Source organism: Condylura cristata, unplaced genomic scaffold (genome assembly GCF_000260355.1).
Source record: "Condylura cristata isolate star-nosed mole 26May11 unplaced genomic scaffold, ConCri1.0 scaffold00006, whole genome shotgun sequence".
NCBI classification, from domain to species: domain Eukaryota; kingdom Metazoa; phylum Chordata; class Mammalia; order Eulipotyphla; family Talpidae; genus Condylura; species Condylura cristata.
Window position 1 is genome coordinate 36,988,027 of NW_004567107.1, and position 72,089 is coordinate 37,060,115.

Below are 72,089 nucleotides of genomic sequence, written 5' to 3' on the forward strand. Positions count from 1 at the left end.
ACATATTGACTTATAGAAAATGTCTCCTTTTTATAACCTGAGAATGTTCAGGCAAAATGAGAGAATTTAATGGTTATCAGAAGGGACAGGGGAGAAAGCAGAAAGGGTGAGGGGTACATTGGCATGGTGGCTTGGAGGAACACATGCACATATGGAAGAGCAACATTATAACCCCAAATTAAAATTTTAAAAAATTAAAAATTACTCTTGAAGAAAAGAATAAATAACAATGTAAGGATGGCTGGCCTCAAGGGATTTTAAATGTATGAAGAAGGAAAGTGATCTCATCTGTTCTGATAAAACCTAGACGCCATGGTAACAACAATCAGGAAGACCTGAGGTCATTTTAATTATGTGATGATCATTCTCATCCTTTCACCCGCTGAGAGTATTAGCAAAAATATTATTCGGAAGTCCATTTAGATTATGTGGCAGCAAACACATGCCTACTCACACTCTGGGTACTCTAAAATGTAGATATGACTGATAATGTGATCAAAAGAGTGAATCTTGGCATTTAATGTGAGCTGTGGTCTCTGCAGGTTTAGGTTTTCTGAAGTCAGGGTAAATGAGAGGTAGCTGCTAGCTCTGGGGATTCTCAGCCTGAGGGAGTGACCAGAAAGAGCTGCTGTGGTGTGGATACTGATGCAAATTATCATTCACTCCCTTCTCCCTGCATTCACATATTCATTTATTCAACCCCAATCCTTTGCTGACCCCTCCCTGTGGGCAGCTTCTGTGTGGCTCTGAGAGGTAGAAGCATGAATAAAATAGAAGCAGACCTTGCCCTCTTGGTGATTCCAGTGAAGGAGAGACAAACATGATTAGGTAGATATTTTCTGTATCTAAATAAGTGCCAAAAGGTAATACTCTGGGGGACTGGAACACACTTCGGTGGATGGGATTGTTAATTGAGTAAAAGTACTTAACACTCTTTTCCTCAGGAAGTGACATGTAAGCTGAGCCTCAAAAGAATAAATAAAGGCCATGGGACCTGGAAAGGAAGGAAGTGACTAGGATAGTGAAGGGAGAGGAGGCATCCAGGTGAAAGAATTCACTGCCAGGATATGCTCCAGGAATTTGGCATAAATGATCTACAAGTTAGCTTTTATGTTATTAATTTTTGTTGTTAAATTTGAATCATGTGAAGTTAAAATTAACTTGTTTTTTGGCATGACTATTTTTGGAGGGGGGAATAGGATATGGTATTCAAAGGATTAAAATTGTGTTCATTAATAAAAACAAGACCCTGGCCCTCCCTGGTGGCGCAGCGCGTTAAAGCACAGCACTAAGAAGCTTAAGCCACTTCCGCAAGATTTTGATACCCACCCCAACGTAACCCACATGGCGCGGCAGACCTCTCCTGACCTGCCCACTGCTCCCCTCAGCAGTGTACTTCGTCCATCTGCCTGTTCTGCTCCCCACTCTGTCTCTGCTGAATCCTCTCACCCTCCGCATCTCTGGCCTGTACCCCAGTTCTGTATGAATAAATAAATAAATCTTAAAAAAAAAAAACAATAAACAAAAACAAGACCCACTAAAGTGGTTTTTATTCTTTGATCATTTTGCCTATTACACAAGGGCTAGAAAGGGAGAGAAAGAGATAAAAGGAGGGAACTGATTCCTGACAGGACTTACTGGAAGGACAAAAGCACAGAAAGAGAAATGCAACAAATGTAAATAGCTGTGCACTTCTTATACCAAGTATTTGCAATTCATTCAAAACCTATCAATAATAAAAAAAAAAAATAGTTTTGCCCTTTCTTGCTGAAGAATCCAGGATCCAAGTGATATGTTTAATCATTTCTTCATGATGTAGCAATGACTAATTTCATTATATTCACAGCGTTCCACTCTGGTGTGAACTGGAATAGGAAAATGGTCAGGAAACAAACGTCATCAGTGTCTGGGCTCAGCTACAGTTTGAAAGGTTTGACATGCCTCAGCCCTGCCGGCGTCACAACTAGTGAAAGAGACCATTTTCTTTGTGCAGTCAGAGAGGGGTATAGCACATTGGCTGTCACTTAGTGGCAGCACAGGTTGTTTGCCCTTAAGGGGAAGTTGGGGTGCAGCATGAGTTGATAATAATAGCAATGAGGTTTGAATAGTACATGAGTGGGTCACTTGAGTTTAGAATGTAGGAGAAAAATAGGTGAGAGAGAGATTAGTCATTGACTAGGTGAGGTGACAGTGTCAATAAATAGTCAACTATGCCCGCCGACTTCTGTTAATACACAGAAGATGCTGTTATTAATATCAAGCAAAGCTGATATTCCCCATGATGTTTGAGCACTTGCAGACTCTGACCTAATTGTATATCATAAAGGAGTGAAGGCAGTTAAAGTAAAGCTTGTGCATTTGGTGGTGGGTTTGATATGAAATTGTGTGTCTGAAGAGTGAGACCCCATACCTCTGAATTATATACAGTGTTGTAAACCAATGTTACCTCACTAAAATACTTTTTAATAAAAAATATGCACTAAAGTTCTCCGCTCCCCTTCCCATCACTAATCAAATGATGGGGGTAAAGAAGTGTTGGAAATAAAGTTAGTGACATTGAAGTCAGAGATGTCTTAAGCTCTGGGGAACTTGATGTATATAATCAGATGGGATGGAAAAGCAATGACCTCTTAATAAACATTTATATCTGCACATTGCCAGATGTCACCCTTGTGAAAGGGTGTTTTCAAAGAAGTTTTTAAAGATCAGTCTCACTAATTTGTGGCTCCATGTCCTTAAATGATTGTCTCTTTTAAAGGATGTGAGAGGTAACAATAATAAATTACATGAGGAATTTAACTTCATGTCACAAAGAAAACCCACTATAGGGCATTTTAGCATTAACATGTTTAACAAATGAAAATCACAAAATGATAATTTTGATATGCGAAAACTAAGTAAAATGTTTTGTAAGGATTATGAGTGATTTTATTAATGTTCACATTTTTTCTTTGTCATGAAAATTCTAATTCATCCTTTCTCTTAATTTGTATTACAATATTAAAGATCCCACTCGTGGATTTAAGAGAACTGAGTGGGTGTTTTATACCTATTATAATATCTTTCTTTGCTATCATCCAAATTGAATGTATTCCTTTGTGAAGACACCTTGTGGTATGATTTGAAGAGTCTTTTCACTAGTATTAATGAGAAATGATACACCCACATACACACATGCAACATGTTTCTAAGAATTTCTCTTTTCATTTGGCAGTAAATAGATTTTTAAAATATAGCTTAGGATAGAAATACTGTTTTGAGATACAAAGAATAGAAAATGAAATACTTGTATAATTTAGGAAGAAAGGAAGGCAAAAATGAAGCTTAGGAAAAGCCAGAGAGGCGTGATGGATCCATGTGCAGCTCTGAAATATGTTCGACTGAATTCTCAGTCTATGTTCAAGAGTGACCTTCGGCAAGCTCACTCAAGCTTTCCTCATCTGCAAGATGGGTAATAATGGCTCCTACTTTGTTGAGTTTCATAAGGATCAAATAAGTGAATGTGTGGAATTGAAATAGTCTAGTCTCACCTGTTATTGTCTTCATTTATTATTTTTTCTAAGAGGATATTGTTGGGAGTAACCAAATACGGAGATTTACTGAGGGACTGGATAAGGGCAATAATAAATCAGGCCTTGCATCCAAAGGTGATAAGGTGGTAATAAATTGGGCCTTGCATCTAATTAACGGGTCCTTGCATCGAGATGGGACTAGATAAAGGTGATAACGAACTGGGCCTTACATCAAGGACATAGAGATGAGTCACCCCTTGGAAATCTGAGCTTAGGACCTATATAAGAGACCCTTCCCCCTTATTGAGTAGGCAGTAGCTGCAGACCCCAATCTAGGGGCTCAGTCTCAGCTGCTGTCCCGGAGCAATAAACTCTGCTTGCTCAGCCTTTCTGCCTCCTGCCTTCCTTTCTTGAGGCAAGTCACAGAAGTTGGGACAAAACAGATATTCCTATGCTAATTTAGAGACTTTACTTTAGGCCAGTTAATGTGTTAATACAAAGATCATTCACTTTTGTTTCCTGGGTTTATCAGACAGTAGAAAAGGCAGAGGCGGTGGAACCCACTTTTGTCAATATGGATTCTCCTCCTCTCCTTCCATAGGGCCCACACCATTCCCCAGGGTGGTTTTCTTTTTCAATTCTTGACTGTCACTTACATTTTTCCTTCAGTGCCACTTCAGAATCAGTGTTAAAGGAAATGGAACTAATTTGGGGGCTATAATATGGCATGAGGATTGATTCTATTGGATGAAAAGTCTACCTGGTTGAGATCTGGGCATGGATGCATTTGGTAGTTCCTGTGATCCTTGGGCACATTTGTGGCCATCTTTTTTCTGTGCTATGACATATTTTACTTTTCTCATCTTTTCAGGATAACCAAAGTGCTGCAGAGTGTGGAGAAGCTAAATAAAATGATTTAGCCTAGTGCAATCATTGCAAACATAATGTTAATATAAAATTCCATGTAGAATTATGACTCAAAGAACTGAGAGATGAAAGCTGTTACAGATGCAGGAGTCTTCACAAGAAATTTCTTTTGGGACTTTTCTAATCTTATAGTCTAGGAAGAAAATTTCTTTTGACAGTACAGTCTCTGTTCATTTTTGAGTCTACGGCTATACCACCCTGAACATACCTGACCTTGTCTGTTCATTTTTGAAATTTAATTTGTAACTCAAAAGAAAGAAATTAACTCAAAAGAAAGAATATATTTTCATAACTTTGGTCACTAAAACTCTCTAAAAGTTTCTTTTAATTGTAGGCAAATGAAATGCAGATGGTTGGAGGAAAGTTAATTTTTATAATGTCAACTATGTGAAATAAGATGTACATGTTAAAAATGATGGAATGCATGAAATAATTAATGACTTTTACTTTTTTCCAATTTCCTTCAAAGCTGCTGAAGTTCCAAGATAGTAAGATAAAATCAAAGATAACTGCAATTATTATTATCAAGAAATTAAATTTATATATGTATCAAGATTCTCCAACAGTAAGAAGTCAGTGATTTTTTTAAGACAACTTTCAGGATGCTGATACCAGGGGAAATTTCTTTACCTCTTTGGATCTCAGATTGCTTATATGAAAAATTTTTTGTGGATGCTGAAAAGATTAAACATGATAATGCATGTAAAGCAATTATCACAGTACCCAGCAGTCAGCAATTACACAGAAAGAATAGCAATTCAATGTGTCAGTATAATTTAAAGTTCTGGCATAATAATTAAAAATAAAATATTACTGTGTGGGATAGTGAGTGAAAATTAATATTTTACAAGATAAATATCTACTTACCAGCATTTATATATTCTGAATTTAAAAGTGATAACACATATTCTCAAAACCATATAAAATTCAGAAGATAGACTTTGTTCCTTATAATTAAAATGCATGGAGATAGTGGGTTCATGAACTTGCTAGGTGAATGCTAGGCAAGTTCTAAACAAGAGGTCAGGGGTTAAGACCTTAAACCCTGGAAGCAGCTTCCTGAGTTCAGATGTGAACTTTGTTACGTGCCGCTTCATTTAGTAACTCCATGCTGGAGTTAATAACAGCCCTCACTGCATATTGTTTTGTTTTTTAATTTTTTTTTACTTTAAATTTCTTTGCATACTTATGCATAATTCTTTGCATAAGAATTAAATAAGTCAGTATTGCAAAGAACTGAGTTCATGCACATAAACAAGTGCATGTAGCCTAGAAAATGGGACTATCATACCATCAGATATTTTCATTTCTGTAATTTTAGCCTTTCATCAACTTTGGACTTGATGCACAATACCATTGCCCTCATAAAGTAAAACATACTTCTAGGAAAATGCAGGTAGATTTTTAGACTAAAAATCTCCAGATGTGTTTTCTTAAAGTACCAATAACTTGTTAAATGAGTATAAACAAATCTGTCTACTACACAATTTTATAAACAGTGATCAAATTACACTCCCTCTAGTTTTATATATCTTATAAAGAAATATCACTTCATTCCCAGGTAAGTAAAGCAACACACCTTTGGGTGAAAATTAAACCAATTCAATCAGTTATCAGGGCTGCCAGCTAGAATGGAGGGGTATTGAAAGCAAAGTCACATTCTCAGGAGACCCACCAGCACGCCACTTGCCCCAAGCTCTAACAATGGCTGTGTGTGTGTGTGCAGAGTGGGTTCAAAGTAGTCGTTTATTATCCAAGCATTTCCCTAGGATTGCTATAAATACATAATTTCTCTTGGTACAAATACAATTTATATACACTAGTATGCATAAATACATAAAGCAGTGTATTTTAAATGGCTTGATAAAATCCATACTTTGCTGACATATTGAAAGATATTTTAATAGCCTTTAGGGACCAGACTCTGAGCCCATGGCACTGAGGTTTTCATTGTACCACCATGGAAGTCATACTTGCTCTTCCTCCTGTTTCCTTCTTGAAAGTAACATTCCATGATCCACTAAACTTCCCTGTTTGACAACCTAAGACCCATCTTCTTGTTCTTCTTCCTACACTATATCCACCCTCATTGAGTCAGTTACTATATCCTTGCAAGTCTTTCCTTCACTGTCTTTTATCTATGAGCTAATCTCTTGTTAACCTATTAATGCAAGGCTATGTATGTCATTTTCATCTGTAGCATTACAAAGCTTTTCTCACCCCCCGAAACCAACTGCTCAATTACTTTAGAGACTGACCTTAAAAGAGCCCTTCTAAAAGGCAAATCTACATTATTAGGCATTCCCTATGTTGCTCTGGAAACACTCAATTTGTTGCATGTTTAAAATGTGACATTTGGGAAATTCTGGGTTAAATAGCGTTAAGCTGGATTCTTCATTGTAAGATTTATCAGGGACTTGGGGATTCATACATTATGGCTATCCAAGAGAGGGTGTTATAGTATAAGACTTGTTCTAAAACTTACTGATCAAAACTTTAATTTCTTTAAAGAACAAGGAAAGGACTGGCGATACATGGCGTGTGTTTTGGGAAACATTACTTGCCTTTCAAAACCCTCAAAATCACATTAACCTAAAAGGTAAAGCACACATTAGTTTACCATGCCTTCCAAGAGTCTCTGTGGGCTACCCCAGCGATCACCCCAGCCTCCAGCCCCTTACCCTAAACCTCTTGTGCACATACCTTCTATAATGACACCATACAGCTACATCTAGACCCATGGCAGTTTACTGTCACACCCTGAGGGCTGGGCTGTCTCCTCAGAATGCTTCCCCTGACAATGGCTACTTGACCTCATCTTCAGCTTTCAAGACTGGATACAAATAACATCTTCTTGGTGAAACTTGCTTGACCCACCCAAGCAGTCTTTCACTCTGTTATCCCTGGTTCTTATTTCTATTGTAGTTCTCACCACATTTTATTAAAATGATATGTAGTCCCCTTCTGTGTGGGTTGGGGTTTTCTTCATGGTCTGTTTATTTTCATTTGCTATCCTGACACTCGCCACATAACTAGTGCTCATTAAGGAAAAGGGCAATGTAGGGGTCAGTGAGCACCCTGTTATCAGAGAGAGTTGCAGTGCAATAAATTTAGGACTATAATGAAATCATAGAGGCAAACCGTTTGCTAATTAATACATGGCAGCCTCAGACATGAAAACATTATCAACAAGAAACAGCATCTAAATTCCAACTTCATTGCCTACTCAAATAGATTTCCTCCAATTAAATGGTGAACATTTGTAACTTTGAAGACTAGTTCCTACCTTCTCTATTCTGTTTTCATGGTCACCAATACCTATGAATGAGAGAAGACAGAATGGCCTTCAGAGAGGCAGAAATCATTGTTGAATATGTCTCATCTCAGATCTTGGAAGGAGATCAAAAAAGAAACAAAAAATAGGGAATTTTTTTTCCTCCTTTTGATTTAACCACTCACTCTTGGTTGGCTCTCGATCATTCGTTTTTGAAAACAAGATTATTGTGGCAACAGCTGTCTATAAGAAGCCAGCAGCAGAGCTGGCTTAATCCCAGGAGAGCACATATTCAGAGACTGAATTTACTTAGCAATAAACTTACAGAGTTTTGATAATTAAAAGGAACTTATAGAGCTCATAATTTTACAAATAATAAAATAGTGCTAACATAGAATAAAAAGCTTCACTAAAGGCACAATACCCAAAGATTTACATTTTGTGGTTTGCAAGGTATGATTTACCTGCTTAAAAACACAGTAACATTAGAGAAATAAACCAGATCAATCAGTCATTAAAATCATCATTAAAATAACATTGTCCAGATTTTGCCTACTTCTTAACTTCAGTCTTTATATATTACATCCCCTTAATTTAGTTTTCACTAACTGGTATTTCATATTAACAGGTTGTTTAAATAGGGATACATGAAGGAGTCAGGAATGACTTAGGAAGAGATTGGTGATATTTGCAAATGGTTGGCCAGCCAGTGGCTATGATGATGGGCAATTGTCTTATAACAGTTTTGCAAGATACATCCTAAAGCATCTTCTTTAGTTTTCATTTATTTCTCAAAACCACTTATTTTTGAGACATCAAAGCACTCATCATCATTCCTTAAGCATTCAAAGATTAGTCAACAAATAAAAGTCAGAAAACTTGACTGCTTATGGAAACAAGATAGTTTGGACGTGAGGCAATGGGAAGGTAGACATGAACAGTGATGGTCACAATGGCAGCATCTGATTGTGTCAGGTCCAGCAATGGGTTGGTGGTAGCTGTAGGAAATTCAGTTGAATCCTTTTGAGGCTAAGTTGGGCTAGCAAAGGGAAGGTCACAACTCCTGTCTGCTGCGCCATGTGGGTCACCTCTGGGGCGGGGATCATACTCATGCTGAAGTGGCTGTGGCTAGCTTTGCAGTGCTGTGCTTCAACCCGTTGCACCACCAGGGAGGGCCAAGTTCAGGAAATTTTCATGTCTGGTGTCCCCTTTGTATTTTACTTTAATAACATATACATGGATAGTTTTTACCATTTAATTATACATCAGGACAGAATGCTAGAGTGCTTTTGCGTTAAACCTCTTAAAAGATATTTTGGTAAGTCCCAAGACTTTGAAGACAACAGTTGCTAATAGGATAAGTTTGGGGTTACTTTTTGTTTTTCTATGTGTGAAGAGTGATTAGTCCTTAATCTAAATGAGAATGTGTCAACCTTGGCACTGCTGACCTTGGGTACTGTTTAATGCTTAGCTGCCTGGGGCGTTGCAAGATGTTTAGTGACATTCCTGACCTCTAATAGGTGACAAAAACCTCTCCAGATAGTGTTAACTGTCCTCTGAGAACTAACTGGTTCCTGGTTGACAATGAACTGAACTAAAGCACACTGTGTGGTTTCTCGCTTACTTTGAAGTAAACACTTTAATTTGTAACCACAAAACCTTTTTGTACTTAAATCCATTTTATTTTTTGATCCATCACATGTGCTAAAGATCTTAAAGTGAATCAGAAGGTAGGGATACAAAATAAATAAGAGACTGCTCTCCTGGATTTACATTTTAACAAGGAGGACAGATGTATGAAATAAATCAGTGTCAGGGGCTAGTGTGATTCTTCAGAGACACATTCATGGTGACATGAGAACCCAAATTGAGGTTGAAGAACTTGGGGGAGGTTGTGTAATAGAAGGATCTCTGCATTATTTCAGAGGTGCTTCACCTGTACAGACCCAGTCCTGCAAGATAAGGACCTTTCTCCTTCGAGGATACAGGAAGCTACTAAAATTTGTCCCCAGTTAAAAAAAAAAAAATGCACTTTTTGCTCAAAGAAGTTTTGGTTGTGGTGAGTGATCCACACATTACTATTCTGTAATGATGTGGGAGCGATTGAGACAGGTGGTTAGAGTCACAAATTCTTACCACTTTCAGAAACATACACTGTGTGGTTTCTCGCAAGAGAAGTTAGTATCAAGTAATAGTGTCACAGCTTAAAAAAAAAAAAAAAGTGAACAGGATCTAGACGACAGGTAAATGCCCAAGAAAAATGGTTTTGTTACCTAATATCCTGTGCACCCCCCTTGACTGCTGAGCTAAGTACCCAATTTTTTTTTTTAAGATTTATTTGTGCATACAGAACTGGGGTACAGGCCAGAGGCTCAGGGGTGGTAAGAGGCTTCACCAGAGACAGAGTGGGGAGCAGAACAGGCAGATCGACGAAGTACACTGCTGAGGGGAACAGCGGGTGGGTCAGGAGAGGTCTGCCACGCCATGTGGTCACCTCCAGGGAAGGCGGGGATCGAACTCATGAGGAAGCGGCTTTAGATTCTCAGTGCTGTGCTTTAACCCGCTGTGCCACCAGGGAGGGCTTAAGTACCGAATTTTATGAGGAACCATATAGTCAAATTCAATTGGCAATATTTAAAAAGTCTTAAGAAATAAAAAGTTACATTCAATTTAAATTTTCCTTTAAGGAAGTGAAGATTCTAATTTTAAAATTTAAAATTCTGTGTTATGTGAATAAATATGCTACAATTATTTTACATAAATATTTATTTAAAAAGTGTTAAATATAAAGATCAGTATCATGGGGCTGAAAAAAGTGAAAAACAAAACAAAACACTGTTCACAGTGTGTCTAGGGAAGCTGGACACAAGGGGTCAGGTTAATCCACCAGGAAGTTGGATCAGTGTATCACAGAGGGGTCCAGATGAGGAAGTGAAGAATTATAATTGGTGAGTGATGTAAAAGTGTTACAGGACTGGGAGAGAGGGACACTCCTGAACCCCCAAACCTGCCTGCTCTAAGTGGGTTCTGCCATCCGCTGCATCAAGACAAAACATAAAACTTTAATGAAAAGGGACTTTAATGTAGTGAATATATAATATAGAACAGAAAGAATATAATGTCTAAATCAAACCTCTGAAGTTACCCATATTCTTGTGGGCAAAAGTCAACCCAAAAGGGATTGGCCCCAAAGCAAGACCCGAAAGCCCGTCACAAGACTAAAGCCCCTTCTGGCCAGGACCCATCGAAAAGGGTCAGAAATGGCCAGACAACTCTGGGAGGAAAAGAGCAAAATCAAAATCAATCCAAACACTGCCATAGTCACATCCCTACAGGTATCTCACCCACATCTGCCTTAACCAATCCAGAGTCAAGAAACAAGCACAGTTTCTTCATCACATGCTTGCTGCTCCATGTGGCTTCCTCAGGTCTCCTTCTTGTTCTCCATCCAGCTTCCTTCTTTCTCCTCTGATTCCTTCCCTTCTCTCCTTTTTCTCTGCTCAGCTCCACTCTTCTTCTGGGTGGGGCAGGGAACCTGGAACTTCCCCTTTTTCTAGGGACCCTTACAAAAGGAGCCTGAGATCTTGCTTTCTCTGATTTCTTGAGTGCATCAACACATGCTGATGAAAAAGTATCATCCCCTAGCATTCATGAAGTTGGTAGAAAACTGTAAAATGATTTCAGCAAATTGTAAATTGTTCTCCAATTCATTTCCCCCCCTAAATTGCTATGGAAGTAAACTTTTTCTAAAAATGTGAAAATATTCTCTTGCCCTCCCAACCTCTTTCCCTTCCATGCATCCAGCTACCTATCTAGCAAACAGCAGTTGTACAGATCTTTCAAAAACAATGTTTACTTCTGTGATTTAATTCCTTTAGTGGCTTCTGTTGCTCACAAACTGAGATGCCTCACAAATGCCTACCATACCCATCAGAAGCTACAGTGCACATCCCCCTGTCTGATGTCAGGTCATAACACTGTCCCCCCAGTTTATCCTGCTGCAACCATTCTCTCTTTAACCCCAGCCCCTAATCTTATGGGGAATATGCACCTAAAATTCTTTCCCTTCTTCTCTTGGCTTCTGCCCTTCTCTCTTCTGGCTCCTTCTCACGTTTCCAGGACAGTTTAAATGTCACTTTCCTAGAAAAGGTCTGTGTTAAAACCTTTGTTCACTTCCTCTTTACATTTAAAAGAGCTCCTTGACAGTAGTCATCCTTTCTACTTTTTTTACACTAATGAATCCCTGAAAAAGGCATCAGAAATAGTGCATGATGAGGACACATGTTTTAAAGTGATACTTACAACTCTTCAAGTGTTTATCACCTACACTAGGTGATAATCTTTGTAAAGTCATGGTTTATGTATTTTGATTTTTTTTTAAAATTTATTTATGCATATAGAACTGGGGTTCAGGCCAGAGCTGCAGGGGTGGTGAAAGGATTCACCAGAGACAAAGTTGGGGGCCGAAAAGGCAGACTGACTGAAACACACTGCTGAGGGGAGCAGCGGGTCGGCCAGGGAGGTCTGCAGCACTATGTGGGTCATCTCTGAGGCCGGGGATTGAACTGGTGTGGCAATGGCTGCAGATAGCTTGGTAGTGCTATACTTTATCCCTTTAAGCTGCCAGGGAAGGCCGCTGGTTTATGTGTTTTGCTCAGCATTATAGATCAGTGCTCAATCTGATGATTGTCAAGAAGTACTGTTTTTATATTTTTAAATTTGGAAGTGAATGAATGAATCCAGTGAGATATAAGGTCTGTTTCAGATAAAAAGAAATCTGAGAGCAATAGCAACAACAAAAATTTAAGGCTCCTCCCCTTAGACTGCTGGTGGGTGTAGAGAAGGAAAAGTAAACATTTTTCTGAGCAGTTTTTCAATTATACATCAAGATTAAATAGAATTATAAATACCGGCTAAATGGTGGAGAATTCCCTAAAAATAATTTATTAAACAAGTTACAATGACATTAAGGATGCCCTCTCACTGTCATGGAATTGTGACTGATAGTCTATTCTTAATATTCTTTTTGAATCTGTCATTATCCTAAGTGGCACAACAAAGTTTATTAATGGGATTTATATTGTTCATGAAAGTAGGGCATTGCCAGCCTTAAATTGTGTCCCACACAAAAGACCAATATCCACATGTAGACTTAAAAATGGTTTGGGGGCCTCCCTGGTGGTTCAAGAGTTAGTCTCAGTGTTATCAATTTGCTGGTAGCCACTGTGGCATGAGTTTGATCCCTGGCCAGGAATATGACCCACATGGTGTGGCACACCCCTCCTGACTCACCCGCTGCTCCCCTCAGCAGTGTATTTCAGTAGATCTGCCTGTTCTGCTCCCCACTCTGTCTCTGGTGAATCCTCTCACTATTTCTCCAACCTCACTGCACCTCTGGCCTCCACCCCAGCTCTTGTACACGTAATAAATAAAAATATATCTTTAAAATAAAAAAATGGTTTATTGAAGTAACATTGCATTATAACTTTATGTAATTTTTAGGTGTCCTTCATGGAAAATCAACATGCACATGTACTCCAGCGCATTAAGGTCACCTTGTAGTTTTTAATGTAAAATGATTCCCAATACTGGCCACCAGATGGCAGTGGTTTTCACTTCCCCACTGGAATTCTTTCTTCAGCCACTTGATGGCATCTCTCCATTGTTTTCAAGAACTCTTGACCCACTCATCTTGATTCAGTTTGCAGTCTGTTGCTTTTGGTCTGCACTGCACTTTCTCCTTAACAGGTAGGTGCCCTTTTGTAACAGAGCCATGTGAAAGATACTGTGCCTAGAACATTCCTTTGAAACACACACATTGTGGAATTTTTCTTGTTTAAACTGTACATTAGGACAGAAGGAATGTTCTATTTTAAAAGAAAAGGGGAAACTGCTTTTGATTCTTTAATATTTGTGAGGAAATTACAGATATAATGGATAGAATATGTGTGTGGTACTTTATTTAAATGTTTTATAATTAGCTTTCAAATTAGCATGGAGCTTTAACTCTATTCTTCATAACAAAATATGGAATATTTATAAAATCTTTCTGTTTAATAGAAACCCCTGATTTTTAAAATATTTGTGTAAAATATCAATGCTACGGCCCTCCCTGGTGGCACAGCGGGTTAAAGCACAGCACTGAGAATCTGAGGCCACTTCCGAATGAGTTCAATTCCCGCCTGCCGCCTGCCCCGGAGGTGACCACATGGCGCAGCAGACCTCTCCTGTCTTGCCTGCTGCTCCCCTCAGCAGTGTACTTCGTCGATCTGCCTGTTCTGCTCCCCACTCTGTCTCTGGTGAAGCCTCTCACCACCCCTGAGCCTCTGGCCTGTACCCCTGTTCTGTATGCACAAATAAATAAGTCTTAAAAAAAAATATCAATGCTATAATGCAGTTCAGATTTTGGTTTAGAGTATTTGTGGCCAAATGAATCTTTCTTAAGATGCCTCTTTCCTTCTTAGGGACTTGTAAGTTTTCCTGTGACTTTTGCTATTTCCTTAAAACTTACTTGACTTGGGCCCTCCCTGGTGGCGCCGTGGGTTAAAGCACAGCACTGAGAAGTGAGAGCCACTTCAACATGGGTTCCATCCCTGCCCCGAAGGTGATCCACATGGCGCAACAGGCCTCTCCTGACCCGCCTGCTGCTCCCCTCAGCAGTGTACTTCGTCAGTCGACCTGTTCTACTCCCCACTCTGTCTTTGGTGAATCCTCTCACCACCCCAGCACCTCTGGTCTGTCCCCCAGCTCTGTATGCATAAATAAATAAATCTTTAAAAAAAGAAAAAACTTACTTGACTTAGCCTTACATATAAAAATTTCTGTTGGCATTTTATGAAACAAAGTTTTTGATAGTCATACTTTTAGGGGTCACTAAGAAATTTTAAAGATGTTCAGATTAACAGTTTGCAAACAAAATTAACTTTTTTTTTTTTAAATTTATTTATTTGTGCATACAGAGCTAGGGTACAGACCAGAGACTCAGGGGTGGTGAAAGACTTCACCAGAGACAGAATGGGGAACAGAACAGGCAGATCGACGAAGTACACTGCTTAGGGGAGCAGCGGGAGGGTCAGGAGAGGTCTGCCACACCATGTGGTCACCTCCAGGGCAGGCGGGGATCGAACTCATGCGGAAGTGGTTTCAGCTTCTTAGTGCAGTGCTTTAACCTGCTGCGCCACCAGGGAGGCCCCCCAAAATGAACCTTTTTTAAGTAGAGTAGTATATTAGGCATGAAACATTGTTTTCATTGCCTTGTGTTAAAAACAAATCATAGACATTGTAAAGTTCATTAGAGATGATCTGTTTTGATATAAATCTATTATCATATTCTTCCTTCATGAAGGTTTTTTATCTGTGTATCCTCAAATGGCTTTTCTTTTCCCCACAATACCCACAATTTGTATTTATGACATTCAGAGCTCTTCCAAAATGTTAGTGTTCAAAGAGGTTGATAACATTAGGGATTATGTAAGAATAACAGAAATTGGAGTACATTAGAACATGTTGACCGGGGCTCTGTACAAAGTGCTTTAGCTGAATCAGTCAATCACAGTGAGAGAAACTGGTAGTTAGTGAGAGTAGGAACTTTATTTGTCCTTTGCAGTTTTTGAATTGGTTCAGATGATTTTCCAAAAAGCAGGAAATAAAGAAACTCAGCTAACATAAAATATAAGAAAAACTTTCTCATATAAGAAAGACCCTTGGATGATAGACCCAGGTTGGTTAATATAGAACATGTTGGATAAACTTTTTCTTATGCTATCCCCATCTCATCAGATTATTTTTTGTAATCCCTCATGGTCACTGGATAACTTTATATTTTTAGGAGTCACATATAACGACTAGTATGTCCATAGAGAGACGACAACATCTCACTATACCCAGAAACCCCGCCATCTCATGGTCAGAATTGGCTTCATATTCCTTTTCCAGATCAATCCATGACAAAGCCCTTTGATTTCTCCCATTGCTCATACTGTTCACTTTACTGTGTCAAGTGGTGGAGAGGATATTACAATGAAAAATGCTCAAGAAGGACAGATGGGGTTCGGGTAATAATTTCTGATACCTTCCTCACAGTTGCTGGAGAGTTTAACAAATTCAGTAATCAGATTAGAGGGAGAATTTGCACGAAGTCTGTGTAGTTTTACCATTTTGGAATTTTGAAACATTTGGGAATAATGGTCTGTCAGCCTTTGACATCCTGCTTTCAGCTGGGGAAAAACTCATCTCCTTTTAAATTTTTTTTCTGAAGTATTTCACTATTACCTGCTTGAAAACCTTTACCTTGCTAGTAAAATAGAGGATTTAGATAAAATTAAGATTTGGGGTTCTGGACCCCATATTAACCCTCGTTAATGATTGTTGGATCTCTTATTTCTGCTGGGGATGATCAAGATAGGGCATCATTAATGATTAGGTAGTAGAAGAATTTATTTTGGTATTTCCCTGGCTCATTTCCAACATCAGCTGTTCTCACACTCTGAGTTGATTACCTTGTATCACTGAGAAAATAAAGATCAGAGCATATGAATTCTATCAACTGACCTTCCCATTTTCATTTCTAGTCTCTCCTTCCCTTCCATTTTACCTGCGGAAATCTCTGACCTTGTAGTGTTCTTCTCTCCTTCCAGTACTGTTGATTGATTTCTCTCCCCACACGTTGTCTTTGTCTTTCTGGTCTTCCCCTCATGACCAATGCTTTGAACTTCTCTTTAACCCTCCCTTGGCCTCCATTGGCAGTGAGTTGCTTATTTATATTGATATTCAATCAATCTCTGCTTCTGTCTCTCATCATTCTTATCCCTTTCCTTGGACACTATTGGCTCTTGCTAATTTTAGGTTCTTGGAGCTCAGTAGACTGTGTCCCTTGAATCTAGTTGTGCAATCGTCTGACATTTGAAATAATTTCTATTTTGCTATTTACCCCTGCTAGATTTACTAAGTACTCTGAGAGGTAACCTTTTAGTAATCTATATTTGTTTTGCAGAACACTAGAATTACAGGGTGCATATAAAACCTGAAGAGGCTAAAATGGTGGTAACTAACTACAGTGTACACAGAGAGCACTAATTAAAGTGTCTTACAACTAAATCTTCCTGATATCAGGGTAGATAAATTAAAACTGTGTGAATTTACAGAGACCAATTTTGAGATGGCAAAATAAATCCCATTATTATTCACACTCTGAAAGTAGGTTGATAAAATTGTAGGCGAATGTCAGTTAATTTTGTGAAACTAGCTATTTGTATAAATGCCTATTAAACACAACCAATTCAATTCCGGGTTTTCTTTCTTTAAAGCATTGTTACTTTGTCTTTCTTTCTTTTTTTTTTAATTTTGCTGCAAATTTCAATTCATTTTATATTATAGCCAAGACTGAAGGTTCTTAGTGCAACATATCATTTTCCAGATCCATATTGAAAAGTATGAAGCAGCAGCATTCCAGAAGTTTCATGTAATTTGTATTGCTTTTTTGGGTGTTTTGTTTTCACTTATATCCTCCATTCACAAATCCCCAAATAAGACTAGACTTGTTTATAGACTTGACAAATGTACCTTTTCTTTTCAAATTGTTTGAAAACATAGATATATTTAAGAGATTTTAAAATCATTCAAAAAATCTAACAAACTTGGGAAGAACAAGAAATGTTCTTGTTAAACCATTGTTGTGTTGGAATTGTCATTGAATTACTTCTCTGCCTATCAGTGGATCAAGTGAAGGGTACATTTGTCAACCAGACTCAACCTATCAAGCAACCATTTCCCAACACCACCCCCCCCCCCCACCATCCAGGTACCAGTCCATAATTTCAAGTGTTTTAAAACAATTTAAATCCAACTATATTTCAATCCCTTCTTTCTCAGTGAATGTCTTTTGGTTCTGATGTACTGGGAAAATTGAAGCCATTCTTCATTAAGTTCATGAAATACCCTTACAATTTCTCATGTTTCTCTGCCCTCTGGGGTCACTGAGATTTCTCTTTTCCAATATTAAAGCCAAGCCTTGTGCATTTGATGACTTGTTTCTTTCTCTTGAGTGTTTTAGCCACTACTGTTTCAGTTACTCCTACTGGATCCTTCCTTAAAGTCATTGTCAGACCTTTCTGAGAGCCCATGTAGGTGATTATTCATTCCTGATCAGCTTCTCCATGAGTCTGTCCAGTTCTTTGCATTCCACTACTGCTGCCCTTCTTAACCCCTGTCTTACCTGCACGTCCATCTCCCTAATTTATTGTTATGAATTCCTCCAGCTGTGTTCTTTAAGCACATAGAGCCGTGTTTCTTTTTTGGCCTTAAAACACTCATTCACTGCGTCCCTGTGGTCTAAGGATAAAAATCAGTTGCCTTCACATTTATTCATACTCTTTCTCAAAACTGTCTTCCCATACTCATCTTTCAGAATGTTCTTTGATCTTCCCAACTTGGTCTTGCCATTGCTTTATCTATTATGACTATGTTGTTTGAACTATCAGCAAAGTCCTCCTCACTAACCTGAGCTTTAAAATCCTACTCCTCTCTTAAGATCCTTCTTGTAGGAGATGTAGACTCAGAAACTTCTCACCCATGAGTCAGAATTTAGCATTAAACATACCAAATCACATCACCTATCCTGCTTTTTCACATATGCAGAGTCTTATTTACATTATCCTCATTGGACGGCACTCTGCTGACACATGTGACTGCATTTTGCTCATTACGTAGCCTTTCCCACTTCCCATCCCAAACACTCAGCAGACAGCTGAGTGAGAACTCAGTAACATCATTTCCTTGTTTGAATGTACCTGTTATTCAAATTGTCTGACTTGTGTTTTATATATATATATATATATATATATATATATATATATATATAAGATTATTTATTTGTACATACAGAACTAGGATAGAGGCCAGAGGTGCAGGAGTGGTGAGAGGATTCACCAGAGACAGAGTGGGGAGCACAACAGGCAGATCAATGAAGTGCACTGCTGAGGGGAGCAGTGGGCGGGTTAGGAGAGGTCTGCCTGCTGCGCCATGTGGGTTACCTCTGGGGCGGGGATCAAACTCCTGCTGAAGTGCTTTAGCTTCTTAGTGCTGTGCTTTAACCCGCTGTGCCACCAGGGAGGGCCCTGACTTGTGTTTTGATGTGATCCTCTTTATCTTAAGATATTTACATTGAAAATGCATAGTGTGTGAAAATGCATACTGCATAGTGTGCAACTTTCAAGTGTTTAATGCACTGGTTGCTGCAGATGGGGTTTTAGTGTGTTAAATTTTGACCCTCTCAGCTTTCAAGACAGCATGAAGGGTTTTGGGTGACTTGAATATCTGCATTATAAGAAATATAATTTTCTCTGTTTACCATGTTGCTAACAGGGTCTATTGAATGGAGCATGAGTGTAGGTATCTGGAAACTATTACTAGAACTTTACCCCTGCTGCTCCTTAGAGGCTCAGACTTTTGGTTCTCTGTTCTGAAGAACTCATGCTGCTAAGGGCCCATGCTTACCTGGGCATCTCTCATTTTAGAAATGCTCTGGATTCTTGAGACATAAGACCAGATGGCCTTGTATGAATTTCTAGGACATGATCATCCCTTAATTTGTCCTTTCATGTAGACATTGGCACAAAGTTTTCCCTGTGCATGACTTTGATGAGACAAAACTGAGCTTAGACCTTTGAGCCAGATCCCAGCACTCTGTGTTATCATGTCCTTTGCAATGTGGGATGTAATCTAGTTTAGGGTGGAGGTCCAGAATGATCTTTTTTGCCCTGCCTCTGTGTCCAAATGTGCAACTTAGGCTGTTCAAGACTTTAAGCCATCTCTTACATGTTTTATGAGTAAAACATAAAATAGTGAAGAACTTTTTTTTTTTTTTGAAGAACATGTTTTATGTAACAGTTTATTACCTTGGTTTGTAACACTGCAGTAACTAGGCTAATGTATATGGGTCTTCATGTTCTTCCCTAGGCCTTGCAAATGTTATAGTCAGTAAAAGTGAGATAATCAACACTTCTCTCCCTCACTGACTCTGCATATTGATTATGCTAATGTAATCATAGTACACTGGTTTTTTGTAAGTGATCAGTACATATAAGCTTCCATTAATAATAATTTTCCTATTAGCCATTTTCTCAAAATATTTTCTGAGTGCTTGAAATGGATAAAGCATGATTTTGTCTGATCATACCAGATAGGATTGCTGCCCTCTCGAAGGCTATGTTTTAGACAAACAGTAAAGAGGTAAAAAAAACACAAATATCAGTCAACATAGCAGTACTAATAAAAGTAATTAAAAAGGGGAGATGACATCTAGAGATGATAGGGCAGCACTGTGCAGTCAGGAAAGCACCATCTCAGGAGGAGCCAACTGAAGAATGGCAGTGGCAGTAGCTGGAATGAACTACCTTGGAAATTGGAGCATGTGAATTCCAGGTGGTGGGAGCAGCAGGTGCAAAGGCCTGGGGTCCATGTGTGCTCATTAAGGCTGGGGGTAGTGAGGGCCAGTGTACCACAGGCATTGCTTTTAGTGCACCCAGCTATGCTAGTGCTACTTTCAATCAGCAAGGAAGGGCAAGATAACTGATGTTTAACTGGATAATCAATCAGCTTGCATCTTTTGAGAAAGGGGCAACTTTTGAAGGACTTTTAACAGATTCAACTTGCATATTTTTGAAAGTTGAATCTGGTTGCACTATGGAGAATGGATGATGTAAAGTGAGGGAGGCAATCATGGCTAATACAAGGGTAAAAATAGAAGTGGAGATATTAGTGACAAAGTAATTAGAGGAGGCCCAGGCAAGGAGTGGTTGTGGCAATGATGATAGCTGTGGTCACAGTAAGAGAAGTACTAACAATAGCTTACAGAATAACATCAATATTAGTATCAGGAATAGCAGTAACAATAAAGTAGTATATAATTACCTTTGTCAGATTCTCTACTGAAAAGTAGAGACTGATTTTTAGATACATCAATTCTAAATTCCTTCACTGACAATTCTTAACATGGCCTTTAGCCATAAATCATTCTCCCCATTTAAGCCAGTAATGACCTGGACTTTCAGAGCAGTGAGAAGAGATAAAGGAGCAGGTGCAGCCGCAGCAAATCAGACTTTCCCACACTGAACTGCTCTTGTCACAGAATCAGCCTCTGAGAGGTGCAGCTTGGCCATGGGGCATGCCACCACTTGCTGCTTAAATATGATGATTTAGTGGCCTAAATGGAGCTGGGGGTGCCTTCATTTTGGGGGGCTTCTTGTCTGAATCCTTCCATGTGCTGCAAATAACCCAGTGCTGCTGAAGGACAGAAGTACATGCCTACAATACTGCTTTTCACATCTGTCTGCCACAAAAAAAAAAAAATATTTAAAGCTGTTGAGAGGCAGTGATTTCCCAAGTGGACACATATGCAAATGAGAGATGCTTTTGTCTTAAAATCTCCTTCTAAAAGTAATGATATATTTGAGTCATTTTTAGTCAGTGTGCCCCCTGGCACACAGCATCAATGCTGGGGATCTCATACAGGGAATGCCTGACTAAGTCATGTGAGTTAGCTTTTCTCCTACAAATATTTTAATCAACACTAATTTGCACAAATTCATAGTCTATTTCTTATGACACTGATTTTAACGTGTATCTATAAATCATGTTTTCTTTCTGATTTTTGATTTTTTGAAAAGACGGCTTGAGATTTCATATATCAACCAGTTATGAAGCTCTATAAAATATTATTTAAACAGATCTCAATGTATGATTTTTTTAAAATGTTGAATCAGTTAATTTTTGATTGGATACAATTAAGAAAAAGTCACTGTAACTGTAGCAAAAAGAGCTCCAAAGAGCATGGTTAGGAAAAACTGTCAGCCTTGCTAGTTGTCACCAGAGAAGAAGATTTTAAATTTAAAGGTAGGAAACAAGAGAACTGGTGAGTAGGCTATTACCTTACCTAAGGACTTTATTTGTTTGAAAGACTTTCTGCTTAGGTAAAATAGAGTATTCTATAGTAACTTGAAAGCAGTTACTATAAAGCAGTGTAATTTTGAGGTATTGTCCTCTGTTTGCATTTCTCTCTGTAGCCAAGATAGTCAGAACATTCTAAGAGCTTTTTAAGTGTTTGGGAAGAAAACTTTGAAAAAAGACAATATTCATAAAAGTTGTAATGATCAATGGATAATATAAAAAACAATCTACATTGTAGGAAATTTTCAACAGAAAATTTTGTTTCTTCTCAGGAGCCAAAAAAGTTCAATTAAAATTTTATTCCTGGCATGACCTAGATACTACTCTATGAATTACTTTTAGCAGACAAATCCTACAATGGTAGACTACAGACTTCTGTTTTGTTTTGATTTTGGTTTTTCTCAAAAATGTTGGTATTTATCTCTCCTTCCTACATTTTCTTTCTTTTTTCTTTCCTCCTGTCTCTCTCTCTCCCAAATGTCTTAAATTTTAAGGTGCTTTTATAAAAGTCTTATCTACAAGAAATTATTTTATCAAAGTTCTCATTTTGTTCCAAGAGAAAAAAACATTTATGGTTGTTGTTGCTATTTAATTCACAGTGTTCAATGCAAATATTTAAAGTACTGAACTTTCATAAATGATCTGTTTTAGTTTTATAGACTTAGATAAAAGATGTTAACCTAACAAGAAAAGTCAGGTCAGATGGAATAATAATGTAAACCATTGGTGGAGAATCATAACTAGATTTGCTTCCATTCAATCAAGACAGATCTTATTTATCGCATTCATTTAGGTTAATAGTATGTCAGAGTTAAAATAAATAAATAAATAAATATTATATAATCCCATCCTTCCAGGAATTTGTAATCTGGATAATCTCTTCTCCTGATGGCCATTTTGAAGATTGTATTAACAAATTAAAACTTTCTCTGAAGAGAGATAAAAGTAATTATTTAGCGTTAATACAGAAAATGACTTTTTAAAATTTCAAAGTAATATTTGAAAGGGACTTTAAACAGGTGCAAAAATTGGCCCAACGAAGGTTCACTCAGTAGCAGTGGGACTTCATTTCTGTAATGAATTTCAGGATGCAGTAAATTATTCTTCTGAGCTATGTTTAGATGCTATAAAAGCCCCTGCAGTTAATCCTTGACAAAAGAATGAAACTTTTCAAGTGAGTAAATTCTTATGTAGCAAATGTGAATAAATTCCACAGTCAGCCTTAATTAATTCCACTTTCTAAGTACAATGAAATACCTTTTTTTTAAATACAGATCTAAATAGGCAAAACAATATTTGAAAACTCCAATTCATGAGGTTCTGTCATGGTGATATAATACCTGGAAAGCATACCTTTTATATTTAGTGTATTAAAGACTTGGAGTCCATACATTGCTTGGAAATATATGCTCCTCATGCCTATTTAACTAAAAAAGAAACAGAAAGGCCATCAATAAATTATTTATTCTAAGATATATGAATAGTATATTACTGCTCTAAGGATGAATAAGTACATTTCCTGTGGAATTTCATTGAGTTTGTATCAAAGCAAGCAAGCAAATGTTTCTTATAACTAATGCAATGCTTGTCCTGAGTTAGGACTTTTGATGTGGAAGGATAATTTTTATTTATAATTTTTTTCCTTCTTTTAAGTGACACTTACTTCAAGATATTCATTTGGTCATTTTTGAGTAGTTAATTTATGGGTTGGTGTGGTTGTATATTTTCCTAATGAACATTGAACTGTAGTGAATGTAATTTATTATTTCAGTGATTCAGAACTAAAGATATTTAAATTGTAAGTTTTATGCATTTTTTTTAAAGATTTATTTATTTGTACATACAGAACTGGGGTACAGGCCAGAAGCTCAGGGGCGGCGAGAGGCTTCACCAGAGACAGAGTGGGGAACAGAACAGCAGATCGACGAAGTACACTGCTGAGGGGAGCAGCGGGTGGGTCAGGAGAGGTCTGCCACGCCATGTGGTCACCTCCAGGGCAGGCGGGAATCGAACTCATGCGGAAGCGGTTTTAGATTCTCAGTGTTGTGCTTTAACCCGCTGCGCCACCAGGGAGGGCCGTTTTATGCATTTTTAAATGTCTGTAAGGAAATTTTCAAAACCTCAATTGTAATGTAAGTTTCTTGTGGTGTAGGAAATGCTATCAAAGAAATAGTACTAGTATTGTTCAATTTTACTGCAAAGTGTTTAAAGTTCCACATTCCATTTGTATCATCCAGTTTTTAAAATTCTGTCAGTTTTTTCTTCTTGAAGGAAAGGAAGTAGGGAAAATCATCTTGAGGAGAGACGTAGTTGGCTTTGACCCAACCCAATAATCTACTCTTTTGGAGTAGTCTAGTCTATGATATTTAGTATCACGTTACATTTTGATGACAAGCATAGCTGGCAGAAGACTATAAAGAATATTATTACTTCCTAGAATAAAGGTTGGCAGCTTCTCAAAAATGTTATTTAGAGGTATCATGGATACTCTTGAGGTGTGCCAGGTGTGCTGGGGGAGAGATACCCTTCAATGTTGAAGAGCAGACACTGCTGGTGTGCTGTCTTCACTGGCAAGAAGATTTCCCTGCCTCTAAGTTTTCTTGATGACTTTCAGAGTCTCATACATTGAAACACTGCTAATTAAAGGTATATTGAGTTGATGAATAAAGAGCCCTTGAAGATTCTAAGATGAATAATATAAGGTTTATAGGCCCATCATTCACTTCATCATAACTCTAGAAAGAGGGCTTTCTTTTCTGTCGGCAGACTTCAGAACAGTGGGAATTTGAGAAATTAGACCTAAGAAATTAGGGAGAGAAAAGGTCAGAATTTACACAAATTAGAGTAAGAGGATACCAAAGCCTGGTTGAACATTCTTCCTGTGCTTCAATTGATAACTTGATTTCTTTATTGTGCAACGCTTGGCTGGGGTACAGGGGGTGAGATCATTACATTGAGCTAGCAAATCATAAATGGAAAAGGAAGTCAGACTACTTTTTGAAATATCAGACATTATCTCTGGCAGCCATTGTTCATGATACATATAAGATGGAATGAAAGTAGATTTACTGATGATGAAATGAATATCCTGACAATTTTCTATCACTTTTATTCTTCTGGGAAATGCATTATCGACATGATGAAAAGCTGTTATTTTGAAAAACATGGAACTTCAAGTAACCCTTTATTGCATTTAGATATTTAATAGATATAATCTTACCTTCACCTGCTCAGGGAGAATGTTAAGATGAAAATTCTGCTAATCAATTTTTGGGAGTGTCAAAATTAAAAAAATTACACCCTATCATATATCTTTAGGATTTTAAAATAGAGCTTACCTTCCAGACCACTGAATAAATAAAAACATAAAATGTGGGCCTTCTCTTGCTCTCTACACTCCCTAGCCAAAAAAAAAAAAAAAAAAAAGTCACATAGTGAGAAACATACTAACATATTTTGAAAAAGTTTGAACTTTCTAGAAAATAATTATTATAAGTCATACATTATCCTGCTGCTATCATTTTCAATATCTATTTTATAAAATTCTTCCTTTTTTGTACTCATAAACTTCCTATCACCAAGTCACCCAATCACCACAACCTCTTGTGCTTTTCCCTCCCATTTTGAACCCTTTCCTTCCTCCTCTCCTGCAGAATGTCTCTGATTTATAGTTGCCTGTTATTTATTTATTTTTTTTTTGCCTGATCCCTTACTTGGTCCCTGCCTGTCTTGAAGGAATTTGACCATGGTGTCTTATATGTGGAGAATTCATATCATGGAGCCATCACAGCTAATTGAATATCATATGTCCTTATTTAAACAGATAAACAGAGTGGTTTCTTCCAATTAAAATATAAAGAGGTGTTTACATTAAGCCCTAGAGTGTAATAGCTTAATTCATTCCTGGAAGTTTCTCTAGAGATTTGGGAATAACAATTGAGAAAGAGTGAACAATAAAATTAACTTGCTTCTGATTGTTATTTAGTGAAATAAGGTTATTTGCTTATATGATATGTTCTTGCTAGCTTTCCTCCATTATTTCTTTTTATTTCTCTCTACAAATCTGGCAGAAAGAGGAGGGGAGAAGATGAGAAGTTGAAAGTAAGAGCTTAGAAACAAAAGAAACAATACAGATGGAATCTTTCCTCAATTTATACATTAAAAAAAAAAAGATGTTCAGAGAATTTTAACGCCTTGTTACAATCCATGCACAATTATGGATTTAACGCTAGACATCATGTGCTCTCAATCCCATCTGAGAGGCACACAATAAATGTCAAAGTTAGAAATTGGAGACGGGTAAACTATGTGTCTCTAGAAGTGTTTATTTTAATAAGCTATGCATATTAACTTATCATCTGACATCTAGAGTTCATAAAGAGTTGCTGAGCTGCTAAAACTCTCATCACACCATAGTAAGTAAAAATTATTTTAAAACACCAAATTAGATTTATAGGTAACAACATATAACAAAAAAAGAAGTCATGAAGCAATTTTTAAGTTTTATCTTTCTATAATATCTTGTTGGAGTAAGGAATCATTTTCTACCTTTATGGTTAACTTTTGGGTAATGTACAAAGGAGTATGCACCAACAGAGAGTCCTTTGCAAATAGGAGCACTTGCATTTTTTCCCTTGCTTATTTTTTACATCATTCTTCATTTTGTACATTTTTCCATCTCAGTTGTAGTCCCTGTCGGCTTCTCACCACCAATTCACCCATGTGCCATCACCATAGTCCTGTGCCCTCTTCCCACTCCAGTTTTTATCCCATTCCTTTTCCATCCCATGCCATGTCTCTGGTTTATATTTGTTCGTTGTTCTCATTTTTACTTTATTACATTTGTTTCTCTCTCTCTCTCTTCTCTCCCCCCCCCCCCATCCCCTACGCTCCTGCTGAGTGAAATCATTTGATACTTTTCTTTTTCTTCCTGGCTTATCTCACTAAGCATGATCTTTTCCAATTCCATCCATGTTGCTGCAAAAGACATGTGTTTCTTTTCTTTGGTTGCTGAGTAATATCCCATTGTCTATATGTATCACATCTTTTTAATCCAGTCATCTACTTTTGGGCATTTGGGTTGTTTCCATACCTTCCCTATTATAAATAAAGCAGCAATAAACATGGGGGTGCAGGTGTCCTTTTGAATCAGTGTTGTTGTGTCCTTTGGGTTGATACCTAGGAGTGGGATTGCTGGGTCATATGGAAGCTCCATGTTTAGCTTTCCATAGTGGTTGTATCAGCTTGCACTCCAACTAGCAGTGCAGGAGAGCTCCTTTTTCTCGGCAGCATTTCTTATTGCTAGTTGTTTGAAGATGTGCCATTCTCACTAGTGTGAGGTGGTATCTCAGAGTGGTTTTAACTTCTATTCCCCTTATTACAAGTGATGTTCATCATTTTTTCATATGCCTCTTGGCTGTCAGCATATCCTCTTTGGGGAAGTGTCTTTTTAGCTCTTCGGCCCATTTTTTTGATGGGGTTATTCACTTTTGTTGTTGTTGAGTTTAACCAGCTCTTTGTATATCTTTGTGATAAGTCTTTTGTCATTAGTATTGTGTACAAATATGTTCTCCCAATCAGTGGAGTGTCTCTAGTACTTGCATTTTTTAATACTGAAAATTTCTGGGAAACATGTCTAGATTGACATCTATTCCAGGTGCTGTTCAATACCACATATGTACTATCTAGATGCCAGTCTTGCATATAAGGATAACAAGCATTAAGTGAAATTTTCCAATGTGATTAAGGCAACTTACTGAAATCACATTATAAGAGAAAAAACCCATATCCTATTAGTGATCAGAAACCCTAGAAGATACAGACCATAAAACAGCAGCTTACTTCACTTTTCTCTTTTATAGCAAGCAAACTAACCTTATTCATTTACTCAGCAAATAAATAGGTTGACTACCTACTAATGCTTGTTATGCTTTGTAAGAGACTCAGGTGATACCTAATGAGTAAAATAAATAAGTCCCTATTAATATGGATCTCAGAGTGGTGTGCAAGACAGAAAATATAGAATTAGAAGTATAATAAATATTAAATATAAATAGTTCTCTGATAAAAAAATAGATTAGGATAAAAATTTGGAGAGTAACAGTGGAGGAGGATGAAGGTTAAAGCTGAATGGGTGGTCCAGGACTGTGTCTCTGAAAGGAGCTATTTAGGTAGAGGCTGAATGAGTGAGTAAACAAGTCATGGGATGCTGTAGCGGAAGAATGTTCCAAAGAGAGAATAGCGTGGGCAAAGGCCCTGCATAGCTATGAGCCTGGCCGACTGGAGGAGGAGCAAGGAAGTTAAAGAAGGGTGAACAGGCAGAGTGGTACTGAGACAGTCAGGGGCTGGGTCAGACCTGGACAACTCAGCTTATGTAAGACGCTGGACGTTAGTCCCTATCTCCTCAGAGTTTTCTCTTTAAAACCTATGGCTGATCTGTGGTCATGAAATAGTTGCACATTCACTTTTTTATAAATAAATATTTTTTTTAAAGATTTATTTATTTATTTGTGCATACAGAACTGGGGTACAGGCCAGAGGCTCAGGGGCGGTGAGAGGCTTCACCAGAGACAGAGTGGGGAGCAGAACAGGCAGATTGACAAAGTACACTGCTGAGGGAAGCAGCGGGCGGGTCAGGAGAGGTCTGGCTCGCCATGTGGTCTCCTCCGGGGCAGGCGGCAGGCGGGAATCGAACTCATGCGGAAGCGGCTTCAGATTCTCAGTGCTGTGCTTTAACCCGCTGCGCCACCAGGGAGGGCCGCACATTCACTTTTTAATGAATTCCATACTTGATCTTATAAGTCCAAGGACAAAGGGTATCTGTTGTGGGTAACAAGAGGTAGAGAACTGGTGGTGAGAACCAAATTGTGTGCCACCAGATTTACCAGTTAAAGTCCTAACAATGGTGCTTGTATTTGGAGGGTGGGTTTTTAAAAAGAGAAGTAAAAATGGAATCATTTGATGGGTCCTAATCTAGACAGACACATCCAGAGGAGTGAGCATGTGAAACTGAGGGAGAAGATGTTCATCTTCCCTCCAGCTCTGCCAGGCTGTTCACGTCAAATTCTGTTAGGACTGCGAGGGAGTGAATTTACATTGTCTGTGCCATTCAGTCTCTGGTACTTGGCTGTGGTCACCCTAGGAAACATCTGGAGCCATCAAACTGTAAGCGTTGTAGTCCCTATAATTCCCCCAATGGCCCACATCTCCCGGTAAGTCCACCCATCTGTGTTTCCCTCACACATAGAGTACAGCCAATTCATGTAACCCATGGGAAATACTGGTGACTTTCAAGGCTGAGTCATAAATGACAGCGAGGCTTCACTTTGCCTCCTCTTGGATCATTCACTCTGGCGGAGGGGTGAGGGGGTGAGGAAGAAAAAAAAAACAGCTGCGATGTTATATAGACACACAAACAACCTTATAGTTTCACATGGAAGGTATTGAGGCCTCCGTTGAACAGCCAAGCTTGTGATCGAGGAAGCTTCGAAGCAAAACCCTGCAGCTGTTCAACATGTTGACAGCAACCTCTTGACAGATGTTGAGCCAGAACCACCCAGCCAAATTCCTGATCCACAGGAATCATTAGATAATAAATTTGCATTGTTGTTGTTAGCTGCTAAATCTGGGGGAAATTGTCACATTGCAGTAGATAAGTAATAGAATAATTAAAGAGAAAGCATACTAGCAAGATCATTCTATTTCTTTCTGTGAATCTGAAAATAGGTCACTGGGATTTCATTCATTCTAAATTACAGGAAAGGACTTTTGAGCTTCACTGCAAAAAGAAATAAATTTCAAGTCTGGAATGACATTTTAAAGGCCTAAGTGAATTTTTGGCTTTGAAAGTCCAACTTCTTTAAAACTCCAGAAGACTTTCTATTGCTGATAGTAAGATCTACAACTCACTTAACTGGAATGTTAAATACATATTCACATGTTTAATTTGTAAGATGGCAATTCTCTCTCCAGTTTACTAGAATTTGCATAATTACTTTTCCAAAATTACCAATACTATTCCTCATAGATGGTTTATAAGATATTGTTTTGTTTTTTGACATTAATGTTACCTTGGCAAAAACATAAGACTCTCTCCAATATTAATATGCCTTTTAATTTTGCACGTAATACCTATACCAGGAAATGAGTTAATGAAAATACCTGAATTAAATTAAAGCAGGTATGTTGATTTCAATATAAGTATTTGGTAACTGAAACGCTACATTCATGATCAAGCTGTAAATTGGAGACAAATAAGATGTCTGTTGGCCTTAAGTGGTTACAGCTTTTACAAAATAAAAGTGAAGCCTAGAGTCTTGAATAAAATTAATATAAATTTGCCATTCTCTTTTTGAATTTTAAAAGAGGGAAGTCAAATTTACTTTATTTCAAAAGGACATTATCTCATATCACTACTAGGTTTGTTAATTAAACTGTCCTGGGCACTTTTCAATGTGAATAATGTATATTATTGGGCAGTAAAGCGGGTCAATAAAATTACTTGCTTTATCCTTGCTATGTAATGATGGTTTCAAATCTAACCCTAAAAGGTGTCTGCGGTTTGGGGCAGGTCACTCCTGAATGAAGATGGAGGACAGACAGCAGATGCAAGCCTGTTGATGGAGGGAAACTGATCTCCACATTCCCCCAACAGAGCAATGCCATAACAGGGATCGGTGGGGTTGGCTCATCAAAGCACAGTTACAAAAACAGAATACTGTAAAGAGAAGAGATGCAAACTAAGAGGTGGGGCAGGCAGGAGAAGGTTAAAGGTAAGGTATCTTGACACTGAATCTGATTTCTAAATGCAATAGACAATGCATTAATGAGTGGAGTCAAAGGAAAAAGACCAGATGATATCACTATATCAAATAAATGGGACCATTGATAGTTTGTATTTATATACACACACACACACACACACACACACACACATATATATAAAGATTTATTTATTTATGCATACGGAACTGGGGTACAGGCCAGAGGTGCAGGGGTAGAGAGAGGATTCACCAGAGAGAGTGGGGAGCAGAACAGGCAGATCGACAAAGTACACTGCTGAGGGGAGCAGGGGCGGGTCAGGAGAGGTCTGCCACCACGCCTTATGGTCACCTCCGGGGCGGGCGGGGTTCGAACTCAGGCTGAAGTGGCTTTAGCTTCTTAGTGCTGTGCTTTACCCTGCTGCGCCACTAGGGAGGGCCCATGATAGTGTATATTTTAAGGTCACCCAGTGTCAGTTTGAGTTTGGTTTTACTATCTACTGACGAGTATAGTATGATCTTGGCAAGTTGTTATGATGGTGCAACAAGGCTACTTTTAAGCCTTTTCTAGATTGAAGGCTCAGACCCTCTTTGCTATATTTTCCTTAGAAAATGCTCCACTAAGTATTAATATTTACTTGAAGTCATGCTCTCTATGTTTACCATCCTTTTTTTCATTTGTAAAAGGTGATCATTTATAGCTAGCAAACATCTTTTAAATCTCCAAGAAAGGGTAATGCCTAATGCATACATTGGATTAGGCCTCTCCCCTCCACCTTCAGTCCCACAGTGGAACCTCTTCCAGGCACTCTTTATTGCCTTGTGCTTCCATCATCTCTTCTCTTTCTCTGACTTAGACCCTGTAGTAATATTGGCTTCACCTGGGTAACCTTGAATAATCTACCCATCTTAAGGTCCTTAACTTTATCACATCTGAAAGTCCCTTTTGCCAGATAGGGTAACATATTTATAGATTTGGGGAATAAAAAGATAGATATGTTTGGTGGGCCATTATACAGCCTATCCCAAATATATGTGTGCTGATATATATGTTCAGACATATACATACATACATATATATATATGTATGTATATATATATATATACACACACAAACACAGTTAATTGACAGAGGCATATATGGCATGTATATGGGTTATATGCCTATGCATATATGTGGATCTATTTGTGTGTATGTCTATATGTACACAAAAATAGATGGGCTGGAATGGAGAGGATAAGAGAAGTTATATTATTTTAAAACAATAGTCTCACATGATTATGGATGCTCACACATCTCAAGATAAGCACTTGACTGGCTGGTGATCCAGGAGAACTGCTAGAGTAATTCCCTATCTGTGAAGGCCAGCAGGCTTCTTATCCAAGAAGAGCTGATATTTCACTTTGTGACTGAAAACAGGCAAAAACAGATGTTAGCTTGAAGGCTGTCAGGCAGAAGGAATTCCACTCAGCCCTTCTCATTTCATTTGGATCTATTGATTTAAATGTTAATCTCATCTGGAAAAACCCTCATAGACACACTCAGAATAATGTTTTCACCAAATCTGCCTTGTGCCAGGGTCACGTCAACATATGGAATTACCTATCACAAGACAGCAGTGCAGCTCATCACAATACAGGAGTGTAGTTCTTTGCTGTTCAATCATAGCCTCTGCTGTGGAGATGCTACAGAGCTCACCGCGTTCCAAAACCAAGCCCTACTCCATTTCCCAAACCACTGTGGGAAAGTCTAAGCGGGGTGACGTAGGTGACAGTGTGTCTCTGAAGCTAGTGAAACTGGAAAGTAAGAAATAGATCCTTTCTGTTTTATCACAAATTCTTTCCTGTGATAGGAACAATTTGAAGTTTTCCTTTTAGAGGTGGAAGGAAGAATGATAATCCAGAAGCTAAAACCAAAATATGTGCTTCAGAGACAGGCCTGAGGAGTAGACAGCCATGGGGGTCAGAACCCTGACTTACTCAGAGCGAAAGCATGTACAAGCTGCGTCTTGGCCACTGTGATTGCAGAATTTAAGGTCAGCATTACTCTGCCATGAAGATGACCTACAAGTTAGTTTGCTTTGTTAAAATTGTGTTAGTTTGCTTTGTTAAAATTGTTATCTTAATTCCTGAAGAATTTGTATGTGTGGCTTGTTGTCAGCACAGAGGTGATCTCAATGCCCTCATTCTCTCCCCATGGAAATACCAAATGAGGAAAGAAGGACCCTTTCAATGAGCAGAATAATGCTAATTGTTTGTCCTTGGAATTTGTGTTTTGAGCTTTCAGACTCTGTTCCTTGCTAAACCCTAAGTGTCCTGGAGTGATTGGCACTGTTACCAGTCACTAAAAGGCAGCTTATTATTACACTTGGAGTTCTTCCTTCAGGAGGCCCTCCACTCGTTATCGAAAAACAGTCTCCAGCTCAGTTTCACTGTCAACGAATTCATTTTAAGCACAAACTAAGGGCCAAGCAGCATGGTAGGTTGCATGAGTACAAAATACGATAACATCATATAGCTCCTGTCTTTCAAGAACTTATATAACAAATGTAAGAATAACTTGAAACCTACGTGGTGAGAAAATGGACAGTTAATGTTACTGAACTTCAAACAACTGTTCACCCACACTGGTTTGTGGCAGCTCTGAGCACTTTCCTCTTCAGGGGCCTTCACTCTCAGGCTTCCATTCTCTCTATCTGTCCATCTTTGCCAGGACTTTATTGCCTTGATTGTCTCACATAGTACTCGGGCTTACCTACTCCTGATGAGGTTTCCAGAGGGAATCTCCTGTGTTCAGATCAGTGACCTGGCCATGGCCTGATGCACTGTAACTTCTGTCTTCAAGATGCCCCTGCCATGCCCAGGACTAGCACTGTGTGGACAGTGCCACTGGGCACGTATGGCTGCTCCGAGTGGTTAGGACATGTAAGTGCAGAACACACACTGGATGTCAAAGACTAAATATGGAGGAAAGAAAGTAAAATCTCTTGAACATTTTGATGCTATAAGATACTTTGGATTTCATCAAATATTGAAATCTGTTTTAATATGAATACTCGAAAAAGTAAAACTATGCATATTTACACATTACACAGTTTGCAGAACATTTAAAATTTAAAATCACATCATATATTTCTATTGCCTTGCTCTAGTGAAGAGGTTGGCAAGCTTTTCCTATAAAAGGCCAGATAGTAAATGGTTTATGTCTACATGTAAACAGTCTGTAATCAATGAGTACAGTAGCATTCATGAGCTGAACAGGACAGAGAGGAGGCCAGAATTAGCTGGTGAGTTATGGTTATAGATTCCTGATAGAGACATGAAGCAATAGATAAATTTTCCCCTGAGGGATATTGAGATTTTTTTTTTAATTTAAGTAACACTGCACTTTAACATTACATAAATATTAAATGTGCATTGTTGAGACTCAATAGGTATATACTACAATAAGTTCACCACTAAAAAGTCCAGGCCTACCTTTTACCACACAACTCCACCTCTTTAACTGGAGTCATTGTCACTACCTCACAGGCACACGTACACATTGCCTTGTGATTCCTGCAGAGCTATTGCAGAAGGCCCAAGTCTGAGGGCCCCAGACCCCCGAGTCATGAAGACAACTAGTTTGTATATAATGCAGAATCTGATAAATGTTAGAGCAAAGGACTTTGGGAGCACAGAGAATAGAGAATAGGTCTTGGGTGGTGCCAATATGTTAGCTGCTCCCTTGCAGGCTCTTTTTATTAGAACGTAGTCATGTAAGACTGTGGGATGAACCTGTATCCATCATCCATCTTTTTTTTTGTTCTTATTCTTCAGTAACCTATTATGTGTTATTAACTCTTTTTAATTTTATAAATATCTTTTTTACATTCCTCTTCATTTTGCATATTTTCTTTCATCTCAGTTTTCACCCCTATGGACTTCCCACCATCACTTCACTCCTGTGCCATCACCATAGTCTTGTGTGCTCTTCCCACCCCTGTTTGCTCTTCCCACCCCATTTTGATCTTGTTCTCCCTCCTCCCCCATAGAATGTCTCTGGTTTATAGTTGTTAGTTGATAATTCTTTTTAAGGAAAAAGTCACTTAGGCCAAATAATATGTTCAAAGGAACTTGACATATAAGAGGAAGAGTTGGGATTGGAATGGGGACATGTCTGAGTCATTAGCAGACATTTAAGTTATGCTATTGTCATGAAAGTGGCAAATATTAAAAAATTTTAGCTGAAATCTCAGACCAGGGAACAAACCAAGAAAATTTCAGTTGACCCTTCAATTAATTCATAAGTTAAAGGATATGGGAATGTGTATTGTGTGATCAGCATTTGACCTTATTTATTCTTTGGTAAAACCATGCTAAAACATCAGACTTTTCAAAATTAAGGGAAAGGACCACACATTCATATTAAGCACAGTGCATAAAGGAGGAAGTAGTGATATCTGTTAACTGTTCACTTAACATCCCTATAGCAAGGCACTGCCTTGGCATAAAGTAGCTGGTGACAAGTGTGGGATTAGTGCTGCCTAATCGAGAAATTGTCTCGAGTCCAGTTATTTAAAATAATTACACTAGAGAAACTGTTCGTGGGGAACTTCAGTGACTTCTAAAAAATGGGAACCTACCTAATAGCAACTTCTTTTTCAGTAGTGAAGTAGTGCAGGTTTTTTGCCTTCTGAGTAGAGAAAGACATTGCAAGTCATTCTTAGATCATAATAATCAGTCTCAGGAAAATGTAGCTTTGAGTGCACACTGACAGTTTTGTACAGAGTATCAGTCCTTGAAAGCCACCTATAGACTCTTTCCTAAAAGCCCCAATGTGTATCCTAAAGCACCTTCTTTTGAGCTGATGCTTTAATCTCTTTAAAGCAATCAACTTGCCTAATTTCACTTACAATTCTCCTGTTCCCATTTTTCAGACTCATGCTCTATTAGATCTAAGATGGTGTTGTTGGAGAATACCTATACTATATCTTACAACATATACTTACATACATATGCCCACAGATGTGATTGGAACTTGTGTAGAAGATTGTGCACTTGTTAGCTATCCCAAATTAGTAACAAATGACAACAGTTTCTTTTCATGATTGTAAGAAAATTGTTTTGGTTTCTTGGATGGCAATGACCTTTTCCTGTCCATCACCTAATTTTTCTTAAAAATTTATTTATTTTTGCACACAGGCACTGGGGTGTAAGGAGAGATATGGGAGTACTAGGATTTACCAGAGACAGAATGGGGAACAGAACAGGTGGATATACTGAAATATAATGCTAAGGGGAGCAGTAGGCAAGACAGGAGAAATCTGTAGCACCATGTGTGTCAGCTCCCCGGCCAGGATCAAACTCAAGCTGCAGTAGCTGGTGATAGCTTGATAGCACTGAGACTTTAATCCTGTGCCACACAGATTTATTAGGCTGGTAAAAACTAATCTTAAAAACATAAGGTATGCATTTCATTTAATTAGCACAGAGTATCATTAAAATTCTTTATAGCCAATCTTTGATGGTATCTGGAATATGTATATTGAGATGGGAGCATTAATGATGTGTAATTTTATATCAAATTGGAATGGAGTATGCATGCCCTATATATTTTGACATGTGCTTAAGTAACAGTAATTCAGCCTCATAGTAGCATGGGAGAAGGGACACACCCTTCCCCACTTTTTTAAAAGCTTGGTTGCTCTAAATGCATATATTGCTAAGAAATAGAAATATATCTCACTGGAAAATTTTGAGCACTATCATAGCATGAAACTTCCAGTCAATATGTTTCTCATCTTTTTTAGACTTGGTTAAATTTTCACTCACTGTGTGAACATTTCCTTGCCTTGGCATTCACCCCAACTCCTCTGCTCTTATAGCACTTTGACCAGATTATGCAGCAGTCCTTGGATCTGAGTGTCTTTTCCAGTCATTGATAACCTTGTCTCATGCATCTTTGCATCCTCATGGTAAGAACAGTGACTTGTGTATAGTAAGTGTCAGAAGAATGAGTGGGTGAATAAATACCTATAAAAAGGACCAAAAGAATATAATCCTATACGGAAGCCAAATGAAGAAATGGAATATGTATGATGAAAAATTAAAATTTATTCTTGGTGGCATTCTTTGGGAAATGTCATCAACTGAAGAACGCAGCTCAGTGATTATTAATGGGGACTTTTGTACTACCATCCCTGAGGGCACACCCTGAAGTGATGTTTACTAGCTGAGCAACTTGGTGTACAGCTTCAGTATGCACATCTGAAAATGGCTAAGATGTGTGGTGTTGGTTATGTTATTATGATTAGATGAGTCAACCTATGTAGAATGCCTGGCATGTAAGAAGTACTGTGTGCTTGAACTTGGATGGTTGTTGTTATTGAGTCTGTGTCCACCAGGGCGAAAAGACATGAACAGACAAATCATATGCCTTCCTCCAATTCCCAAAATCTCATATGCAGGTCACACTGGGGCCAGACAAATGTAAGTTAAAATTTAAATAACCCCATTTCTTATTTTTGTCTTTAATCAACTCTTGCTGCTAATATACAATAAAAGTCAGGGAGAATCATCTTTTTACTGAAAAATGTTAGTTATAATTCCAACCGCTGATTTAAACAGGTTAATTTGAAGATTGGAAGGGGGGTATCTCAAGTGAAATGGTGATTATCCTATTCCAGATTCTGTTCACTCTAGTTCATGAATTAAGTGTGAAAAAACTCCTGATTTTTTCCAAAATCCCAGGTTGCTGTTAAGTGAAATCCAGCAGAAGGGCCCTGGAGGTGACTGTGGCTTGGTGCATTGTTGCTTAAAGCCTCACGCCTGTGATGCCAAGTTTGCTGATTAGGTTCCCAAGTGGGCTGTCTGGCTTTCTCCAAAGCAGAATAATTTAGCTGGCTGAAGGAACATTGTGTTTAGTCAGGAGAGGTAAATTTCAATCCAAACTTCAATACCATAACTTTCAACCTCTGTATGTCAAAGGTTTTCCATTTGTCCTTATCCTGGTAGTTTTTTATTCAATAGCATTAACCAATCAATCATGCACATTATAAAATTGACACTCTACAAAACACCATAGGCATGATTATAACCTCACAGTGATGAAATGAGGGTGAATGGGAAGGAGAGTGCTCTGTTTAACCCTCTTCTTGATCCTAGGGGAAACAAAAAGAACATTGATTCCCTCCCCCATCCGAGACACAGTGTCTTCAGCAGTGATGCTGAAGTAAGTGATGGTTACTTACTTCAGCAGTAGTAAGTGATGGTTGCACAGCACAGCATGTCTTTACTAAATGTGTGATAAGGGACATCGTCACTCTGCCTGGAGTCCCTGGGAGCATGTTTTGAAAGAAGGCCACTGAATATACATGCACACAATGCAGCTCTCAAGTCACTGCTAGGACATATTTATTGGATATTTTCATGAAGTAATTGGGAAAGGGTCAGTCTGGCAATAATTTCTCTTTCCCAAGAGAAATTAAATTTAGAGACAGAATTTAGAGATTTTTGTTATTATGTTTTCCTTAAATCTTGGAAGTCTACAGACAGGTAAAACGCATCAGGTTAGCATTCTGGTATTTCACTGGATGCTTCAAACATGTATTGAACAAGAAATGTGGGCCAAGAGTTGTCCATTTACAGAAGTGAGAAGGTAGAGATACATCTCTTACTTAAAGGACCTTACAAGGAAGAGGATCTCACTAAATCTAAATAGATGTCAGATACTGTACTAAGTTCAGTGCAGACATTGTCTTTATTTAACTCTTCATTTTTCCATTTAGCCCCACAGAATAACTAGTAAATTAGCTACCACTCTCTGCATATTTATTCAAAGTTAGTTATTTTGAACCCATGTACTGATATATAAGCCCAAAGTCAAATTTCAACAACCTTCTAAACAAAGGACCTATAAATTATTATTATTTTTTAAAGATTTATTTATTTGTGCATACAGAACTGGGGTACAGGCCAGAGGTCAGGGGCGGCGAGAGGCTTCACCAGAGACAGAGTGGGGAGCATAACAGGCAGATCAACGAGGTACACTGCTGAGGGGAGCAGCGGGCGGGTCAGGAGAGGTCTGCCACGCCATGTTGTCACCTCCAGGGCAGGCGGGAATCGAACTCATGCGGAAGTAGCTTTAGATTCTCAGTGCTGTGCTTTAACCCGCTGTGCCACCAGGGAGGTCCCCTATAAATTATTTTATGTAGATTCTAGTGTAACTGTTAGATTAACTTTTAGGCAATTGTGATGTGGAAGTGCTCTATAAACTTTGATTCCTTTACCACTCACCAAGAGCTAGGCAAATATGAGAGAAATAAGCATGAAAGTCTCTGTATCAACTTTAGTAGGTATCTATGTGATCAATTTATTCAAAGATGTCTCTACCTTAGAATAATTAATATTATAATTTATCCATTTATAGTATAATGTAGCCATTTAAGGTTATATTATATATAACCATTTAGAGTAGCCATTATATGTGCAGGAATTTCTATAAGCCCCTTTGGTTGGGGCCAAGTTTTTGTACATGGCTACAAACTATAGGTTCTTGCTAAGCCAGCAGATGATTAAGTCACCCAGTGGACATACCGTAGCCTGTTTTCTGAAAATCCATGCTGGCTCTAATGATTACCTTCTGATCCATTGTTAGCTGTAACTTATGTCTCACTTTTTCCATCTTGTAAGGCCTGTCAACCTAGGCCCATATGTTGTAAGTAGCTTTGAGACTTTCTCTGCTACTCAGTGACAATAGTTTTTCTCCTTAACACTAAATGCCTTTTCACCCTGATGTTAAAAGAAAAAATCCTTAGAAAACTCTTCTAAATAGTAAATGAGTAATGTGTATACAATTAAACCACTTACAAAGAAAAATCCTCAGTTCCTTCCCAAAGTGAAATGGGGTACTCTCGAGATTTCAATTTTATTTCACACTTTAGTATATCTGCCACCTAAATTTGCCACTTTCTTAGCATTAGTCTTACTGTGGGCTTTCACTGAGGTCAAGGAAATTTAGTGCATACCATGGGTAGTGTCAAATATTATTTGACATAATAATACATGTATTATTATTTGACATGGTAAGAGCGAACATAAGTAAACCATTACTACTTCTGCAAGGAATCTCTTACTCTCCAAGATAAGAGAAGTTAAAGTTCCACACTCTCATGTATTCTAACATTAAACTTGTGATCTTGAACCAAAGTAAATCAAAGCAGAGCCTGAAAGACTCAGGATTGCAGGCTTTTCAGATGCTGCAGAGAATCCCTATTGTGATCGTATGAACAGATGCTATGAAAGGAAGATCTTTGGTTTATTTGCAGGCTTTGGGTGCAGTAGAACATCTCTCTTCCAGAGGCAAGTCAAATTCAATGTGATATATTAAGTAGTAAAATTTTCAAAATAAATTTCTAGTGAAAACATGAGTGGTGTTGAGAGATATTAGTTATTAAACAAATACTTAGAAATCACTTTTTGTCAGTAATTTACATCAGACACATGGAGCTAATATTTTGGAAAGCTTTTTTGATTTTGCTTTGGTGAAGGTGGAAAATATGTAACAAGAGAGTCTGTCACAAAGTAAAAAAGGATAGAATCATGTCTCTGGGTATAAAACTGTAAGACAGGGGAGAGGAAGGACCCAGGAAAGACATCAGGGAAAGGAGACTCTTTCATCTGACCTTAAAAAACAAGTTTCTATGTGAAGAAGATGGTGAAGGGCATTTTAGTAAAAGTGATCAATAGAAACAGGGATTTGGACTATGAAAATATATAGGCTATTCACGTATAGGTCTTAGTCCCAACTGGCTAAAATGCAGAATTCATGATACCTTGAAATAATAGCTACACACTAAGGTTTGATGGGCTACCATGCTCAGTAGCTTGGGCTTTACCCTGCTAGTAGAGACAGCCATCAAATGTTTCAAGGGAAAGTGATGTGATGATGAAATTTGAGAGTAATAACTGGAGCCAACATAGAAAATTATTGAATTCTCTGAAGCTATAAATAGAGCATGTAAAGGAATCTGATCATGTGAGTATTCCCACTTTTTTGCGCATACAAAGAATGCTGCTATGGATATTAGTTTCTTTACGTGGATTTATGGTTTCATCATTCTTGGGTTAATACTGGGTTGCAGGATTGATGACGATTGATGATATATATATATATATATGTATATATATATATATGTATATGTATATGTATATACCACTTTCCAATTTATTGAAATGCCTGGAGCTATGATCTGTGTTCTAGGTTCTATTTCTCTAGCCCTGTTCTTGTGAACAAATCCTTCTTCTCAGTTCTCAGTCTCCTCACTCTGGGCATCCTGGCATTCTGCCTTAGACCTTGTTTATAAAAGTCAAATGAGTTGGAGGCATTTCTCTCCAACAAAAACTATTACATAATCATTTGTTTCTGTATCTCTTAAAAAATTGCAAGATTGAGACAGGAAGTATGGGGAAGAATCTCATATCCCAAATAAAATTACTTTTTCTTGAAACTTGGAGAGCAGAATATGATATACTTGAAGAAGGTAATCAAAAAATATCCTGCACATGAGCTTAGACTTAGGTTTACAAAGTAAATATAAATCTGTACCAGACTTTGCTCTAGCAAAGAGGATCTATCTTATGTTTTTGCAACAGAAAACAAAAAAGATATCCTTGACTTTTGCAAAATCAATGGATGGATTTTATACAAGTAGTTATAGACATAATGGAAAGCAGGGACCATCTCTTAGTCTGCTGACTTTAAAAGCTGAGAAGTTTTTTTTTAATATTTCTTGAATGCACCCCCGCCTCCTTGTAGAATCAAGAACTAATGTTTTCCATTTGCATTGTATCCCTTTCTTAAAAGGATGAAGTAAGACCAAGAATAATCCCGTGATTCACGACAGCACCATAAAACACCTTCAAAGGTTATTTATTCAAACTTAAACATGATGAGCCTAGCACATAATTAAAGTAAATATCTAACTTAGTGGAAACAAACTTTGTTAAGGGTCAGTTAGGAAATCTTTTAGTATGTGCAGACCCCTCAATCTCTGCCACAACTACCCAGCTCTGCCATCATAACACAAAAGTGGTCAGCTAGGAAAGTTCACGGAATATATACATGGCTGTGCTCCAATAAAATGTATTGATGGATACTGAAATTTGATTTTCATATTTTCATGTGTCATTAAGTAGTCTAATTCTAATTCTTTTCAACAAATTTAGAATGAAAAAAAATAATATATAGTGCGCCGGGCAAAAGCAGGGAGCTGACCTTAATATCTGGGTGGTGGTTCGCTCACCCTACCAAGAATAATCCCCCCACTCCATCCTGCTTTCCATTAGCACAGGCTCTTTTATACTCTCAAATTTTGTTAAACTCACTGCTGTCTTTGTATGTTAACAATATTTGGCAAATGTTAGGGAGCAAATAATGTTGTATTATTTTGTTTGACATTATTTTGAAAATTTTTCTTCCCCATTTTATCCAACTATATTGATAATCATGTTTAAGAAGATAGGTGATAGGTTCTCAAAAGTGGTAAGATCTCTTCCCCATTCTCCTTTCCTCCCTCTTTCCCTCCCTTCCTCTCTATCTATCTCTATTTCTATCTTACCAATTTAAATTCCCTTTCCTTAGTTAGATGCTTTAATTTATAAAATTACTTTTGGAACTGGCTTCCTCATCTGAGAGTTAATGCAGGAAATAAAATTTTCTTATGAAAATGCAAATATTCGCTTCTTAATATTTATGGAGAAATTACAAGCTTATTCTTAAAAAAGCAAGCCATTAGTTTCAGCAGTCATGCTACAGAATAGAAATGGGGCATCAATTTGCTAATTACTCTTTCCTACTAAACATCAGCTAGAATTCAATTTCTAGCTATGGCATATGAATAATTAAAAGTATTGAAGTTTCATGATTTTATCATATTTGGATGGGTTAAAATATCTGTACTCAAATTCTTAACAAATTAATATTTTCATGGATTTCTACTAAGTCTAGAGATTTGGCCAATTAGAAACTATTTTAGGTTTACTAGGGTTTCTAAAATATGTAATAAAATTTTATAATTCTTAAATCACATAGGGTTGCACTTAATTTATACATCCCTGGCCATTTCAGTTTTTAATTTAGAAAATTGGACACAAAAAAAATTTGATAAGAGTGTCTAGTGTAGCAGATATATGCTGTATTATTTGACCATGAGTTCTATCTGTTAGTGCATAGTTTTGAGTAGATAATTTAGGAAAACTTCAGGTTAATTGCTTTTTTTTTTGCAAATATTAGTAAATTCATACAAATACAATACTTTATTTTTATTACTTTTGAGATTCAAGTAAATTCTTGGTTCTTTCTTAAAACTTGACCTCCCATTCAGGGTTAATACAAACCATACTAAGCTTTCATAGGACAATTTGAGCTATTTATTTTGAATACCACACCACTTCCTGCCAAGTGTTTATATGTCCCCACAGCAAGAATATACCTAACTGCCTTTTCGTCCAGACTCTTGTGTAAATAATGAAAGTTAAGGTTCAGCATTTCATTCAGTGCTTGAAAAGCTTTTATAATACCTCCATTATTGATCTTTTTTTTGTATTTTGCTCAAAATAAAAATTTTAAACTTAACAAACTATATTTCCACTTTTGTCCTTACCACGGAATATCATTTTTCACTGTAACTCAAGGGTTAGCTCCAGCTGAGATGAACGCCAATTATTGGTTAGGCAGCCATGCTAGACAAAAATAGTAGTTTAATGCCAATCATACTGTCTCCTATTCTTTGGCAAAACACCTGCACAAAGTCAATTCTCTTTTCAGAATCTCCTCTGTCTTTTCAGAATCTCCTCTGTCTTTTCAAAGTTAGGGATGGAAGAACAAAACTGATCAATTTGTCACTCTTTTGAGGAATCTGAATATTTTTTGTCTCCTTTAAAAAAGCAAAATATATAAAAGAGGTATGCTTATCCCAGAAATTAAATCTATAATTGTCAGTGTCATATTAGATATTTTTATAATATCTCATCCTTCTAAGGAAAGGGAATTTGGGTGAAAATTGACTGCTTGCTCTATCCAAGGAAAAATGTTATCATTTCTAGTAAAGTATGGCTATTTCTACAGTCTCCTTGCTTCTGTTCCTACCTCCTCTATTGAAAAGAACATCCCGTGAAGGCTATCTGAGGTAACTTTGGTTCATTCCTTGAGGTAAATTACAGAAACCACATTAGACCATTTTCTTCTGCAAAATATTTTGCAAATCTATTCGTTTTGTCTACTCCGTTCACCTTAAATTTATATTTCTTTTTCATGTTCCTGAAAAGTGTTCTTTGAATGGAAGCCAAGGCTTCATTTGCTTGTTTTTCCCTGAGGTGACTCTTTCACACTTCCATTTTCAATGAAATCAGAGTGTGCACACAGGTATTTCGGTCATTGATCAAGGAAACTACCACCAGCCAGTTCAATTTATTATTTCTTATGGCAGTCTTAAGTGAGAGACTTTTATTAATTCGTGTGAATGAATCACTTTTACCATTACACAAAATATAAATTTGGGAAGAGTGAGTAGTTACTTTTTGAGCTGACACTTTCCAAAATGTATCTATATAATTCTATATAATTATTAGAGAGAGCTTTTATTTTGTCTATATCCTTAAACCATCATGTGTTTTAACACCTTACATAGCATCGGTGGAGGCCAGAGTTGTGGGAATGGGGAATATGAGAGGATTTACCAGAGACAGAGTGGGAGCAGAATAGGCAGATCGACTGAAACACATTGCTGAGGGGAGCAGCAGGCGAGACAGAAGTGTGCTGTGCTATACATGGGTTAGCTCTCTGGTTGAAGATCGAACTCAGGCCATCAAGGTAAAAGTGCTGAAGCTTAATCCCTAGGCCACCAGGGAGGTCCATATCATCTTACTTAAAAAAACATTTACCCCACAAATGTGGCCTGGGTACCATTCCATCTCTCTTACCTCATATTTCCCCTTTAACCTTTTTGTATTCAGTAAGGGATCGGGGTAAACACACCTAGATTTGAACATTTATAAAACTCAAGTACATTTGGAGCAGAAAATAAACTAAATTCATTTTGAGGTCAGTGAGTAGCTTTAAAGTGTTTAGAGTAGAGCATATTTTCACATACGCATACTTTCCCCTCCTTTTCCTCTTAACTCGGAAACAGAATTACCAACATTATGTTTTTCTCAGTGGTGCTAAATTGGCATTTAAGATGATGGTGGTTGATGATACCTGACACTTGTGTGAAGATCTTCATACTCCATCAGGCACTGTCCAAAGTACCAAGGAATGTGAAGTCATGTAATCCTTGAAGTAACACTCAGAAGTAGATACAACTAGACTCACTACTGGGAAACTGATAAGAAAAGTAAGGCACAGAGAGGTCAAGCTGTGAGCCCGAGGTCACACAATTAGTGTAGTTGATGGCAGAAATGGTATTTTACCCACACAATCTTTCTCAGATTTATTTGTCCCTGTGGAGACTTGAAAACACAGCTTTGGTCAAACAAGCATTGAGCCCATCAGTAAAACATAGACTAGAATTTATGTCTGTTGCACTCAACACAAAGTTAAGTATGATGATCTAACTACAAGTTACTGAAACATGTTAAAAGGCAAAAAGAGGTAGCAATAATATTGAATGTGCATCACACACCAGACACAATGGTCTTGTGGGAGGGTTTGCAGATAGGGGAGACTGTAGCCAAGAAAGCTTGATAAATGTCCCCAGTATGGCATTGTAGTTAGTGAAGCCAGCATTCTACACAGCTCTATCCTGCTCCAAAGCTTATCTGCTTTTCTGGAACTAGATACTTCTCACAGATCTTCATCAGTCATTGTCAACTAAAGATATAGATCCAATTTTTATGAATACTGGCCAAATCCAACACTTCTGGGGGCAACCAGCAGCCAACAATTTGCAGCTTGTCTATAAATAATGGGTACTGTTTCACATAGTCAATGCACTGGGCGCAACATGGTATTCTTGTCAGTTGGGGGTGGGGGGGAGGTGGGCTTTCTTTTTCAAAAGGAAATGCACTATAAAATAAAGTCTCCTGAGGATTTTTTGCCTAATACCTACTATACACCAGACACATTTTAAAACTCATTACAGCAATTTTCTTGGTTAGTCCTCACAAACTCATCTATGAAGTAAGCTATGCCATTAAGTTCACCTCAGTAGGGAAGATACAAATGGTGGTAGACATCGTTGCCATTTAAACTTGAGAGGACTGGATGTATAGTCGGAGCTTTTAAAAATTACTCTTTATTAAAATGTTATAATTACAAATATTAACATTCACTAGGAGACACACAATCCAGCACTGTCCAGCTGAGTTTCCGAGCTCATGTGAGGCACCTAGGGCTAGCACTAATCTGCCTATATTTAGATATATACCAAGAAAGGTGCTCAGAGGAAGCACAGACACCGAGACATAATAATAATAATAGCCTGAAATCTGTCTTTTGGTGAAGTCGGTCCGTGCCAGAAAACTCTGTAACATGGTTCTATTAAAATATTAGTAACTGAATCCTCTTGTTAGGTATAAAGAAAGATCCACTTCCGATTGGCAGCAAATACTGCTGCGCAGTAGCATCTAGGAACAGAAACAAGGCTTCAAGATCCTGTTCAGATTTTAGTTTTCTTAGGAAATGCATAGAAGTCATACCATGATTCCTAAATAAAATTTAAAGAAAAAGAAAACAATCTCTTAATGGATCTATATGTTTGGTTTAGCAGGAGCTTAATTGCCAGATGTTCAATAGGAAGCCTGACATGGAAGGATGACTGGACGTGGAGCTGGGCTGAGGTGGCAGCAGCTGCAACAGTACTGTAAAGGGAGGAGAGAGGGAATTTGAAGTACATGTAACAGTCAACAGATAATGTAGACTATAGGATCCATCCGTGATATTAGGGCAGAAATTACAGCATCATATGCACATGAACAGAACCCACAGTGTGACATCGATTTTTTTTTTTTTTAAGATTTACTTATTTGTGCATACAGAACTGGGGTACAGGCCAGAGGCTCAGGGGCGGCACGAGGCTTCACCAGAGACAGAGTAGGGAACAGAACAGGCAGATCAACGAAGTACACTGCTGAGGGGAGCAGTGGGCCGGTCAGGAGAGGTCTGCCACGCCATGTGGTCATCTCCAGGGCAGGTGGGAATCGAACTCATGCGGAAGTGGCTTTAGCCTCTCTGTGCTGTGCTTTAGCCCGCTGAGCCACCAGGGAGGGCCGACATAGATTTTTTAAATGCAGTTGAGGAGAGGAAAGCAGATGAGTTTTTTGACTTCCCAGTGACTTTGCTTCAATATTAGCTGAAATAAAGTAAACAAAAAAAGAGAAAGAAGAATAGTTAAGACAATGAAGTTGGGAAACCAAATAAATACACAAGTCAAGCAATCAAGCAAATAACAAAACACTGTTCTGTGATAATAAGACATACATATCTTTTACAATATGCTTCAAAGAGATTGTCAGTGACTGTTCTAAGTGGCTTGCACTTGTGGTATATAGACTCAATGGAAAACTATTCAGCTGTTTAAAAAGTGAGGAAAGCTTTATCTGAAAATATGGATGTAATGAGGTAATTATGCTAAGTGAAATAAGTCTGAAAGTGAAAGACAGTTACCAATGATTTCTCTCACATGTCGATTATAAAGAACCAAAATATCACACAAAAGGATCTTAGGCTCTAAAAAATATATAGTTGCTTCCAAATGGAGAAGGCAAGGCAGATGTGGGAACAGGAGAGGGGACATTCCCACAGGGTAGACTCAGGCTCAGCATAGACTCAGCACTAGAACGTTAGTGGGTTAAGTGAGGCTTACACACACCAGAGGTGAAAATATAACCCCAAAATTGATATGGAATCATGAATCAGAAAAATTTTATTAACTGAAAAAATTGCTTTTTAATTAATGAGATGAGAGATCAGGTATCAACATTTCTACCTGTGGTATGTATGTTCTAGATTCCCTAAGTTACCCACTTAGAAGCTGGTTCAGGGTAATTCTTTGTGATTATTTTGTTCTGTTTTGTTTTTGTATACATTTTGGAAACATGTGATCCCCTTTACAAATCTGGTGGAGTTTTTGGGACTAATTGACATCAAAGATTTTCTTCTTATATTTTAAAATATACACTATTTTCTAAAATATTCAAATTAGTTGAACAACTCTTTTCCAAACTGTAATTTAGGACTCTGCTTCCTTTAACTGGTAGTTTCGATAACAGCAGCTATGACACCCATGTTTATTCCAACGAGCTGGGAGGTTCTCATGGACTGACTAGACTTAGAAGTAGCACATGTTCTTTTGTCCAGTGCTGCTGGCAAGAATTGAGTAGAGGGGCCATACCCCATAAAAAGGAGGAAGTGTTGTATAGCTGCATGACAAAGAAGGAAAGGAGCAGAATTTACTGAGCACATAATTTCTGTTACAATCCACCCTCTTGGTCACCATGCACATTTCGTCTTCCTCTTACCTATGGAACATTCTCACTTACCAAGAGAAATCCTGAACTACTAGAGTCAGCAGTACATAATAAAAAAAAGTCTAATTATTTGTTATTATATATTCCATTTTATAATTTACTAGATACAAGGAAGGGGCCTAGTTAAATCTGCCCATTACAAAAATTGCAACACTTTACTACTAAATTACAAAAATTGTAAATGCTACCCCTTTCAAAACAGGAAGCGATTTCAACAGCACCAAAATATTGTAAGATGATTTTTCTTTATTTCAAAATTTGTGTGTCTACTGATTTGAACTTTACCTAAATTCTGTGGTTTGGGTGAACACTGATTAATGCTATAATGAACGTTGAAATTGTGAGAAATAGAAAACAATTTACATGCCTCAACAATGACAAAGAGTTGAAGTTCAACCAGGGCAAGTGACTTCTTACGCCACTTATACAAATGGCATGTTTGGATAATGCCTTAGACTCCTGAGTTTGAGGTGATAGCGAGATGGGTTGGTGGACTGACTTAATCACTTAAGTTTCAGTTTTGAAGATTAATGAAAAGTTGAAGATTAGAAATAGGGAAGAGTAGCCAGCATAATAACATCATTTAAGTTTTTTTTTTTTTTTAGGGATTTATTTATTTGTGCATACAGAACTGGGGTACAGGCCAGAGGCTCAGGGGCGGTGAGAGGCTTCACCAGAGACAGAGTGGGGAGCATAACAGGCAGATGGACGAAGTACACTGCTGAGGGGAGCAGTGGGCGGGCCACGCCATGTGGTCACCTCTGGGGCAGGTGGGATTGGAATTCCCTAGACTTAGAAGTAGGAGTGGCTTTTAGCTTCTTAGTGCTGTGCTTTAACCCGCTGCACCACCAGGGAGGGCCCAGCATCATTTAAGTTTAACGGAGGGAACTAGGTATTTTAGGAATCGCTGGCAGAGGAAGAGGAGGATGAGAAGTGAGCAAGGATGAGAAATGAGGGGGGGAGGAGATTTGGGAATTGAATCCATTAAAGAAGCTGAGGAGAAAGTTCGACCGAGCAGGAAAGAGTAAAGCTCTGAGAGGAGGGAAGAGCCTGAGCAACAGCATCACATATTGAATGGAGTCCAAGAAGGAGGGGCATGGGTGACTTTCATAGGTATTTTCATGAGCATCCAGGAAGTGGAAGATGTTAAAATGGATTGTGAAGCAGAGCAGAGAAGGAAGGACAATGAGGAGCACATGGGAAATGAGAGAGAATGAATGCTACTTCATTATGGTGGAAATGGAGATGAAGGGCATCTTCGGGGAGTGAACTAGATTCATGATAAAAATCCAAAATAATTTTCTCTTAGCCCTTGGAGATATGTGTCTAGTGCCAAAAATATTTTGAAATAATCATTAATAATATCTCTTTAAAGCTAACTTAAAGCTGAAGTCACACACACATACACGGGTTTCTATTAAAAATTCCTTTAAAGAAATACCCATTTGTTTATTAATGTCCTTAAACTTGGATCTTAAATGGCCAAAGGGAGAGCAAAATATGCTGGCTTATTTGCCTTCCCCTACCCTAGAAACTTCGAATTGGAAGAGAACAGTGGAAGAGAGACATTAAAAATGTTATAAAAAGGAGAGAATCTCAGGATACCCGTTGTACTTCTTTTTCCATAAAAATGTGCTTTTGCTATATTTACATAAGGATTTAAGACATTGCCCTTCTTAAGCTTAGAAGTAAAGGTTACCATGCATGATATACATTTATTTCCTCTAATTTTTGTGTAATGACTGAGAAGGCAAAGCAGTGGAATAACAAGTCTGTTGCAGTGTTGGACCTGTTCCATATGAGGGAACCCCCAAGGGGCCCCTTCTCCTTAACTGTCCAGGGAAGGAAGTGAAGGGCAGATATCTCACAGGTGCTGTCCTACCACGGAGCTGGGGCACTGTGACTCATTTCACACTTTGGGTTTTTGAATTTTTTTTAAAGATTTATTTATTTATGCATACAGAACTGGGGTATAGGCCAGAGGTGCATGTGTAGTGAGAGCATTCACCAGAGACAGAGTGGGGAGCAGAACATGCCGACTGACGAAGTACACTGCTGAGGGGAGCAGCAGGTGGGCCAGGAGAGGTCTGCCGCGCCATGTGGGTCACCTCTGGGGTGGGGATGGAACTCATGCTGAAGTGGCTTTAGCTTCTTCGTGCTGTGCTTTAACTCACTGCGCCACCAGGGAGGGCACCAATTTTCAGTTTTTTAAAGATTTATTTATTTATGCTTATAAGATCTGGGGTATCGGCCAGAGTTGGGGAAAGGTGAGAGGATTTACTAGAGACAGAGAGAGGATTAGAACAGGCAGATGTACTGACTGAAACACACTGCTGTCAGGAGTAGTGGGCGAGACAGGAGAGGTCTGCTGAGCCATGTGGGTCAGCTCCCTGGCGGGGGATCCAACTTGTGCTGCATGGCTGCGAATAGCTTCATAGTGCTGACACTTAACCCTTTGTACCACCAGTGAGGCCCTCAGTTTTCATTTTCAATAGATCATTATTTAATTGGATTCTTTAAAAGAAATTTAGGACACCTCTTTGCGAGGGTAAATTCCATTAGTGAGAGCAAACAGGAGTGGAGGTAACTGAGAAACAGCTTTGATTTTTTGACAAACTTTACAAACCCACAGAGTTTGTATCAATCTCACCTGCTCTGTAACCTCCTATTTCTCCTTCTTGGTGTTCAAAATCTCACCTTCCTGGTGTCTTGGCTGATGGAGCTGCTGTGAGATGTTTGGGGATTTTCATACAACTTACAAGATGAGAAAGAGCTACTTCAGGTTTCTGTCCCTTTAGGGTGTGGTGGGTTCAAAAAAATCATGGTTGCATTATTTAAGGGAACAAAAACAGATAAAAATTAAAATAATAATGTGTTCATGAAGAGACAAAGTTTATATTTGAAAAGTAATTGCTCCACGTTGTCAAAACAGCAAAGCTTATCGTTTGTGTGTGTGTGTGTTTGTTTTGTTTTGTTTTTAACTCATGGCATTGCAGGCCAGTTTCACTGAGATCAACACAGAAAATGCCTCTATCAGCAATCACTGAGGATCAGACATTCAGCTGGGTGGTGGAAGAACCACAGTTTAAGAATGAATGAGAACATATGATTTAAAAAAAAAGAAGAAAAGAATGACAAAGAACACACAAATGTTGCAAGCAAGTAGGGTGTTGTGATTTTCTAGCATAGACACAAGTTAAGGAGAAAGCGGCATGACAGGGGAGCCCTGTCATGGAAACATTATGGAGGAACATGAACTTGAAAAGGTGAATGGAAGCAAGTAGGCGGACAAAAACCATGGGATCTTCCATTCAACAAAAACTTTGTACCCAACACCATGCTGGGGTAGGAAAAGGATTGATGTAAAAAATTATAGACCTGTTCAGCATAGTTTTAAAGAGAATTTATAAATAGTATTAGCTCCATAATTTTGAGCTGTGTGACCTTAGCAAAAGGACAGTGTTCTTTTAGGCTTAAATTTTCTCATCTCTAAATCTAAAACCTAATGGCTTCCTGAAAGGGCTGTTGGGGTAGAGAAAATGAAAACATTTCTCAGCTATTAACACACTACTTCCTCACTAAATGTCTGAATCACACACAGTGCCTGGTGGATATATAGTGAGAGTTCAGAAAGTGGAAGTTGGTTTTTCCTGGATTAGAGAAAGTACAGAGAATAGTTGGGAATTTCAGCAGGGTGCTTGGTTGGGAGACAATCTGTAGGGTATTCAGTGCTGTCTGAGAACATGGGCATGTTCTGTTGGTGGTAAGAGGCCCTCAGGTCCCTGCCCAAGGAAAGGGTAGGGCTGGTCGCCAGGCCAAGGTGGGCTTGAGCAGAAAACATGGCAGCATAGTGGCCAGGTGCTAGCTATTAAAGCCCAGCATCCCAAACAAGTGATAGTGTGTTTCTCTATGTCTAAGTAGATGTGGAAACCTTGTTCCACATGAAAAAGTTTGTCATAAATATATGGAATTTGACATTATCTCCAGGAGTTCATAAAAATTCACTATACAAAATTGAATAGTCTTTCAACCCACCCTTCATTATCCTTATCATCTTTCTCCTTTATAAAGAGACCTTAGGTACTACAGAGTTAAATGTTTTCAGATCTTTCATGAATTCAAGAAAATCAGCAAAATCACCAAGAAGAGGGTTGTTGTCTGAGAATTAATTGTACTAAAAGTCCATGACTAATACAGCAGTGTGAGGCTTGGACATGAAGGGAAGTACATGGTTTAATTGGTGAGGATATCAGGAGGGCTGCCATTGGCTCAGCAGATTTTATTTGCATGATTATCACTGTTAGGCCTTTGTGCAAGTTCTCCAGGGACAGGATGGACTGAGCTTTATCCAACTTGTTAGCTCCCTGTGGGTCCCATCGCAAATGGAGATTGCAGGTCAGTGCTCCCTCATCGGGGCATCTGTGCCACGTGGCAATGAAATGACACTGCTCTTATACTAACCTGTCAGCATCACCAAGTCTATGTATTTTTAGCACAGAAGTCAAGCAGGCAACTGAAGAAATCAATCAGTATTGTAAACGTATAAAGATGACACTAGAATCAATCAAAAGAATAAACATCTAAATCCTCTGTTGATCTCACAAATTTTGAGTTACTAGGATTTCTCCATGAGTATAGTGCTTAAGTGTAGAAGCTGTTTGTGTCTGTTTATTTGCAAGGTCTGGGGATACAATACTTATGTAAGCACAAGGTTTAAAATGTAAATCAAATTGTAGCAAGATGTCCTGAAGACATTCGAAGGCCATTGGAAGGAGGGAGACATACCAATAAACATATAGGTGATAAGGTTCATTTGAGATGTGTGTAAATGTTGTGGGAGAAAGGAGGAAGGTGAGGACCTGCAAGATGTATTTGTGGTTGAGTCTTCAGGGATGAACTTGAGTTTGACAAGGAAATGTTTAGATGGTGAGAATGAAGGGACAGAGGGACAGCCTTTACTCTTTCAAGTGCAGAGACATGAAATGTGGGTAGCACATTCAGAGAGGCCCAGAGGGCCAGGCAGAGTGCAGCATGGGAATGGAATGAAGGGAATAAAGCAGAAAACTGGAACAGTTCCAGGACATAAATGATCTCCCCTTTGGGGCTAAGGAATTTGTACACCTAGCAAATACAGCACCCACAGCAGCTGGAAGACTCGTGTGTGGGGGGGGGTTGGGGGGGAGGGGGGATGTAGGTATGTGGGTGTGGGTATGTATGCAGCAACACTCCCCCTGTAACAAGTAGGTTATTTTGTTTGGACCCAAAACAAATTCACATTCCAGTTTTGATTGTTTTATGTGGCAGAAACAGTAGGTTTTTGTATGAAGTGACCTATGTCAGTTTTCCAGTCTAAAATAGAGATTTTTTCCCCTTCTTTTTGAGGCAATGGTAATAAAAATTTGAGAAAGCAATAAGCTCTTACTTATCATTTCTCAAAATGGTTTCCTTCCATAGCACCTTGCTTATGGAAGAGATTTGAGATTTTTATAAGAAGGAAATAAATGTTACTGTAGCAAATAAACCAAGTATAAACAAATGTACCATGTATGCTGTTTAAAGAAGAGGACACCTATCTGTGTCTGAAATAAGAAACTGAATATATTGCTTGTTAGGAAAAGGAAGCCTGAGTTTTAAAGGAAAGTGAACAAAGTAAACAGATGATCATACATAGAGTTTTGCTGCAACTAGAATTCAGAGGAGACTTACAAGTGGGAGAATTTAGATACTGGCTGGCCTCTCCGGGAGAAATCCAGGGCTCCAGAGAGGGGCTATAGATGCCTGGTTTTTAGAAGCATCCTTACTGGAGAGGTGTTGGTATAGATTGATTTACCCAGTTTTGGGGATTATAGGCTTGAGGACGAGAACAATCTCTTTTCCTTTTTGAATTTGTGAAAACACAATAAGATAAAATTATCAAATTTGTACATTTACCGTGTTTCCAGCACTGTAACTATTATATTACTACCTCTATATTATTTAACTTAATTTTTCTATCATTTTTTAAGAGGTAGGTGTTATTATCTGCATTTTATGGGCGAAACAGGTAAGGCACGGAGATGTTGAGAAGCTTGTGCATTGGTACAAAGGTACTGAGTAGCTACAGGACTGTTCCGCTGTTGGAAATTTTGTGTTATACCAGGTTGCTTTTAGGAAAGATCTACATTAGTACCTGTGTTTGATACCAAAAGAAATTAGGAGATGACTTTCACTTGCATGATAAAAGACAAAAGGTGTGGCCTTCCCTGGTTTTGCAGCAGGTCAAAGCACAGCACTAACAAGCTAGGAAGCCTTGAGTTCGATCCCTGCCCTGGAGGTGACCCACATGGCACCACAGACCTCTCCTGACCTGCCCGCTGCTCCCCTCAGCAGTGTACTTCGTCAGTCAGCCTGTTCTGCTCCCCACTCTCTCTGGTGAATCCTCTCACTGCCCTTGCACCTCTGGCCTGTACCTCAGTTCTGTACGCATAAATAAATAAATCTCAAAAAAAAAAAAAAAAGACAAAAGGTGAAAGAAAACAACATTCCACCTTGTTTTTCCAGAAGCCATTCTAAGTCTGCAAGGCCCAGAGCGCTAAGAGGCGCTGTCACGCCCCTTCCCCACGAGCCACTGTACATAATATGTGATTTATCTGGTCATTCCCATTGTACTAGTTTTCAGTTTTGTTTTAGGTGCTTGGTGAAATTATTTACCAGGTTATTTTTGGGGGTCTTAGGATGTTAAAAATATATTCCATATTAATTAATTGTAATTACTCCCTTGCCTCTTGCCATTTCAGTGTGCAAAAGCTTTCATAGAAACATTCTATTTCTGGAAACTAGGGGAAACCTGTATTTAGATTCATCTGCAGGCTTCAGGGTCATGGTGGATATAGTGGGGTGTCTGTGGGGCATGCCCAGGGCAATTCTGTAGCTATTTGCAAGTCCTATTCTTTCTTCCTAGCTTAGTTAACAATGCTAAGTCCCTCTCTCCCCAGACTCTTCCATCTGTGCCATTCAATGTTTGTATACCATGCAGCATTATAATCACAATCAGCACTTTAGCATTAAAAGGATCATCCAGTAGATTAAAGAAGGGAAAAATATAAAAGTGTATGCTGTGACCATTATGATACTCATTTGGCCAATCCATAATAATGATCACTGTAGTTATGTGCACATATTTTTAATTAAAATAACCACCCTTTTCCTGATCATATTAGGAAAGATGATGACATTTGATGATACCCAGTGTTGGCAAGAATGTCAGGGAGGCAGGCACTCTCATATGGTGCTGCTGGGAATGTAAATTGGCACAGCTGTTGATAAGTCCCACTAAAATTTAAAATCTGAATATTTTTTATTCAGCATTTTCCCAGAAATCTACTGTACAGGTATAATTGCTTTTGTGTTCAAAGGAAAGTATCTATAGGGGTGTTTATTACATTTTATTTATAATGGAAAAAAATGGAAACAATTCAAATATTCATCTAAACAGAAATGTGAAACTATTAATTATGATGCAGCCATGCAGTTGAATACTGGTTAACTTTTTTAAAATGAGATCTGCGTGTGTGTGTGTGACTGTCTTGATGTGAAAAGAAAATATGTTGGTTTGTTGAAGAGAAAAGACCATTATAGGGTAATATAAAAAGTATATTTCCTTTTTGTAGTATATAATGTTTTTCCTATTGACAATCATATTCTTGGATTGTGTCTGTCTAAATAACAGATTTAGGAATAGCCAGCTTTCAGTAATAAGGAAGAAGGAGGGGAGTTTTTAATTTATACTTAACACTCTTCTGTGTGATTTTTTTTTTAAAGATTTATTTATTCATACAGAACTGGGGCACAGGCCAGAGATGTGGAGGGTGATAGGATTCACCAGAGACAGAGCGGGAAGCAGAACAGGCAGATCCACGAAGTACACTGCTGAGGGGAGCAGTGGGCTGGTCAGGAGAGGTCTGTCTCGCCATGTGGTCACCTCCGGGGCAGGCGGGGATCAAACTCATGCGGAAGTGGCTTTAGCTTCTTAACGCTGTGCTTTAACCCGCTGTGCCACCGGGGAGGGCCTCTTCTGTGTGATTTTTTAAAAAAATAATATAATAATTTATTTTTACATCATTTTATGCCCTTTTCCCATCTCAATTGTAATCCCCGAGGGCTTCCCATCCCCAAATCACCCACGTGCCATAACCATAGTCCAGTGCATTTCCCTCTCCCTGCTGTTTTTTGATACGATTCCCCATACCACCCCACAAAATGTCTCTGATCTATAGCTGTTCATTATTATTGTTATTTTCTCACCTGGTCCGTCATACTCCTGCTCTGAGTGAAACCATCTGGTATTTTTCCTTTTCTTTCTGGCTTATTTCACTAGGTGTGATCTTTTCCAATTCCGTCCTTGTTGCTTCAGAAGGCATGTGTTTGTTTATTTTTTTTTTTGGTTGCTGAGTAATATTCCATTGTGTATATGTACCGCATCTTTTTAATACAGTCATCCACTCTTGGGCATTTGGTTTTTTTCCATGTCTTTCCAATTGTAAATAAAGCAGCAATAAACATGGGGGTGCAGGTATCTTTTTCAATCAGTGTTTTTGTATCTTTTGGGTAGATACCTAGGAGTAGGATTGCTGGGTGGTAGGGAAGCTCCATGTTTAGCAGTTTGAGGAACCTCCAAACAGTTTTCCATAGTGGTTGTACTAGTTTGCATTCCCACCAGCAGTGCAGGAGAGTTCCTTTTTCTCCACATCCTTGCCAGCATTTTTTGTTGCTAGTTGTTTTAAGATGTGCCATTCTCACTGGTGTGAGGTGGTATCTCATTGGCAGGGGATGTCTTTCCATTTCATGGTGTCTTCTTGTATTTCTTTTAACAGTGTTTTGTAATTTTCTTTGTAGAGGTCTGTACCTCTTTTGTTAGGTTGATTCCCAGGTATTAGATTCTTTTTGTTTTAATTGAAAAGGGATTTTTTTTTTATTTATGCTTCTTCTAATTGGTGATTTGTGTGTAGGAAGATCTCTGACTTTAGTGTGGATTTTATATCCTGCTACCTTGTTAAACTGGTTGATGGTTTTGATTAATTTCTCTGTAGAGTTTTTAGAGTTTTCCATATAAATTAGCATATCACCTGCCATTAAGGACAGTTTTACTTCTTCTTTCCCTATTTGGATTCCTTGTATGTCTTTTTCCTGTCTTATTGCTCTGGCTAGAACTTCCAGTGTTATGTTGAAGAGCAGTGGTGATAGTGGACACTCTTGTCTTGTTCCTGATCTCAAAGGAAAGGCTTTTAGCTTTTCTCCATTGAGGATAATATTGTCTGTGGGTTTGTCATATTGAGGTATGTTCCTTCTATTCCGAGGACTTCAAGGGCCTTAAACATAACTGAGTGTTGAACTTTGTCAAATGCCTTCTCCACATGTATTGATATGATGATTATGTGTTTTTTATTTTTGTGTCAGTTGATGTGATGGATTACATTAATTGATTTGCTGATGTTGAGCCATCCTTGTGCTGTTAGGTTTTGTGTGATTTTTAATTATGAGCATTAAGAATTATTTTAACAAACAAATCTTAGGTTTAAAGTTATAACTTGATTTTATGCCACTCATGTAAATCATGAGTGGCAGCCTCTCCAGACCTGATTTTCATTTATGCATAGTGTCCAATAATCCTCTTGATGGTGTTGCTGGTCAGGACCAACCAGCAGTGCAGCACACCCTTCTCCATCCCCTCATCCTGCTCCCAGTCTGGAATTTCTGGCTTCAAGAGCGTCCCTCAATGTGGTCAAGTAAGAGTTGTACAAGTTTTGTTGGCATTTTGAGCAGAATTTACTGAACAGAAGAAATTTCAAGCTATGTGTTGAAAGATAATTCAGTTGGCACAAACAGTGTAAAAACAAAGATTCAAAGCCTGCTTCCAGCCTCTTGCATGTGGATTGTCTAATCAGAAATGAGGGAATACTTTTACCTAAATTGAACTACAGTTGAATTTTATCTGATCTATGAAGAAGAGATTGCCAAGCACAATAGTGTTGCTACAAAGCTAGCCAAAGGTTTGTTTAGTCTACTCTAAAGAACTCTTGTTAAAGATTTAGTGAGTTAATTATTGGTATGCAAATATACTAGCTATTATAAAATAGGTTTATCTTTTAATTAATACTGGCCCTGAATTGTGTATGTTCACAGGGTAACATGATACATTGTTATAGATGATTACTAAGAGGTTTTAACTGATGGAGGAAAATGTTTATGAGCCATGTTTAAAACCCCCTGGCATTCTCAGTTTTTGCACTTAGATCCAGTTGGGTGATAATAACGTGGTGAGACTTTTACTAGCTCATCTTCATGTTCAAAGCATCAGCATAACAGCAATAATCAAGAGGAAAGCTTTATAGATATTTGAATTGATTCCTTTTTTTAAGGAGCTAAATATAACAAGTAGTAGTGAATTTTGCCCTCAATGTATTTCTAATTAGGAATATTGCAAAGTTTTATAAAATTATAACATGTATTCCCTTGTCTGTGTCTGAACTGACCATATATTACTGTGGTTCATTTATATAATTTCCATCACACACTTTTCAGTATTCTGTCAGATATATCAGTTGCCTTTTTGGAGGATTATTTGCAAGCTAAATATCCTTGGAGATCAGATGTGAAAGTAGAATAAAGCTTATAGTTTAAGAGCAGATGGGGTATGAATTTAAGAAGAAATTGAGCTTTGGGTGGCTTTTATGATTACTTTTTTTTCTCCAAGTTTATTATTAGAAAATATTTTACATTCCTTGTTAAGTACTACAATTTTATTAATATAATTAGTAGCCTAGGAATGAAAACATTTCTTTAGAATTACTTTCCCTTGAACATGAAACAGTGATATTTTTCACTTGTGCATGCTCTAATGTTTACAAAATGCCATTGAAACATATGAGGCTAGGGATGATTTACCTTAACTCTGTGAGCTTTGCACTCTGTTTCCAGGTGTGTAAAATACCTTCTGGGAGGCTTTGAGTGAGGTCATGTATAAATAATACAGCACACAGCCTGTCACATAATATATGCCTAATAATAAATGAGGCTTCATGCATTTTCTCTGAGCTGTTAGGGGCAAATTACTCCTTAAGAAGTATTGTCCAAAGACCACCCTGATTCATTTTTGAGTAAGAGACGCCAGGTCTGAGGCAGTGATGGGCTTACTCTCTACCTGGCTTCAACAGCCAGAAGCAAAAAGAGAGGTTCCGTCTACTTCCAAAATAAGCTTTTTGGGTTTTTGTGTTGTTTGTATTTTGTTTTTGTTTTCTTGGGCTCTTTGAACCAATCCATACACCCCACCTCCTCCACACACATTGAAAACGTGGATATTTGTGGAAGTTCTGTAAATTGATGTCTTTGTTTTAAATGAAGGGAAAGGATTGCATCGTGGTGAGATGTGAGGAAGAAAAGCATGGAGGTGAAACAACTGTTGTTATACTAAATTTGTACCCAGATTGCTCTGGTTTGACACCTTTCATAATCTCCCCTTTCTCTTTTCATGCATTAATTTTGTGTTGAGTGTTTATTCCTGAAGTCTGTGGCTTCCCATTAGCAAATTTTCTGTCCCAAAGAGATCAGCAAGCCTCGCTCATCATCATACATTTTGATACCTGGTGTGTGTTTGTGTGTGTGTGTGTGGTGTGTTTTGATAACCGAACTCTTACTCTTCCCATATATTTTATATGAGTGAAACAAACCACTTCATCAAGTAGAAAGAGGACACAAGCACAGATTTTTCTGGCTTAAGCAGTATATGGAATCAAGTTTGGTTGAATTTACAAACATTGTCTGATTCTGGTTTGAAAGTAAGGTCAAGAGTGAAAGTAGTAATTTTTTAATAGATGAGAAATGAAGTGAACATGAAGAGGGAAATGGATCCATAAGACAGGAAAGAGTGAATGCACATGAGAGTTTTTGATTGCCTTCATGATTTTGCCCCAGTCTATCTTTATGTTTCTACTTCACAAGTAGAAGGCTGCCAGCCAATGCAAGTAAGAATATGCCCTGATGGTATCATCACAGAGAGCAGTTATGGGGTGAATCAATTAGCAGATACCACAAGACAGAGGCTCAGGCCACTGCCATCTACCATGTCCTCCATACTATCAAAAAGAAAAGAGAGAAATGTCAAACCAGGTCACAAAAATTGTCTTACAAACTAAAAGTTCTTTCATTTTGATAAAAAAAGAGTTCCCTGGGATTGAAGCTCTTATTAAATGTGAGCCAGAGGTTTAGTGATCTCCTAGAAACCCCCTCCCTAGTGGAGGTTACCCTTTGATCTGTATCCACATGGAATGTTTTCTTAGATAGTAGCAATATCTCAAGAGGAAAGTGATTTTTATGTCTCTGGAGACCCACAAACTAGTGACATCTGGAAGAGCATCCCAAAAGTTGCTTCTAGAGATTTATATTAAAATGTTAGCAAACCATATTGATGGAAGCCTGTCTAGACTTTGGTTGAGCTGATGGAAGTAGTTGACATTTCTTGACAAGGGTATAAGAGAAGAGGTAGCAAAAACTCAATAACATTGTCCACTATTTGTCATTGGGCTCCAAGGGAATTACTGATGGGCCATCTGTAATATGTACAGTGCTGGATATATGTGTGAGATCTAGAAATTGTGGGGATTTTTCCATTCTTCAGTCTGTATTGTTTATACAAGGAACATCCTAAGACCTGTTCATATGTCCCTAGAGGTTAAAGTGTAATAGACACATTTTTTAGAGAACAGAGCATTTTGTGAAAATTGTACCACTTCTATCATTTGTTATTAGTGTATTCAGTGAGCAGTGTCATTAGCTATAATGATATGAGCAAAACACAGGAGAGGAAGGTTTTCCTAGCAGTGCATATTTGTTTGTGAGAATGCTCTAAATAAATCATATTAAATATAAATTGTGGAAATAACATGATTTGGAAAAGAATAGGTTAGTATATAACAAGGAGCAATATTATGCAATGCAACTGTGTTTGGCTAGGACTGTTTTCAGGGTGGTTTGCAGGAAAAGAAGCCAATTATGATAATAAGACAGGAAATTAAAGAGCCAAAGGGAAAAGACATTTTCTAAAGGACTGGATGGCTAGAGGGAGAAATGCCTCCAACATCACCATGCTGAGGAAGACTTCCAAGAGAAAGCTCTGATTCAAGCAAAAATGTCTTTCTTCTCTGTTCTATTTTCATTATCCTCAGAGAACCTGGCAAAGGATAAGCAGGTGGTGCGGACAGCCAGAAAACACAACAGATGCGGTGACCTTGGCCCTGTGGGCTTCACAACTTGTTGATCCATTTGGTGGCATACTAACGAGCTCTGACTCATGAACTTTTATTTGATTTTAGGTCATGCTCAAATGATGAATAATGGATAAACTCATAATGTACATGTTATCTATAAACCAACACCCCCATTAACTACATTGTCAGGCATATTCAGATTAATGAATGCTCCTTTGTTTAAACCTCACTCGGTAACTGAATTAAATCATTCCATTTCTTGATTTGCTTTTTAAGTTTTGTAGCACTCAAGCATGAGCACTTGTCACATGCATTATTGTATTCTTTTGTCTCTTATTATGGTTAACTCATTCAAAAAAGATTCAAACTGATAAAAATGTCTTGAAGACAAATTGACTTTTTTCTATATTTTATTGACATATGAAGTTAGGACCATTTTCTCTGTTGGTATCTATCTGCTTTGTTAAAAAGCTTTATTTATTTTTAAAGATTTGTTTTTATTTATGCATACAGAACTGGGGTATAGGCCAGAGGTGCAGGGGCGGTGAGAGGATTCACTAGAGACAGGGTGGGGAGCAGAACAGTCTGACTGATGAAGTGTACTGCTGAGGGGAGAGGCAGGCAGGTCAGGAAAGGTCTTCCATGCCATGTGGTCACCTCAGGGGCCAGGATCCAACTCATGCTAAAGTGGCTTTGGTTTCTTAGTGTAGTGCTGTGCTTTAATCTGCTGCCCCACCAGGGAGGGCCCTGTCTTCTTCTTCTTTTTTTTTTAAGACTTATTTATTTATACGTACAGAACTGGGGTACAGGTCAGAGATGCAGGAGTGAGACGATTTTCCAGAGACACAGTGAGGAGCAGAACAGGCAGATTGACAGAAGTACACTGCTGAGGGGAGAAGTGGTGGTGGGGAGAGGTCAGGAGAGGTAGGCTGCACCCTGTGAGTCACCTCCCTGGCCAGGGATTGAACCTGTGCTTCAGTGGTTGTGATAGCTTCATAATTCTGTGCTTTAACCCATTGTGCCACTAGGCGGGGCCCAAAAAGGTTTATCATTTTTACCAGAATTTACTGGGCTATGCAGAATGATTTACAGATTCAGAAGAACCTAGTTTCCTTTTCCAACCTTGGAAACCCTGGAGAGTGACTCTTCTTTAAGAAGAGAAATAAGATATGACAGAAGCTCTGTGCATCATAGTGATGTGTGGTCTGAGGCTGGCAGTCTTTGTCACACACACTGATAATTGTTCTTTTCTAATATCTGCAGTGACTTCAACTTAGAAAATTTCTCTGAAAAACTAGTATAAAATGCATACTTAAGAGTAGAGAGCAAGCAAATGAACATTTTTTTCAAGACACACCTGATGCTCCTATTATATGTTTGTGTGGTAGACAAAATATGTGTGGTAGACAAAACAGCTATGAGTATGCCACACATTAGAGTTCAGGGCATGAATCATGTGGAGGTTGTAGTTTTCAACATTTGGTGTGCACAAGAGTGGCCTGGGGAGATGGTCAAACGTATAGACTCCTAGGCTCCCATTGACACTGCGCACCACGAGGGAGGGCACCACCAGAGATGCAATCACGTCCTATGCTCGCTCCGCCCTTGGGTTCTCGCAGTTCTCTCCCTGGTACTGCTGGGAGTTGTAGTTTCCAGTCACTGGACTAGGGTGTAATATCCAGAAAGCTGGAGTAGGGGGTGGAGTCCATAAAACTCTGCAGAGTTCCTTTAGGACATCCTTCCCCTTAACAATTCTAGAAATGGGGTCAAGTCATGACTACATCATAGCAAATTATGTCCAGACTAAATTCCTTTACAGGTGAAACAAATTTGAAACATATTGGAAATGATGTCCCTTTCTAAGAAAGATGGATGATCCAGACCTACTCTTTACTGTGGAGTGTAAGTTCTAGCATAATCTAGCAATTGGTGAATCCTAACTTGGGTGTTCAGCAAAGCTGTTTCTTGTAGTGCTGGAGACCATCATCCCAGAAGCATTAATGTTACATGGTGGACTCTGTTGCTGTTGTCAGGTGAAGCACTAAAATTTGCTTCCTATTTTGGGAGGCAGATTCGATTAGGAAGTCTCATTACAATTTTACAATTATGTACACACAGAATGTTTGTGGAAAAATATTCCCCACATGGAGAAGTCCTCAAATGGAATTATATGCTGGTTATATTTGATTGGCATGACAGATGACTTCAGTGGGTCTGCATTTAGAGAAACCATGGGGTCCAGCTTCTTCTTAGTTTGCACAAACTGCTGCATTTTAGAGTTCTAGTAGTTATAAATAGATTTCACTTGGAAAACTTATTTGCTCAAAATTATCTAACTACCCTAATTCGATGGAAATGGTGAATACAGTGAGTCCTCCATGTTATTTTATGTAACACACTTGTGGATGTGGTTCCTGATAAAGCAAAACAAAGTCAAGTACAAAAAATTAAAATGTGGGGAGATTCTCCTCAAACCTTGGATGTGCCATAAGCTTTGCTAGACAAATATATGTCTGTGTGCTGACTGCTAACTCTAGCTTGGATTCTAAGTAGTGAGTTGCTTCTCTGGCCCTTTTCATAATTGCTTTGCCCTATCAATACTTCCAGACCTAGTCTGACTAGTTTAGTCCAGCTTGTTCTCTGCTTTAGCTATGTTCACTTATTTTTTTTTAATATTTATTTATTTATGCACACAGAACTGGGGTACAGGCCCAGAGGTACAGGGGTGGTAAGAGGATTCACCAAACATAGAGTGGGGAGCAGAAGAGCAGGCCTACTGATGAAGTACACTGCTGAGGGGAGCAGCAGGTGGGTCAGGAGAGGTCTGCCATGCCATGTGGATCACCTCCAGGACTGGGCATCTAACTCATGCTGAAGGGGCTTTGGCTTCTTAGTGCTGTGCTTTAACCTGCGGCACCATCAGGGAGGGCCCTGTGTTCACTTTTTATCCCAAACTGAGTTGCCGTTTCTTTGACAGTTGGGGAAATGCTGGCATGTGAACTAAGGACAATCTAGTTTCAATCTCCTGGAAATTCCCTTTTGTCTAGTTCATTACTGTAATATACATTTAATAAAAGTTTAAACTGTCATGTTAAAAATGTTTTTAAATTAAAGTCAAATTTTAGAATCTAGGTTCTATAGCTGCTGGAGTATCACTGAGGGAATAAAGTAGATTAATTACCTTGACTTCATAGAGGAGCTCCACTGAATTAAGAAACACACCTCTGGGCCTCCCTGGTGGTGAAATGGTTAAGTCTCAGTGATCTTATGCTATCACCTCTGTGGTCTGAGTTTGATCCCCAGCCAGGGAGCTGACCCACATGGCTCAGCAGACCTCTCCTGTCTCACCTGCTGCTCCCTACAGCACTGTATTTCAGTCAATCTGTCTCTGGTGAATCCCCTCACACCTCTGGCCTAAAGCTCAGTTCTTCTATGTATAAATAAATAAATCTTTAAAAAAGAATAACATCCCCATCACCAGTTTTTCAAGTTGAAGGAAGCAGACATTTTTAAGAGTAGATCAGGAGAGCCAGGCTAAGGGGCTGATGACCATGAAGTAGCTACTAATACTTTAATATTGGTGCCGTGCATTTGATTTGAAAATGTTCTTAAAATTTTCTCTTCATGCATATATTCATCTTCTCATAATTTGCCTTTTCTTTGGTGACTGTCTTTTAAAGTACTATCTTCTAAATATCACTACATTAAATGCAGCATTCTAAAGGAAGTAGTCTTCAATGTGTCTGCCATAGGAACTTCATTATGTTTTAAAAATAAGTCTTTATGGACAAATCTAAAATCTTTGACAGAGGCCTCATTTGAGAACTAAGAAATTGCCTTAGCTCATACAGAGTGAGAGACCCTGTTTTATTTACACATTTTTAATTGAATCTAAATTTTCATTTTGATTGAATTTGAATTTTCATTTTGAATTTAAGTGTGTAAACTTTTCAGATGCTTTTATATTAAACTCTGAAAAACAATACTATGTTTATACTACCTACAACCAAACACAGTTGAGTTTTTGTCCCTGCTTTCTGTAATGTGCTCCAGTCTCTTGTATTTTAAGCAGGGGAATTTTTTGTCTATGCACAGGGACTAACTATGTTCAACAAATGCATAAGTATTCTACCTGCAAGTGTGGTCCTGTCAGTGTGAATGGAACAGTGTCTTGTACGGCACACGTTGCCTGTGCTACATTTGCTATTGTGTAGGTTGGTTACACTCTGCAGCGTGGTTGTGTGACAAAAATCTTGTCTACAGAAAAATTAATTCTAAGAACTACTGAGCTGAACAATGCCTTTACTTTCACTGAGTTGAAGACTCTCTCTCAGTTGAATATAAAATCTTTTCTGTCAGCTGAGGCATATTCATTTGAAGCATTCTTGTTTTAAACCATCTTTTCCATTGTGACATAAGAAACCTACTTTCCCTATAATTTGGAGGAGGTAAAGCAAACAGAATTTGAAAACTTCATAGAAGTGAGGATAAGATAATCCTTCCATAGTACTAAAAACTAAGCCTTAGTGTGTTAATATTTTTAGCAGATTTTATTGCTTGAGTGTTTACTTACAAAACTAAATAAGCAGACACACAGCTTCAACCCCATCACCTGTGTATGCTTTACTCACCTGCCTCCAAAGTCCCAGCGCCATCAGACCATCACAAGATGCACTTTACCTTTCTTTCTGGATGGTAACTGCCATACCTTCTATGAGTCTAAGAGGTTTTTTTTTTTCCCTGTGTTTTCCTATTTTGCTTACTTTTTTTTTTTTTTTTAAATCTCTGACAAGTGACTGAAATCATCTGGTAATTATCTTTTACTTCTGACTTATTTGCCTTCCATTCATATTATCACAAAGGACACAATTTCACCCTTTCTAGTTTCTGAGTAGTATTCCATGCGTGTATACACCCAGTTGCTTTACCCAGTCACTCATTGATGGGCATTTAGCTTTGTCTGTTTCCTTGTCTTGGCCATTGTGAATAATGCTGTGATGAATATGTTTTTGTTTCAGATTGTTCTGAGAAATACCTACCTGTGGTATTGCTGGGTCATATGGCATTTCCACCTTCAGGTTGTTTTGAAATCTCCATACTCATTTTCCAAGTGCCTACCAGTTTATATCCCCACCAACAGTGAATGACTTTTCAACATCCTCACACAACCCTACTTAAAGTCAGAGGAAGCAAGAGTTAAAATTCAGAAATCCCACTTTGGGATCTGAATTGAATAGCATTAAAATGTTCAGGCCATCTGTAAGTTGAGTGAGTATGGGAAAGCTCAGCTTTCCAAATGCACGAATGACACAGAATGCTATCTACATGTGCGACAACCTGGAATTGAATGTGTTAGCAAAATAGTCACCAATGCACACTATAAAATACACTCATTGCTTTGTGTATCTTCCCATAGTCCTGCTCCTGAGTCAGTTTTTGTTTTAATGTCATTTTATCTATTGTTGTCTTCTATCACTTGATTGATCTCACTTTTCACCATCTGGCCTGTGCTTTCCTTAATGGCATAGCTATCTACCATCATCCCAGACACTGGACCTGGCCCATAAGTATTGCTTTGCCTCAGATATCTCTCTCTGGGGCCACTTTGTTTCTGCCTGCTCTGTCCTCACTGCCTGCCACCACCAAGGCCACTCATCTCTGCAAGCCACCTGTCACATCAACATCATTGGCTGCCTTCCAGCTCACCACATACCTCCCTGTCTGTTACCTCCAGTCCACATTACACTCGAGATTTCCTTCCCTGCCCATGGCGCCCTGCGCCTTCATCGCTGTTAATTTCCTGAATGTACCCCACCGCTTACAACTGTCTCAATCCATGTGCCCTGCTCTTTCACATCTCAGTTGTCATTTTGGTGGAACAGAAGCACAGGGTTATGCAGGCTGAGCCTTTTAGAGATTTATCAAGTTTAGTATGGCCATGACTATGGCTCCACATGTTATTTGCTTCTATTTTAACCCTAAGCTTATTCTCACAGAAGTTAAATGTGACTTTTTCCTGTTCTCTGACTCCCAACCTTGCCTTCTCACGCTCCCAAATTTATGGCAAAGATCATTACATGCTGGCGGCAGCCACTCAGATCTTTGGTGATGTCCACCTCCATCTGTCACTTCCTTCTTCCGACTGTGATCTTCATCCTCCTGCTGCCCCCATAATGTTCAGCAGGCCTACCATTGTTGCCCTTTGTCTCTAACCCTGTTTTAGTAATCTTAGCTTCTCTGAAACAGGATTAGCTCTCACTCACTCCAAACCAGCAACCAGTCAGCTTTTGCCGGGCCTCCCTGCTCTTCCTCAGCCCTCCTTGGCTCAGTCCCCACTGTGCTGCCAGAATACATGGTCCTCACCTGACCTTTATCAGCAGAATCGCCCATGTCCTGGGACTTTGGCTTCTAACCTGGCTGAATCCAAAGTCTGACCAGTCGCCCTCGTCTCATTCTCTGCCTGATATCTTTGGATTATTTTTTACCCTTTAAGACATTAAATATAAACATTTATTTCAAAATTTTCTCTTGAGAGATTTTCACTCCTGGTTTTTTTCCTCAGCATTCCCCAGTTCCAATGATGTCCCCAAATAAGCCACCACAGAAATGTCCCTCCAAAATTACAACTCCATCTTCAAAGAAGTTGAAGAGGCTCCAGTAGCTTAATGGACAAGACATTGGTATCCCACGAAGATTAACTTGTTGTTTTGACTTAATTTTCCTATGATTTTTTTTCCACTTTAGCTTGTCTAAAAGTTAATCAGTTACCTTTCTCCCTTCAACATCCCTTCCCAGGTGCTTTTTCTTTGCCAAATATATTTTATTTTTAGTTTTGCAAATGAAAATAGGGCTATTTTCATAGTCTTATTTTGGCCCTAATGGGACTATAACTCATAGCTTGGTGCTAAAATAGTCATGCAGCATCAATTACTACTTCTATAGATTTTGAAATGTTTTTCTTTTTCGAAAGTACATTGTAGAAGGTCTCTCTGGTAGTGTAGGGGATAAAGACATGGCACTCTCAAGGTATCTATTGGCAGCCACTGCAATATGAATTCAGTCCCCAGGCACAGAGCAAACCCACGTGGCCCAGCAGACCTCTCCTGTCTCACCCACTGCTCCCCTCAACAGTATATTTCAGTAGATCCATCTATCCTGCTCTCCACTCTGTCTCAGGCGAATCCTCTCACCCTCCACTCCTCTGGCCTACACCCCAGTTCTTCTATGCATAAGTCAATACATCTTTAAAAAAAAAAACATTGTATTGCTGATGATTATTGTGATCTGGTTTAACTTGGAGTGCAAGGAATGTGGAATAACTTTATTTTTAGCAAGTAATAATGAAAGCAGTGGCTAGATCATGTCAATTATTTGCTAATCAAATTCATTGTCTTTTTACAAGGAAAAGCTCACAAGTAAGAACAGTAATTTCAGGAATTAAATTGGTCTTCCTAGGTAATACAGCCAAAAGCAAATTAAAAGTTGACTCAGACTATCCTGCAGCCATTTCAATATCACCCTTTCCTTAGATGAAGTTAGAAAACAGCATTCAGAGAGTTTCTGACTTGTGCACCTCCAGAGTATCTTTACTGATGGGTTGTGTACTGTCCCTGCCTGCATTTCCCCATGGAATTTTCCATAAAGAACCCAGCACTCCCTCAGTATACAGCCATGGATCTTTCTTCAGTCACAGCAGTCACATTTGACAACTGTATTTTAAAAAGCAGCATTCTTCAAAAGTACAGTTTGTTTCTTTCATTGCTACCAAATAGAAGCCTTGTAAGGTAAATAGACTGTGTTACCGTAGGCAGTTTGGAAGGGGAGGAAAAGGTTTCTTTCTATCCTTTTAGAGCCAAAAAAGTAGCTGGTAAAGACAGATTAATATGTAAAAACTGTACAGTTTAATAACAATTAACAGGACAAAGGAGACTTGATAAGGAAATGAAGAGCCTAAAATATAGGTAAGTACTCTCACACTAGGTTTGATGTAAAGAGGGCAGTCAAATAGAAATAAAATAGATCAGGGAATATGAGGTAATTGTAGCAAACTGGGGAAAATTTAGTGAATCCTATTTGTTCAAATTATTCTCCTTCACATCCCTTTGTCTCTATTGATAAGGCTTCTCCTTTCCTCTGCTTAGAGGGAGGGCTCCTCTCACATATGAAGTTATGAAATCATAACCTGTTCCAATGAAGTTGTGAAAGGTCAGAGTGACCTTCCTGCTTCTACCTTTTTTTCAAACTCGTTCAGCTTAAAATATTTAGTATGCCAAGGCCTGAAATTCAGGATAGCATGTTCTGAACACCATCAGATGACAATTTACCTCCTGTATTCCTTATTTCTGTCATTATATGCCCCACTTCATAACTAGGAAAATTCATAGTAGTCTACTCAGGCAGAGAGGTGCGTGAGACAGGAGAGCCCTTTTAAATTGAATCACTAAATGTGTGCATGGATGTTTGGCGAGTCTGACAAAGTGAAATTTTTCTAGCAAAAGGAAGAGATGGAGATGTTTGTGGCATGGGAGAAAGGTGAAGGCAGATAGAGAGGAGCTAAAAGTGGGAAGCCCCATTAAGTGGCTGGATAAGAGACTGGAGGTATGTCAAATGGAAACTTATAAAGTAAGCCCCGGAGAGGAACATACAAATGCCCTCTTCCAATTATACTACAAAATATTTAAGAAGGTAGATTTTGCTCACTAACCCTTTCGGAACAAGAGATCTAGAGAATGCCAAGCATCCTGCGTCCTGATGGCGCCAGCGGGTGCGTGCTGACGGCAGCACATGGCGGTGTTACATGTCCCAGATCACGCAGCCGTGGGGGGGTGTCACGCTCTCTTCATTCTCTCTGCAACATTTGTTCAGAGCACAGGCATCTGATGCTCGAGGCGCTGTGGAAAATGCGGGTATGTATAAGTCACTGAGCTTTGCTTGGGAAAAAAGAACAAAATATTAGAACGGCAGGCAGGGTGTCCTACCAGTGGGTGGTTCAGTTAAAAAACGTTCAGAGGGAGGAGACAAGATGTTCACAAAAAAGCGCTGCTACTGTTCCCTCTGCCTAGAGCCGGTGACTGTTCCACTTTTCATAGCTGTTGTTTTGGGGCTTTGGATTTTGTACCCTCCTGTCCATCTTCTTCACTTGTTATAAAATGCTTGGCCCATGAGAGAACTCTTGGCCATGCGTGATAGCCTTGCTGCCTTTCCCACCATCTTCAGTGTTTGTGCTCTTACATCCTACCTCGATTGCCCCAACTTCAGCTCAGTGGGAGGCATCTGCTGAGATGTTGCGGTCCTTTTCACCTCGTGTTTCAGCAATTCTGGACTTCAGTGAGAGGGCTCTGACTGTCCTCTGAAACTTCACAATTACAAATTATGACTTGCTTTTTGGCAGCAAATGTCTGTCCTTTGAGGCTGATAATGACGAAACAGCTAAGGATATTGATTCTTTTTTTTTTTTTTTACAAGTTCCTCTGCTAAGATTTTGCTTGTTCAAATCTACTTCTCCTAACTAAATTTATATACACACACATATACAATATATACATATATACATATATACACATATACACACATATATACATATATATACACACATATGTATACATATATATAATATTTTACATACAGACGTAAAATCTGATGATACTTTTTTTTTAAGATTTATTTATTTATTCATACAGAACTGGGGTACAAGCCAGAGGTGCAGAGGCAGTGAGAGGATTCACCAGAGACAGAGCGGGGAGCAGAACAGGCCGACTGATGAAGTACACTGCTGAGGGGAGCAGCGGGCGGGTCAGGAGAGGTCTGCCACGCCATGTGGTCACCTCCGGGGCAGGCCGGGATTGAACTCATGCGGAAGTGGCTTTAGTTTCTTAGTGCAGTGCTTTAACCCGCTGTGCACCAGGGAGGGCCCTGATGATACTTTTAAGAGCAACTACTTCTAAAAAAGATCTTCTGTGACACTAAACTAGCCCCAGTCGATGTGTGGAACTGCCCTAGGTCACTAGATTTACTTGCAAACTTGGTGAATGGTGTCTCCTGAGCTACAGTACACAACCTGAGCCTGAGCTACAGTTCACAACCACCTGCTACTAGCCACTGAGGGTATACAGACATCAGGGTACACTTTTTTTGAGCTTGCATTGTGCCTACACTTTCTTCCATTAAGTTACTATTTTGTTTTTTTTCCTAGTTGTATTTCTGTCCCCAACCACTTGGCCACCTTGTAAGTGTTTTAGAGACAGGCTCTATGGTTTAATTTCTGGTCTACAGTAAATACAGAAGTTTATTTATAAAATAGTTACATTTGAATAGAACCTCTTAGCATAGCAGTAATAATAACTCTGAAGACAGCCCACAATGTTGCCATGAATCCAGACTCATAAGGTGAGGAGTCAAGACTTCTCAGTTCTGACTCCTGATCCAAAACACCGTGTATCCATTTTCTAAGATTCTTTCACACATCTACTCCCTTCTGTTCCCCAGCCCTGTGCATTCTCTGTCTGCTGTGAACTTGTTAATGGCTCCTTATCTCCTGATACTCTGACTTTATAATACTTTACTGAAAGTTAGGATAACTAGAAATTTTTTTTTTCAAAATTCTACCACCTCCAACTTCAACACGAGGGCTTTTCCCCAATAATTCCAATTGTGCATCTCTTGCTGTTTTTCTCCAAATTGCCACTAAAAAATAAGAAGTAAGTGACAAGGCCCTCCCTGGTGGCACAGGGCCCTCCCATGTGGGATGTGACCCACGTGGTGTGGCAGACCTCTCCTGACCCACCTGCTGCTCCCCTCAGCTTGTATTTCAGTCCATCTATTGTTCTGCTCCCCACTCTGTCTCTGATGAATCCTCTCTCACCCCCCACACCTCTGCCCTGTACCCTAGTTTTTATATGCATAAATAAGCAAATCTTTGCAAAAA